The 72089-nt window shown below is 35.9% G+C and overlaps 1 protein-coding gene across 2 annotated transcripts; it reads right to left on the bottom strand.

Annotated features, from left to right (window-relative positions):
- Positions 1-58838: 58838 nt before the first annotated feature.
- Positions 58839-64817, bottom strand: LOC140145813 (thyroid transcription factor 1-like). Of its 2 annotated transcripts, none has more exons than XM_072167491.1 (2): positions 64126-64817; positions 58839-62672 (listed from the first exon to the last, which is right to left on the bottom strand). In XM_072167491.1, the coding sequence occupies exons 1-2, from the start codon at positions 64493-64495 to the stop codon at positions 61870-61872; spliced, it is 1173 nt and encodes a 390-aa protein (XP_072023592.1). In that variant the 5' UTR covers positions 64496-64817; the 3' UTR covers positions 58839-61869. The 2 variants fall into 2 exon arrangements, with proteins under 2 accessions (XP_072023592.1, XP_072023593.1); XM_072167492.1 differs by having other exon boundaries at positions 58839-62576; positions 64126-64816.
- Positions 64818-72089: the final 7272 nt, after the last annotated feature.

Here is a 72089-nt window from a genome sequence, read left to right as displayed (position 1 = left end):
GTTATTTAGTTAAGTTAGGCGTGCAGCCTAATTTTGTATTATTTTTATTCTATATTAATTTTGTTTTTCATATTAGTTGTAGGCCTATTTGTTTCACTTTTATCCAACGCTTTTACATTCGCTTTTGTTTCAGTTGCTTTTCTTCAAAAAAACATTCGTAAGATTTATTCCAAGGAAACCTTAAATTTCTACGAATCAAATATGCATGCCCTTGGCTACCCACTCAATTAAACACTATTTGAAACAAAACAATAATCTGGGGATAACGATAGTTTTAATTCCCGTCATTTGGGACGTGAATATTTCTACAAAGAGAGATCTATTAAATTCAATGAATCCACTGTGTAAACTGTGCGTCACATCCAAGTTGAAATCTCAGAGCGCTCCAAGTTTTCGTCCACTCCAAACGGTGTGTGCTCAGCTCTTGAATATTGATGACGTGAACACTCGAAAAAATGGAAAAAACGACCATTGCTTTATACGAATAGACACAATAGATATTACTTACTTTCTTGTAACAAACAGTTGTAACTGTTTTTCAAATTATGAGCATTTCGACAGTACTCTTTTACTGATTTATTGCTATCGTTAATTTTATTTGACGAAACAGTCACACAAAATTGAAGAACTATAATGAAATTGAACAATTACGGTATATAAAAAGCCTGAGAACTTTTTTAGGATTCGTAATTTAGTTGCTTAGACCCTCTACCCCTTCCTTATTTGTAATGCTCCTTCCTTACCGTGCCTATTGGGCAATATAAATTTGGCAGATTCGGAGTGCATTTTCAGCTATACAGGTTCGGATGTATTAATTTATTAATTTCATGAAAATTTGATTTATATATTCAGAAAGGGTGTAGTTTTCAAAATTTTCTCAAAACGGTGTCAAGTTTTTTTTGTTTTTTTTGTTTCTTTTTCTATTCTTTTTTCTGGGTCACCTTTTCGTCAAATTCTGGTTTACAGCCGGGTCTTTGTCGGAGTTCCATCCGTACATCCTAGCCAAAATAAATTTGAGACCCCTCGGGATAACATATTATTAATTTACTTGCCTTTATCGTACTTCATTATTGTACCAACTATACTTTTTCCCGGATTGTAGCCGGATATGTCAATATGCCTAGCCTATTTTAAAGGGTCTACAATAAAAAGAGGAAAAAAACGAAGTAGAATCTTTTTAAATTGAATGTCAGTAAAACCGGTCTACATCGAGGGGAGATGGTGGTGCTGTATTGGGATTGACACAAGCGACGCATGCGTTGTGTCTATATACAACAAGAAAATCTTAGAAATGGTTTAGTACAAATAGGAGTTATTGTGCTAAAATATTGCTCTGCCTAGCTGTTCCTTTTGGGAATTAGTTAGAAAACAAGGCCTATTATTCATCCAGCTAAGGCGAAAATTCGACTCCTTGGTGATTCTGGTGACTCGATAAAGGTACAAACGGAAGGTAAATAGGGCCACCCGTCAACGGGTGCACGGGCGAGCAATTTGAAACCAATATGTATATTACGTTATTATGTTCCGATCAAGTTTTCAATTTGAAATTCTTTTCTTCTACACACACGCATCTCAACGTCGGTAAAATATTCAGCAAAAAAAGCCTTGGCCAATTTTGTTTTCAAATCGCGGTAGTTAGGCAGTCGAGCAAAGCAAGCGAACGGACGGAATGAATGAACGAGTGATCTTCTGGGGGATATTCGGTAGCCGGTCTACCGATGTATCGTTAAACACAGGCCAAGTGGCACTATAAGAGGGCTTTTCCGTATTTACTAACCAGCACGTGTATACCACTAATGGAGCGCGTTTCCTGTCGCTTCAAACCGGCTAGCTACTGCATGCCATTCATCACAACGCTCCCTTTGGGGTGTTCTCTATATTGAAGGCGAATTCGGTCTTTTCAAAACCATACTCATCTTGGTGATTTTTCGTGTTCGACATTGTTAAAGGAATTATTTAATTTAATTTAATTTCTTTTGTTACTATGATGTAGGTTTATTTTTGAACGACGCTTTTCAATTTGTGCAATTTGTAGTTTACACGTGTGCGGTGACTTGTGCTTGAGCACAACGCACTTCTGAACTTGAAATCATAGAATGAACGAACGTAACGCAATATAACATCAAATACAAGGTCCTTATATTGCGAACTTGAAATTGAAATCAACGGATAGAAAGATCAAACAAGCAATTGTCATATTGATAAAACGTTAAACCGAGCACCAATCCACAAAACCCACAAATTGTATAAAATATTGTAAAATTAAAGCACCGGCACTGCTGGTTTTTTAATGAGCTCCTTAACCTTAACTTTGTTAACATGAAATTTGAATTAATGTTGAATTTTTATACATTATGCCATTTTGCTTTGAGACGTTTGTGATTGTTATTTTGACTGAAGCAACATTTTGAAGAAACAATATCAGAACTATTAGACCTACCTGCTCCCTTAAGGGGGTACTACACCCCTGGCCAATTTTGTGCCTATTTTTGCATTTTTCTCAAAACATGATAGCGCATTGGTGACAGGTGAGATATGTAGGCCTATATTATAGGGGCAAAGACAACAACTACTGCACTGAAAATTCAGCAACTCAAGGCAAGTAGTTATTGATTTATTGATTAAATATTGGTTTTCCCTCATTTTTGAATGTAACTCCGCAACTGTTGTATGTGCTGAAATAAAATGTCCAGTGCAGTAGTTGCAGTTCTTGCCCCTAAAATATACATATTTTACTTGTCACCAATGCACTATAATTTTTGAGAAAAATGCAAAAATAGGCACAAAATTGGGCAGGGGTGTAGTACCCCCTTAAAGGAACGTTTTAAATACCTCTAGAGCATTAAAAAAAATTTAAACTACCAACTAAACAAGCCGACTTTAAAGAGAATGATATTATTATGATGCATAGGCTAGGCCTATATAAACGGGCAATCGTTCACACAGCAATAATGGAGATACGTCTTTGTGTCGCTGAGCCATGTAGTTAATGGTTACCAATAAAGCATATATTTCAAACTTTTGTTGGTAATAATGTGACACATCGTCATGTTAAAGAAGTGCAATAAAGCTATACATTACGTTACGGTATGTTGTTGCGTTATTTTTTGTATCAGTGAAGGCGATCTAATCTTAAGGGGGTACTACACCCATGTGGTAAATTTGTGACTATTTTTGCATTTTTCTCACAAAATAATTACACACTGGTAACAAAAGTTATGTATATTATTGGGGCAAGGAATCCAATTACTACACTAAAATTTCAATGACTCAAGACAAGCGGTTCAGTATATATGATAGGAAACGAGGTACATCCTAGTGGTACCTTATTTCTGATCATGAATAACAAACCGCTTGTCTTGGGTCACTGAAATTCCAGTGAAGTAATTGGATTCCTTGCCCCTATAATATACATAGCTTTTGTTACCACTGAGTTATTAGTTTTTGAGAAAAATGCAAAAATAGACACAAATTTATCGAGGGGTGTAGTACCCCCTTAAGGGGTTCCAACCAAAACGACATGTAACAGTCAGGGATTTGCACCTACCTATCGACACTGACTGCTGCTTGTATCCGGGGGCTTGTATAGGATGTTGAAAAGTGCAACATTTTTTACGATTATTTTTGACCACAGCAAACGGATTTTGAGAAGGGATAACTTGGTAGGGTAGCAAAAGGATCCCTCTATTCACAGGTTTTTAAAGTTTTCAAATCAACAAAATGAATGTCAAGTTATATGCAAAGAAATGTGTTGTAACTCCAAAATGGATTTTACCATTTTTGAAACACCGGCTCACCTTCTACAAAAACTCCGTACATGTCAATGAATCATTGTTCTATACGGCAAGATGATTGCATGGGTCACTGGGTTATCGCATACATAAAGATTAAAGAAAACAAAAACACCATTAAATCAATCAAAACATTGATATCGAGAATGTTTTTGCACATTACATGTATAAGATGTTGAAAAGTGCAACTTTTTCTGAAAGCATCAATTTTAGAAAATATGGTTATTTTTGGCCAAAAGAAAAAGTGATTATTTTTGGCCAAAAGAAAAAGTGATTATATTTTTGGCCAAAAGAAAAAGTTATTATTTTTGGCCAAAAGAAAAAGATTTTGAGAAGAAAGAACTTTAGCAGGGTTGGAACACGATTCCTTTAAGTTATGCAAATAAATGTTTTTTTAATTTTAGGGGGGCGTTATTTCTTTTGAACCCTGTATATTAATTATAAGATATATCATCACGATTATGTCCTTACAAACGGCCATGTCGTTTTGATTCATACATTTTTAACCCTTGCCCTGTCTGAATTCATTACATCATATCGTATTTGTCATTATCATATGTCTCAATTAGATGATGTTGCTTCTTGCAACATTATTGAGTGTTTTATAGATGTTGAGAGAAGGCAGCAAGATCCTAGAGCCCTTAAACTATAGTGCATCTCACATCATCCGTATTGACATCGGACTACACCTAACCATAAAATGATTGAAAGCTATCACAGGTGTGTGTTTACAAAAGTAAATGACCCTTCAGAAGAAGAACAACAAGGCTTTATCTTGACCGAAGAATAAAAAATGTCAACGGTGGCCCATTCAAAAGCTCTCAAAATTGCTCATTCAGAAATTCACCAGCGGGTCTGAAATTCATAAGAGAATTTCAATTCTTAAAGCATATGAAATGAACATGAAAATTCGAGTCCACGCAAGTCAATGTTGAGACAAATTGAGATTATAGCTTTCTTGTGATCACTTTGAGAATGAACTTAGCCCATAATCGTAAATTATAAGCCCCCAATGAGTTAATTTGCTAGCTCAACACCCCAAAAGAAAATTTCAATCCCCCTAAAAGCCCGCACCCGGTCAAGAAAATTTTCAAACCTCGCTAACCCGCCAAATAGAGTAAAATTGACAATTTCCCGGTAAACACAAAATGTTACCTTTATTTTGGGCAAAAATAGTGCAAAATTGAAAGTTATTCTGATAAACCCAATATTTCACCTTAATCGGTGTTGAAAACAAACTACACAAAAATGATTCGCACTGATTTTTTTAAATTTTTGTTCCTTCATACATCCAAAGATACTAAAAAGTTTGAGTATCTTTGATACAACTGACCCATACGCCACTGAACATGTAAAATACCCCCCCCCCCCCAAAAAAAAGATTTTTACAAAGACCACACTGCTTATAAAGTATAGGGGACCAAAAGTAGACGGTGTCACTCAAATCTATGAGGAATTACGGAATTCGAATTCAATACCGGCCTATATTTGAATTTGACACAAAAATGTATTGGAACGAGTTCAACTATGTCAATTATTGGTCCAGTGATTATAAGGGATTATGTTTTGGATCAGTGTCAGTATGTTAACATGGTCAGAATTGATATGAAGTGTCACTCAAATACACGAGGACACTTCTGACAGAAAATATGGCAACTGACACTTCTGGCACTAAAGTCACACTTAATGGGCTATTCCAGCTGTTATCATACACCCCTGTGGAAGACATGACCTTAATCTTCCACACAAGGAAATGAGGTTATTAGAATGGGTGACTCCATTTGAAATTCCCAGTTGTGTGGCAGATTAAGGTCATGTCTTCTATAGGGGTGTATGGATTGCAACTGTGGCAATGCCGGTGATGTGTCCATGTAAAGAAGAAGCAGTTGATGAAACCTTTGTAAACTATAATGGACCACCTTACCTTATGAAGGATTTGTGTGTTTTATTGATAGAAGTATCTGTTAAAGAATTAATGACCCAATTTAGATGTCAAAATAATAGAAAACAGGCAAAATTCGGCGTCCCTCGTCCTCTCTTGTCGCGTGATACTTTGAATGTGATTTCCATTTGGCTATACCCATTTCTATGTCGTCGTCATCGTCATCATCATTATCATCATCATCATCAGCAGCAGCACCATCATCATCGTCGTCGTCAACAGTAGCAGCAGCATCGTCATTATCCTCCACATCGTCCTCCTCCTCCTCATCATCATCATCATCAGCAGCAGCAGCAGCAGCATCACCATCATCATCATCGTCGTCAACGACAACAGCAGCAGCATCGTCATTATCATCCTCCTCCTCCTCCTCCTTCTCCTTCTCCTCCTCCTCCTCCTCCTCATCATCATAATCATCATCATCATCATCATCCATAACGTAATAACAACAACTTCGTCATCGTCATCAACAGCAACATAACATCACCATCATCATCATCCTCATAGTAGTATTATTGTAGAGAAACGAAGAACCAAGGAGCTAACAATTTCAAGTATATGAGAAAGAAAACATAACATTTTGGAAACTTCATGCAAAAATGCTTAGAAAATAAAATGGATCCTATATATAAAGACGACGCTATGATGATCCGTTTTAAGAAATCTTTAGTTTAGGAAGAGATACAAAGTATAAGGATCTTTTTTAAAATTCAGAGAAGTGTGTGAAAATGATACACAGGTAATCAAACTCTTACGCCAACCTACGTGAGTCTAAGTCGACATTTTACCTCAAGAACAACACTATACTTGAAGATTTTCCTAACAAAAAGGTACTTAATATGTAGAGAGGAATTGTGCATCTAAATCATCACCTCATGTGATATCAAGCTTAGGTTTATGATTCGGGTTCGGGTTAGTTAATCTAAACCTAACCCTAACTCAGATATCAACTAACGTTATGTTTTGGGATGAGCAGTTCCCCATATGCACATAAATATCTTCTCAATATTTTCTTTAATTAAGATATAATAAAGAAACTTGTCGCTATGATGTTTCTTTGTTTTAGTGAAACGCTGTTCAAATAATTTGCATGACCTTAAGTTATCATATCATGCAGTTTATTCAATTTGAATTGTACTCCAAATCAAGAATAGTTCCGCAAGCTAGCAATCATCATCTTGATCCAAACATAACTCGGAAATTACTCGGAAAATCAACGACTAGTGTTAAAGAGGATTGGTGAAGGGTTTTCAGACTCGGCTAAGACTCACTTCAAGTTCTGACGAGAGTGCTCGGCGAAGAGTGCTAGCTAAGAACTCTTACGCTGAGTACGTCGGCCGGGATGCCCGGGCAAAAAGGGCATACTACATAGGTTCTACTTTACCGCATAAGTAGGCACTACACACAGGGTTCTATATCAAAGAAATCACGACTTGCGGAGAACGATTTAAACGAGAAATCAATCCTAAGTATTTAGTGTTTTATAGTGCTTGCATACTACTCGATTGTCATCAAAAAGGCTTGTTAGGAAGCACAAGAGAGCAATTCATTTTTTACCACATTATGCCCGAGTTCGACGTAGCATACGGACGGAACGAGGGCTGCAGTTATGTTATGTATTTCATAACATACACCTGTAGTTAATACTCATGGCTTTAGTTTCCATTTGAAATGTAAGATTATTTTGCTAAAAATCCATCAGTGGGTGAACAGGCACTGAGCATGTATCGAGCAATGTAACTAAATTTCTTCAAATATCAAGTCCCGTAAATGATATTTGTACAAGATTCATCAACAAATTGTATACCGATTAGAACATTTTTTACATAAGTCTGTATTATGTAAAAATAGATCCCTGTAAAAAAAATACTGAGACATTACGCACAAAATACAGTTTACAAAAAGTATTTTGCATGATTTTTTACAATATTCTTCTTTAATATATACTATAGTTATATTTTTACGAAATATAGTTTTCTCTGTGAATTGGATTCACACTCGTGATGTATTAAATCCATATGATTTCGGTCAGATTTTAATTTGGTTAGTCTTTGCCAAATATAAAATGTAGAAAGATATCTTACTTCTTAGCCGCTTAACTGTCATGTGCTATAGGGAATTTAAAATCATAACCATGACTTTAATTCAAACTTGCTCTGTAAAACATAATGAATTTGGCTGAATCCAATTAGCTCTACAAGTTGGGACATTGCAAAAATATGCCAAAAAATCAGGTTTGAAAAAAGCAATGACCCAACTCAATTTAACAGATCGTACATTATGTCTTTAAGGTATTTTTAACGTTGCCAGGTATAAATGCGCTTCTCAAGAACCTCTTAATAAGTGCTTATATATAGCAATGTGTGTCAACCAAAAAAACTTAATTTTCAGCATAGAGAAAATAAGCATTTCAATATGTGAACACAAATATAATGTCACATTGTCGCTACTAATGAACAATCCGCGGTGTAGGTTTTAAGTGGGATATTTATATCGAGATATTAGTCGGCTTTTAGCGGGAATATTACAGGACGAAATACGATCAGAGTTAAAAAGTATGCCGTAAATAAGGCGACCATTTAATTGGCTGTTTTTGTAAACATATCCAAAGCTTTTTGTTTACAACTCGTACTTAATGGAAAGGTAATATAGTTTTACAAAGGTTCAGCTTGTGTTTGAAAAGAGAAAATGCAAAAGGTATCTCAAGTTGTAAAGATTACTACGTGGCGGTAAGCACGCAATTTGAAGAGATATCAATGTATGATTATCATGAACAATTTATATGCACAATATTATTACGGTATTGAAGTTACATCTGAAAGCACGGTTAGCTATCTACTGATGATAGCATGGTTAGCTATCTACTGATTATTGCACGGTTAGCTATCTACTACTGATAGCATGGCAAGCTATCTACTGCTGATAGCACGGTAAGCTATCTACTGCTGATAGCATGGTAAGCTATCTACCACTGATAGCATGGTAAGCTATCTACTGCTGATAGCATGGTAAGCTATCTCTACTGCTGATAGCATGGTAAGCTATCTACTGCTGATAGCATGGTAAGCTATATACTACTGATAGCATGGCAAGCTATCTACTGCTGATAGCACGGTAAGCTATCTACTGCTGATAGCATGGTAAGCTATCTACCACTGATAGCATGGTAAGCTATCTACTGCTGATAGCATGGTAAGCTATCTACTGCTGATAGCATGTTAAGCTATCTACTGCTGATAGCATGATAAGCTATCTACTGCAGATAGAATGGCAAGCTATCTACTGCTGATAGCATGGTAAGCTATCTACTGCTGATGACATGTTAAGCTATCTACTGCTGATAGCATGGTAAGCTATCTACTGCTGATAGCATGGTAAGCTACCCGGTATCTACTGCTGATAGCATGGTAAGCTATCTATAGCATGGTAAGCTATCTATAGCATGGTAAGCTATCTATAGCATGGTAAGCTATCTATAGCATGGTAAGCTATCTATAGCATGGTAAGCTATCTACTGTTGATAGCATGGTAAGCTATCTACTGCTGATAGCATGGCAAGCTATCTACTGCTGATGACACTACTGCTGGCTGATAGCGTGGTAAACTGTGTACTGCTGATAGCATGGTAAGCTATCTACTGCTGATAGCATGGTAAGCTATCTACTGCTGATAGCATGGTAAGCTATATACTGCTGATAGCATGGTAAGCTATCTACTGCTGATAGCATGGTAAGCTATCTACTGCTGATAGTATGGTAAGCTATCTACTGCTGATAGAATGGTAAGATATCTACTGTTAATAGCATGGTAAGCTATCTACTGCTGATAGCATGGTAAGCTATCTACTGCTGATAGCATGGTAAGCTATCTACTGCTGATAGCATGGTAAGCTATCTACTGCTGATAGCATAGTAAGCTATCTACTGCTGATAGCATGGTAAGCTATCTACTGCTGATAGTATGGTAAGCTATCTACTGCTGATGACATGGTATTAAGCTATCTACTGCATGCTGGCTGATAGCGTGGTAAACTGTGTACTGCTGATACACATGTAGCATGATAAACTCTCTATACCTAATAACCCCATAAAATCAACATCTTGCAAAATTAGACACATTCTTGTTACCTTCTATTTAAACATTAAGGATTATGATAACTTACAACGCTCCCTTGTTAATAAAACTAAACTAAATAATTTTAAATAAATAATTCTGATCACGTGTCAAAAGGTCACCCTTCTGTGGATCGGCAATGGTTATTTCAGTTGAAATCCATACACCCCTATAGAAGACATGACTTTAATCTTCCACACAGGGGTGTGAATTTCAAATGGGGTTACCGAAATGGGTCGCTCCATTTGATATCTACACTCCCTGTATGGGAGGTTAAGGTTATGTCTTACATAGGGTGTGTGTGCATTTCAACTAGAATAGCCTAAATTCTCTATCTCGTGATATTTATGGACGTCATGTTTCCATCATTCAAGTCGGGAATCCAAGCCTCGGTATAAATGTATGAACTCGACACAAATAAATTGTACACCGGGTACTTGAGAATTGCACCACGGTAATGAATCATCTCATCATACACAAAATATGATGAAACACGTAATCTGATTGGTCACCTGGCTATGCTATCTATCGTTTAAAGGGTGAATTAATGTCTACCCACAATGCTCCGCGACAATTCGCTAACTAAACGTCAAATTATCGTTGTTTAGTGAGAAAGGTTGAAAATTCAATCAATTACATGAAAATTAGTTAAATTCACACTTTTTCCAAATCAAATTGACCAATAATTTGCCTTGGTGGTTTAATTCAAGTTCAACATTCGTGCTTTAAAATATTGTTTTGTTTGTTTGTATGGGGGTGTGTTTGTTGTGAGGTGGGGTGTGTTTGATTTGAAATTCTGATTCAGATTAATTTCAACCACACTAGTAAGTTTACTGACTTGCTCATTTGAATGATATTCTTGACACCCTGTGTTATAGAAATTTGTGCCAAAAAAGGATCCCTTGGTAATGAATTAGGCTTGCGGATGAAAAAACGTGAAAAATTAAATCTTAATCCCAATAAAAAAGTACAAGTTGAGGTGATCACAGCATCACTACTCGGACAATTTGTTCGGTTATTTTATCCGTTATTTTTAACCTGGCGTACAAGGTTGTATAATTTGTTATAACCTTGTGAATGTGTAAACAGGAGAAACGCAGTTATATGGACAAATTGTTCCAAAATATATACGTTTAGATTTTTGTTTGGTTTTTTTTTTTCATTTTGGAATAAGCATAAAATGTGCTGACATCCGGCCGTGAAAATGTTACATGTTAAATCATTCAAAAAAGGCAAAATCAAATCGTAACATATTCTCCATGATCTCCAACTTAAGGGATCTGGAATGAGCGTTTCGACAGTATTTTTTGTGGGACATGAGAGCACATCAGACATATCGAATTGCATTTTGAATACGAAGAATGTCTTTCTGATATCAAATAATTTGTATTTTTTGAAATTCACGATATAATACAAATTTCATGACAAATTATTAAAATTTGATATTTTTCACATTTTTGATATATAACAGTCCTCGAAGTAAAATTTATAAATCTAATGATATATTCTTAAAGTGTATGTAGCTGAGAGGAAAAGCCGACGATCAATTGAAAATTTTGACCTTTCATATTGAAGATATGGATTTTTCCCAAAAAGACCTAATTTTTTTGGTGTTTTGGGGAAAAAATCCATATCTTCAATACAAAAGGTCAAAATTTTCAATTGATCGTCGGCTTTTCATCCCATAAATCATCAGATTTATAAAGTTTACTTCGAGTACTGTTAAATATCAAAAATATCAATTTTAATCATTTGCAATAAAATGTGTATTACATTGCGAATTTCAAAAAATCAAAATTATTTGATATCAGAAGGACATTCTTCGTATTCAGAATGCAATTCGATGTCTGATGTGCTCTAATGTCCCACAATAAATACTGTCCAAACGTTCATACCCCATCCCTTAACTGAGCCCCATCATATTACTTTCGCGTTGCATCATGGGATATGTGTGATATGTGTATATCATAGGCTGACTGCATACCGACCTCATTTCTTGGTCTTTAATAACTCATTGTACAACTAAATTACGTCCCAATTTTGCCGCTCAAATCAAATCAATGATTTTGATTTTTGTATAAACCTCTTAGCAAAGACTAGGCATATTCATACTAGGTTGAATACAATTTGGTGTATATTTCAAATATAGGGGGCCTAATAAAGAAGATATGGACTATAAAACAGCATTTCACTTGTTTTGCTGAATGGCATACATCTATGCTATGTGGTTAGGGGGAAATGCAAAAAGTAGTAGAGGAAAATATTGAAGAAAAAACGGGCTGTCATTACCAGCTTAATTAATATTCTCTTCTTGCGAGTTTTCAATTTATCATCATCACTCGTCTTCATACCGCTTTACAAGTAAAAGTAGGGAAAAAATGCGACTCAATTTTGCCCGCAAACTATATTGACCTAAGTCACCGTGAATTTCTCAACGAGATTCTGAAGAACCCTCGAAAACCGGTAACTGAGTAATACGATCTCGATGTACGATGAGCGAATGCAGATATTCAAAGTGCGACGAATAATAATGAGAAGACAATGTTTTGTTTTATTTTCGTGGCTGTAGAGAGCTAACCTTTCTTATCATTTCCCCAAAGTATGGGTTACATATTCATTCAATGGGTTGCTTACTTTTTAATAGATTTTTAGTTGTAATATTCCATAATATACGTGTGCAAACTGAGACGTGCTGTCTTATGCAAGCAGAAAACCAGGAGTGGCCTTTTGTAGTAGTAATGTGCTATAATTATATTAATGATAATTACAAATAGGTTGTAAAATTGAAATTTTCCGTGTACAACATTAATGTATACTATTATTTATAGGCTCCTAATTAAAATGATTTAAGCCAAATTTTTGTCCAATTTAATTTAGTAGATTATAAAATAAGTATTATAGTAACAATGTCGTGAAGGTTTACTGGTCAATTGAAGCTGTGAGTGTAAGAAATCCCACTTACTAGCATGAACACTTAACCATGGGGATAGTATTATAGCCGAGTAAAATATGGTGTCCCATTTTGCCCCTTATATAGACCAAATTGTCCCGTTTCCCCACTAGATATCATACCATGCTATCAGCAGTAGATAGCTCACCATACTATCACCAGTAGATAGCTTACCATGCTATCAGCAGTAGATAGCTGACCATGCTATCACCAGTAGATAGCTCACCATACTATCACCAGTAGATAGCTTACCATGCTATCAGTGGTAGATAGCTTACCATACTATCACCAGTAGATAGCTCACCATACTATCACCAGTATATAGCTTACCATGCTATCAGCAGTAGATAGCTTACCATGCTATCAGCAGTAGATAGCTTACCATGCTATCACCAGTAGATAGCTCACCATACTATCACCAGTAGATAGCTTACCATGCTATCAGCAGTAGATAGCTGACCATGCTATCACCAGTAGATAGCTTACCGTGCTATCAGCAGTAGATAGCTTACCGTGCTATCAGCAGTAGATAGCTTACCATGCTATCACCAGTAGATAGCTCCCATACTATCACCAGTAGATAGCTTACCATGCAATCAGCAGTAGATATCTGACCATGCTATCACCAGTAGATAGCTCACCATACTATCACCAGTAGATAGCTTACCATGCTATCAGCAGTAGATAGCTGACCATGCTATCACCAGTAGATAGCTTATCATGATATCAGCAGTAGATAGCTTACCGTGCTATCAGCAGTAGATAGCTTACCATGCTATCACCAGTAGATAGCTCACCATACTATCACCAGTAGATAGCTTACCATGCTATCAGCAGTAGATAGCTGACCATGCTATCACCAGTAGATAGCTCACCATACTATCACCAGTAGATAGCTTACCGTGCTATCAGCAGTAGATAGCTTACCATGCTATCACCAGTAGATAGCTCACCATACTATCACCAGTAGATAGCTTACCATGCTATCAGCAGTAGATAGCTTACCATGCTATCACCAGTAGATACCATAGCTCACCATACTATCACCAGTAGATAGCTTACCATGCTATCAGCAGTAGATAGCTGACCATGCTATCACCAGTAGATAGCTCACCATACTATCACCAGTAGATAGCTTACCGTGCTATCAGCAGTAGATAGCTTACCATGATATCACCAGTAGATAGCTCACCATACTATCACCAGTAGATAGCTTACCATGCTATCAGCAGTAGATAGCTCACCATAATTATACTATCACCAGTAGATAGCTTACCATGCTATCAGCAGTAGATAGCTTACCATGCTATCACCAGTAGATAGCTCACCATACTATCACCAGTAGATATCTTACCATGCTAACATCAGTAGATAGCTTACCATGCTATCGGCAGTAGATAGCTTACCGTGCTATCACCAGATAGCTTACCATGCTATCAGCAGTAGATAGCTTACCGTGCTATCAGCAGCAGATAGCTTACCATTTTATTAATTAGCAAATAGATAGCTTACCATGCTAACAGCTTATAGCGCATAGCTTATCATGCTATCAGCAGTAGATAGCTTACCGTGCTATCACCAGCAGATAGCTTACCATTTTATTAATTAGCAAATAGATAGCTTACCATGCTATCAGCAATAGCTTACCATGCTATCTGTAGTATACCATGCAATCAGCAGTAGATAGCTTACCATGCTATCAGCAGTAGCCTACCATGTTATCAGCAGTAAATTAGCTTCATTATTGTCAATTTCTCAATCAATTCGATTTCAATTGACACATGTGTGGTATCATGTATGTAGCTAAACGTTGATATACATTTGATTGCTTTCAATTATTTATGTCCACTCTAACTAATGGGGACGTTCTTTTTGATGTGTTTAGTTACACGTCCTTCGTTAACTCTCCCAACTCGACTGCAGACGACAAGTTTATATATTTTTATTATTCAAAAATCTCGGAAATGTAAATTAGCATGACCATATTTGGAATTAGCATGAAAAATGCATTAAAAGAGTACAAACAAGCCTAGTATTGGTTCAGTGGTTCTTGAGATAGCTCTTGATATTTTGAGGAAATATCTCAAAATCTATTATGGCGAGAACGCAGATCATTAATGGATTAGTGAATAAGATTCCTTTTAACCTTTTGGTAAGATGATGGTGATTGGTACTTAAGATACTATAAGAAGTAAAACAATCAGTAAGATGTTTAAAGAATACAAAAGCGGATGCATAAATACATATTAGTGTAAGAGTAAATAAAGGATGTATATTTTTCGTTTGTTACTGTTTTTACAACGTTAAACACGTGGATTTCCCAAGGTCGAACATTGTTTATACATAATATAAGTAATATAGGCTGACAAAATCAGGTCAATCGTTTTTTTAACTGTTTTCTTACTAGAATTTGTTAGAGTTTTAAGAATTGAATTTAAAAAATCGACTGTTATTTTTGTGTTTGCAACGTAAGCATACAGGTAGAAGATAATGTTGTCCCGATAGAATAAAAACACCAAACTTTGGGTCGGAATTTCTTTATACTGCTAATAATATGAAGAGCTACTGCTGATATCATGGTAAAGTATACTGCTGAGAGTATGGTAAGCTAGTGATGATAATATATACAGTACCTGTCATGACTCAAGCTACGCCTTCGATGTTAATGGAGAGACATTTGAACAGAATCATGCTATTTTTTTAGTCCTTATTATCTTTACTACTTATTATTCATAGTGTAGCATCAGGATATGCCATCAGAAGTAGATAGCTTAATAGATAGCTTACCATGCTATCAACAGTAGAACATGCTATCAACAGTAGATATCTTCCCATTCTATCAGCAGTAGTTAAGATAGCATACCATGCTATCAGCAGTAAAAAGCTTCCTTCCCATGCCGTAATAGATAGCTTATCATGCTTTCAGCAGTAGATAGCTTACCTTACAATGCTATCAGTAGTAGATAGCCTACCATGCTAGCAACAGTACCGTATATGGCTTACCATGCTATAATCAGTAGAAAGCTTACCATGCTATCAGCAGTAGATAGTTTACCATGCTATCCGCATTAGATAGCTTACCATGCTTTCAGCAGTAGAAAGCTTACCTTACCATGCTATCAGTAGTAGATAGCTTACCATGCTAGCATCAGTAGATAGCTTACCATGCTATAATCAGTAAATAGCTTACCATGCTATCAGCAGTAGATAGTTTACCATGCTATCCGCATTAGATAGCTTACCATGCTATCAGCAGTAGATAGCTTACCATGTCATCAGCAGTAGATAGCTTACCATGCTATCAGCAGTAGATAACTTACCGTGCTATCAGCAGTAGATAACTTACTATGATATTAGCAGGAGATAGTTTACCATGCTATCAGTAGTAGATAGCTTACCATGCTATCAGCAGTAGATAGCTGATCATGCTATCAACTGTAGATAGCTTACCATGCTATCAGCAGTAGATAGCTTACTATGCTATCAGTAGTAGATAGCTTACCATACTATCAGCAGTAGATAGCTTATCATGCTACCAGCAGTAGATAGTTTACCATGCTATCAGCATTAGATAGCTTATTATGCTATCAGCAGTAGATAGCTTACCATGCTATCAGTAGTAGATAGCTTACCATACTATCAGCAGTAGATAACTTACCATGCTATCAGCAGCAGATAGTTTACCATGCTATCCGCATTAGATAGCTTATTATGCTATCAGCAGTAGATAGCTTACCATGCTATCAGCAGTTGATAGCTTACCATGCTATCAGCAGTAGATAGCTTACCATGCTATCAGTAGTAGATAGCTTACCATACTATCAGCAGTAGATAGCTTACCATGCTATCAGCAGTAGATCGCTCATACTACAAAATCCGGTGCCAATCCACTATAAAAATCAGTAGATAGCTGATCATGCTATCAACTGTAGATAGCTTACCATGCTATCCGCATTAGATAGCTTATTATGCTATCAGCAGTAGATAGCTTACCATGCTATCAGTAGTAGATAGCTTACCATACTATCAGCAGTAGATAACTTACCATGCTATCAGCAGCAGATAGTTTACCATGCTATCCGCATTAGATAGCTTATTATGCTATCAGCAGTAGATAGCTTACCATGCTATCAGCAGTTGATAGCTTACCATGCTATCAGCAGTAGATAGCTTACCATGCTATCAGTAGTAGATAGCTTACCATACTATCAGCAGTAGATAACTTACCATGCTATCAGCAGCAGATAGTTTACCATGCTATCCGCATTAGATAGCTTATTATGCTATCAGCAGTTGATAGCTTACCATGCTATCAGCAGTAGATAGCTTACCATGCTATCAGTAATAGATAGCTTACCATACTATCAGCAGTAGATAGCTTACCATGCTATCAGCAGTAGATCGCTCATACTACAAAATCCGGTGCCAATCCACTATAAAAATTGAAAAAATAAAAGTTGTTCAAAAAGACCTGCTTTTTGTGTTTTTTAAGAGTAAATGTATCACTACTTTCAGATGTAAAAAATTGCCAACACCACTTGCATATTTTTCTTTCAGGAAGTCATGATGTTTTTTAACACTAACACTCAATGTAATGTGAGCTACGTTACCGACTACAAAATGGGCTGGTTTTACTCAATCCAAGGTCATAAAAAGCAAACTAAAGATCACTTGAGTGAAATGTAAAACAGATTTCACCATTTCATAGAAGTTTTGAAGATGCGTAAATGAGTGTGTAACGTAGCTCACAGTAACGTAGTTCACTGGTTTTTAATGTTTTTAATGTGATTTGCAAACGTTAGAACGTTATGTCGGTTAATTCTAATATAAATGGGGTTCGACCACTGGTAGCTTTCACATATTATTAGGAAGTACATGTAATACAAGTGCATACTATAGAATCCTGGTAACCTAGCTCACCAATCTTAACATGGTCGGTCGAAATTTCAATGTTTACAACATTTCTATGCCAAAAATGCTACAGCATCACGATTTTTACTGTGATTTTTAAAAACCTATGAGTGTTTCCTTTCAAAACCGCAAATTACATTGATACCTCTGTTTTACTTCTTTCCAATAACGTGTGTTAAAAAGTGGTAACGTAGCTCACAGCGTTTTGGTGGAAAGTGCAATTTATTTTAAAATTACACAAAGACGTTTTAATCACTAAAAAATAATGTTGATAAACAATATGATTCTGCGTTATCTAATTAAAAAACAACAAATATGTAAAGAAATCGCATTTATTCAAAGAAAATATTCAGGGTTAGATGTGACACTTGAGCAGTGGAGACGCATTTTTAGCGATTTTTGAGCCTTTGCAAGGGTTCATCAGGCTGAAGAAAGCATTTAAAGTATAGAAAACTATATATGTCCGTGTAGATCTCGTTGAGTTCTACCAGAACAACAAGGCTATTGGCACCGGATTTTGTAGAATGAGCGAGATAGCTTACCATGCTATCAGCAGTAGATAGCTTACCATGCTATCAGCAGTAGATAGCTTACCATGCTATCAGCAGTAGATAGCTTACCATGCTATCAGCAGTAGATAGCTTATCATGCTATCAGCAGTAGATAGCTTACCATGCTATCAGCAGTAGATAGCTTACCATGCTATCAGCAGTAGATAGCTTACCATACTATCAGCAGTATATAGCTTACCATACTATCAGCAGTAGATAGCTTACCATGCTATCAGCAGTAGATAGCTTATCATGCTATCAACTGTAGATAGCTTATCATGCTAGCAGCAGTAGATAGCTTACCATGCTATCAGCAGTAGATAGCTTACCATGCTATCAACTGTAGATAGCTTACCATGCTATCAGTGGTAGATAGCTTACCAATCTACAATGTTATCAGAAATACTTTATATGCAATCAGTAGAAGCACTTACAGAGAGACCAAAAGCATTTTGAAAATATCAAACATCCAAAAAAAATAAAGAAATGAGGCATGTGATCAGGAATGCAGTAAAAACGTGATATATGCTACTATTATGAAATTCTCATCTAAAGAAATACACCACTTGGGTGCCTGCTTTTTTACATATGCCAAAAGTTGTAAAAATGGGCAGTTTTTAGAAAGGGAAAGTCGTAATTGTTCATGCCAATGCTGCTGAGTATTATTTGCAAAACTTGTGACATATTTTTATTTTCAAAATGTGCCAAATAGGGAACTTATTATACTATTAAAGTTTCATAATAGTTCTCTAAGAACGTGATCGAAAAGAAAACAAAGCCAAATAAATAAAATTTCAAGTTCAAACTCGTTTCTTTGTGTAAATTTGAGGAAATTTTGTTTTATTATTTTATGCTTTCCAAACAATCCATTTTATATAGCCCTGGACTTGATGTTAGTTACCATACAGTTAATTCTGTACATGCTGACTATAGGCTTCGACATGAAAAGTCAAAGTTTTGAGACATTTAGTCAAAATATTTACAGCTATCTCAAGAACCACTGAACCTATACTAGGCATGTTTGTGCTCATTTTAATGCATTTTTCATGCTGATTCCAAATATGGTCACAAAAATGCACAATTCTGAAATTCAAGAATTTGTAAAAAAAAATGGAACTTGTATACAGTCAACACCGGGTGTTGAGTGGAATCTGCATACTGGAGAGCTTTCGTGTTATTCCAAGTGTGTTTACACAACACCGTTGTGAGTATACTGCTACTAGACAATACGATGCTGGGTAAAAGTGAAAAATAACAAAGATATAATACAAGAATCATAAGTTAAAACAAAAATATCAAAGAAATATATCTTTATAAAAGCGTTGAAATATTATCCTTGTAATAGCTATAACATAATATTCTTAAATCAACAAACAGGTTACAACGCTATAGGCCCTATACGATATTATATCAATCAGATTTAAATATTTCCACGCGGATGTCGATTGCAGACGTCAAGTTTTAAAAAAATCAAAAATTCAAAAAATTAAAAAGTTGTCGATTTTCATGACCATTTGGAATCAGCATGAAATATCTCAAAACTAGACTTTTTATGTTGAAGCCAATGTCTCGCACGCAGAGCATTAAGACTTTATCCACGGTCGCCGTAGGCTTATACCAGAAAAACAATCCTTAGAAACAAAAGTAATTTTAAATTGTAATCTTTTATGGGGATATTATGAACTTGTATGAAACGCGATATATGCTTAGTTATGGGGCAGTGATTCTTTGCATACTATTTGCCGTACGGGGAGCAGGATTGTGAATACACTAGGCCTATAAAGTAGCCACACTAATGCAAAGTCATAATACTTTGTTGCCTATGCTAGCCTAGCTTCAACATAAAAAGTACAAGTTTTGAGATATTTTCTCAAAATATCAAGATGCAAGAGCTATCCTAAGAACCACTGAACCAATACTAGGCTTGTTTGTACTCATTTGAATGCATTTTTCATGCTGATTCAATATATTGTCATGAAAATTTACACTTCTGAAATAATTGAATTCAAAACAAATTAAAACCCGCGTGGAAAGAGTTGCGACGAATAATTGCGGGAAAACATCGCTTTGGAAATGTCATCCGCTGACATCCATCGCGTTAAGACCACGGTCTGACACCTCATGGTAAATCAATGTTATCATTGCTTATTAAATTGCCATTATTAGCGAGGTAGTTTGTAACTTAATTTATTTAATTTAATAATGCATTACATCTGTAGTGCAGTGAATTGTCTTCTTGAGTATTCGAAGAGCCTGTTATTGAATATTTCAAGTGGTACTGTTTAGTCGCTTAGGCTATCACGCCGTAAGAATAACGCTCAGTAGATAGAGCCAGAAACAAGCGGCCGGTATGGCATTGGCCGGTATGGCGTTGGGGATTTGTTTGTTTAGACACGATATGACAAATACAATTTAACATACGATTCTATGTACTATAATCACTACATATCAGAACGGAACTGTTTTAAGTATTGCAATTTTTTTCTGAAACGGAAACAGTCAAGTTCATTTTTAACTCTCTCCACGCGGGTGTTGATATTGCAGAGGACCGGTGTGAAATTTTCTTTAAAAATTCAAAAATGTCAGAATTGTATATTTACATCTACTGCTGATAGCACGGTAAGATATCTACTGCTGATAGCACGGTAAGCTATCTACTGCTGATAGCACGGTGAGCTATCTACTGCTGATAGCACGGTAAGCTATCTACTGCTGATAGCACGGTGAGCTATCTACTGCTGATAGCACGGTAAGCTATCTACTGCTGATAGCACGGTAAGCTATCTGGGCCTACTGCTGATAGCACGGTAAGCTATCTACTGCTGATAGCACGGTAAGCTATCTACTGCTGATAGCACGGTAAGCTATCTACTGCTGATAGCACGGTAAGCTATCTACTGCTAATAGCACGGTAAGCTATCTACCTACTGCTGATAGCATGGTAAGCTATCTATTGATGATAGTATAGTAAGCTATCTACTGCTGATAGCATGATAAGCTATCTACTGCTATTAGCATGGTAAGCTATCTACTGCTGATAGCATGATAAGCTATCTACTGATGATAGCATGGTAAACTAACTACTGCTGATAGCACGGTAATCTATCTACTGATCATTATAGCATGGTAAGCTATTTACAGCTGATAGCATGGTAAGCTATCTATCTACTGATCATGATAGCATGGTAAGCTATCTACTGCTGATAACATGGTAAGCTATCTAGGCCTACTGCTGATAGCATGGTAAGCTATCTACAGCTGATAGCATGGTAAGCTATCTACTGCTGATAGCATGGTAAGCTATCTACTACTGATAGCATGGTAAGCTATCTACTGCTGATAGCATGGTAAGCTATATACTGCTGATAGCACGGTAAGCTATCTACTGCTGATAGCATGGTAAGCTATCTACTGCTGATAGCATGGCAAGCTATTTACTGCTGATAGCATGGTAAGCTATCTACTGCTGATAGCATGGTGAGCTATCAACTGCTGATAGTATGGTAAGCTATCTAATGCTGATAGCATGGTAAGCTATCTACTACTGATAGCATGGTAAGCTATCTACTGCTGATAACATGATAAGATATCTAGGCCTACTGATAAGCCAAGCTATCTACTGCTGTTAGCATGGTAAGCTATCTACTGCTGATAGCATGGTAAGCTAACACTGCTGTTAGCATGGTAAGCTATTTACTGCTGATAGCATGGTAAGCTATCTACTACTGATAGCATGGTAAGCTATCTACTGCTGATAGCATGGTGAGCTATCAACTGCTGATAATATGGTAAGCTATCTAATGCTGATAGCATGGTAAGCTATCTACTACTGATAGCATGGTAAGCTATCTACTGTTGATAACATGATAAGATATCTAGGCCTACTGATAAGCCAAGCTATCTACTGCTGTTAGCATGGTAAGCTATCTACTGCTGATAGCATGGTAAGCTAACACTGCTGTTAGCATGGTAAGCTATCTAATGCTGATAGCATGGTAAGCTATCTACTGATGATAGCACAGTAAGCTATCTACTGCTGATAGCATGGTAGGGTATCTAATGCTGATAGCATGGTAAGCTATCTACTACTGATAGCATGGTAAGCTATCTACTACTGATAGCATGGTAAGCTATCTACTGATGATAGCATGGTAAGCTATCTACTGCTGATATCATGGTAAGCTATCTACTGCTGATATCATGGTAAGCTATCTACTGATGATAGCATGGTAAGCTATCTACTGCTGATAGCATGGTAAGCTATCTACTGCTGATAGCATGGTAAGCTATCTACTGCTGATAGCATGGTAAGCTATTTACTGCAGATAGCATGGTAAGCTATCAACTGCTGATAGCATGGTAAGCTAACTACTGCTGATAGCATGGTAAGCTATCTACTGCTGATAGCATGGTAAGCTATCTACTGCTGATAGCATGGTAAGCTATTTACTGCTGATAGCATGGTAAGCTATCTACTGCTGATAGCATGGTAAGCTATCTACTGCTGATAGCATGGCAAGCTATTTACTGCTGATAGCATGGTAAGCTATCTACTGCTGATAGCATGGTAAGCTAACTACTGCTGATAGCATGGCAAGCTATTTACTGCTGATAGCATGGTAAGCTATCAACTGCTGATAGCATGGTAAGCTATCTAATGCTGATAGCATGGTAGGGTATCTAATGCTGATAGCATGGTGAGCTATCAACTGCTGATAGCATGGTGAGCTATCAACTGCTGATAGCATGGTAAGCTATCTAATACTGATAGCATGGTAAGCTATTTACTGCTGATAGCATGATAACAGGCCTTGCCGTTTGAGGCGAGCGATCGCTCTCGCTCGCCACCGCTCGCCCAAACTCAATTTCTAGCGAGCGATTTTCAACTCGCCAAAGACACTAAATATCACTCGAGGGCAAATCGCCCAAAATTGAATCCAATATCAACTTACATGCAAGTTTCAGCACTTCAGTGTATCCTGTATCCGATCTACCCTGGATACGAAAGAAAGGTTGTGAAGCTTTGTGAACAGTGTGTAATATTGTTTCATATTATATGAATAATATTTCAGAGCGAGTGATTCGATTAAAATGTAGAGAGTGATTCGACCACTCGCCTATAGTATCATGCTAGCGAGTGATTGACCACTCGCCTTTAAAATCTAGACGGCAAGGCCTGTGATAAGATATCAACTGTTGATAGCATGGTAAGTCAAGCTATCTACTGCTGATAGCATGGCCCGGGGGGTCACTCCCATTGTTGCCTGTACACCATCCGCGATAATGAAAACGCGTAAAAAGGGTAGTTTTTCGTGGAGACACGATACGCGAGTATCGTGTTTAGGGTGTCAAAAACATGAAATATTGAAAAAAAAGGGTAGCAAAATTGCAATTGCTAATACGCGGAAATGAAATTTAGGGTATGAAATTTGATGCAAGGAATAAAATCCCTGTTTATGGTGTGAAAACACTTGTTTAGGGTATCAAAAGTTGATTATCGCGGATGGTGTACAGGCTACAATGGGAGTGACCCCCCCCCCGGGTAGCATGGTAAGCTAACACTGCTGTTAGCATGGTATGCTATCAACTGATTATAGCATCAACAGCTGACATCATTCTGGTGATAAAATGCCCAATTATATTACACGGTAAAAATTTTAGGATAACACTTTATTAGTTCTTCAACGCGTGTATACATCTCCGTACTTTACACGTAGAAGTACAGGGGGCGCTGCTTATGATTAACACTACAACGCGTTTACAAGGGTAGGCCCTATTCAAATTAAATAAATATAATATTTCAACATGCTTATTATAAGCAATTTAAACATAATAATGGTGTGTTAATAATAATTGTTACGAAAAATACCCTGTAAACGCGTTGTAGCAATGCCCGTATACTTTTAATTGTAAAGCACAGAAATAAATGTTGTACGAGAGTTTTTAGGCGCGCCTAGAGTGTGTATAATGTTGTTAACAAGGTAAGCTTTATAAATATTTTAAAATATTTAAAATAAACAATATCTTATTTGACTATGCTTTCCTTGTGTATATTTCATATCGTAAAGCTGCGGACTTTCAAAGTGTGGTTTTAAATATGTGTTCTAAGTGACGAGATTTTATCCAAGAATAACAGAAATCTAGCATTTTGATGGTCTTCTCTTTGTTTTCTTTTATCTTAATATTACTCATCTATATTTATGATATAATGATGTATATTCATACGTAGCGGTAAACGTAAATAGAAAGCAAATTTATACTTCTACGCTACTCAAATTTGGTACACTCACCGGAGCGCTTTCACCGGGTCAACCGGCGTCTTCAGCGGATGTTATTGCTCTGAAGATTGTTGTTGCTAGTGATGTAGTACTAGGACACCTCCGATGACGTCACAGATGTTGAGGTTAGGGATCTGGTTGTACGTGCGGATGAGTCCCTGATATCCTTTGATGTCACTGCGCTGTTTACATCCATCCCGGTCAAAGATACCCTGAATGTGATTGAACAATTGCTTGAAAGTGATACAAGCTGGAAAGTGGACAGTGCTGAAAACCTTAGTGTTGATCAAGTTATTCAGCTATTAAGCTTCTGCCTCAATACTACGTACTTTGTGTTTAGGGGACAAAATTACCAGCAAAAAGATGGGTGTGCGATGGGTAGCCCTTGTAGCCCGTTGGCAGCCAATGCTTACATGGAGCACTTTGAACGTATTGCTCTAGCGTCTGCTCCTCACCCACCGCGTACGTGGTATCGTTATGTGGACGATACATTCTGCGTAATTAAATCGGCGCATGTGGAAGAGTTCACAAATCACATTAACAGTCAGGACCCTAATATCAAATTCACGCGCGAGGAAGAGGGAGACGGGCAACTCCCTTTCCTCGACACGCTAATTTCACGAACACAGGACGGATCGGTGAAAATCCAAGTATACCGTAAGCCTACTCACACGGATCAGTATTTGAACTTTAGCTCGCACCATCCGCTGGAACACAAACTGAGTGTTGTGAGAACTTTGTTATACAGAGCGGAGACGGTTGTTACTGATCCTGACGACAGATCTAAGGAGATAAGACACGTGAAGGAGGTGCTACACGAGAGCGGCTATCAAGACTGGACATTGTTCAGGGCTCGTCCAAAACAGAAAGATCAAAAGAAGGACAGCGACGAAGATAGCAATAAGAAAGGCATATTTGTTACCTTGCCTTACGTGGAAGGACTTTCTGAACGGTTGCGCAGGGCTTTCAACTCTGCAGGTGTTAGCACAGCGTTTAAACCTCAGAATACTCTGCGCAGAGCTCTTGTCTCCCCAAAGGACAAAACTGAACAAGAAAAGCAATCTGGTGTCGTGTACAGCATCCCTTGCAAAGACTGTGACTCCCTATACATTGGCGAGTCTGGACGCAAGCTCGAAAAGAGGCTAACAGAACATAAATCCAAAGCGGCCAGTTCCAAGTCAGCGATCAAGGAACACGTCGACAGGAGCAAAGGACACCAGATTGACTGGGAGAACGTAAAAGTGTTAGAAAGGGAGTCCAAGGACTTCCCTCGCAGGGTCTTGGAAGCAATCCATATCAGAACTAAAAGACCCAGACTGAACCGTGACAAAGGGTTGGACATCGACCCTGTCTGGGACAACCTCCTGACCCCCCGGAACCAAGGGGGCGGCACAACATCTTCAAGTTTGACGTCATCAACATCTGTGACGTCATCGGAGGTGTCCTAGTACTACATCACTAGCAACAACAATCTTCAGAGCAATAACATCCGCTGAAGACGCCGGTTGACCCGGTGAAAGCGCTCCGGTGAGTGTACCAAATTTGAGTAGCGTAGAAGTATAAATTTGCTTTCTATTTATATTTATGATGTCTTTAAATAAATATACTTTAAGTGCCTGGTCCTGTGATATTTTCTTTATAAATTGAAACTTGAATATTGTTAACCCGTTACAAGACGATAGCCGTCTTATTTAACACATTGATAAGAAAAATGGTTACGTACTTAAAATTCTCCTTACCAATGAACTTAATGCTATCGGCAAAATTTGTGTTTAAAACCTACATCGATGTTTACTATGAAACGAGTAACTACTTTAAAAAAATAATTTGTGTAAGATTTTACCCAACTTTCTGCAAAATGTTAGACAACATTTTCAACAAGTTGTGTAACTTATTAATCCTCTCTATACGGATAAAAACTTGCCAATTTTCTTTCAAAAATTTCAGAAACGTACATTTGTATGTCCATTGGAATTAGCATGAGAAATGCATTAAAATGAGTATACACAAACCAGTAGTATAAGCATTTGTGTACTGATTCTTGATTAATTTTTTGATATTTGAGAAAATATCTCAGAACTTACACTTTTTTGTGGAACTCTATCCGCTGAGTGCACCAAATCCGCGTAACTTCGGAGTAAGCTACTAGTTTAGTAAGTTCGCGAGTATCTCGCATTTTGAGACTTCCAAATCGGCGTAACTTACTAGACTAGTAAGTTCTATTGTTAATATACTCGGCAACTTACTCTTCATCTTTTGCGGAGTAAGTTGGCGAGTATCTCAGATTTTCGTGACTTCCAAATGTGCGTAAGTTACTAGACTAGTAAAGTTACGCCGCAGTTTTTGTTATTTACTCGGCAACGTACTCTTCATCGTTGGAGGAGTAAGTTGGCGAGTAAGCAAATCTATTCTGAGATAGAGGAGAAAATCATTGATATTGATGAAATTTTGAAAGTAAATAATAAGATATTTCGCATTAGAGCGTATTCTGCGTGTGGAGCGTCTCCTATGCGGCACCGCAAACCTTTCGTGTAGGCCTACGGACGGAACATTTATTCTGGAAGGGAGAACAAGACAAGATAGAAGGGGTGATCATCGTTAATTAGTATAAACGCTCTTCAATCAATCAATCAATCAATCAATCAATCAATCAATCAATCAATCAATCAATCATTATTCATTCCCTGTGACGTGTCACATATAGGCCTAGTGATTTGTATCTTCAGTAGATAGCCTAATATAGGCCTACCACAATAGAGTCAAAGTCCCATTACTTTATGCGTTTATTTTATGGCTTACAAATTTATGACAAGGAACCGTTCACAAAAAAATTTCATTGCGAAAATTTTTCGGGGCCCCCATTTGAGATCTCACAAATTTCAGGCCCCTGCCCTTTTTGACATGAAAATTATGGGTCAACCCCATAGAAAAGCATATAAACTTAATTTTCCCAGGAAAATTTGTGGTCATTTTTTCAGGGACCCCCTTTAGGAGGGTCAAAATATTTAAGGACCCCTTTTTGCATCAGGCCCCCTAACAAGTGTTTGTGAACGGTCCCCAATTGTATTCTATTTACTACACTGAGTAATAATTCGAATTCGAATCTATATAAATATTTTAATATCTGGGGAAACATGTTTTCAAAACATGATCTTATTTCAGGGTCTCCCCAAGCTTCAAGAATTAGGAATAATTGCAAGTTTTGTGCTTCACACGGCTGGATACAATCACAGAAATAAATTCTTTCCTCATGTAAATCTCTTATTTTAACCTGATAACGGCAGATCCATATGCTATATCCCAATCCGACATTTATTTCAAGTAGGCCCTATATTTCCTGACCCTTGAGGGATTATATGCCCCTCTATCCTCTTGTTTATTTCATTCCCGGTTCGCCTGGTTGCAGGGCTGGAAAATAATATCACAAAACGCTATATACCCTCCCCCATCCTACCCCTGGGGCACATCATCTGGTTAATGTTTGAATAGAGTACATGTATGCCCACGGTTGTCAGATCATAGACTCTATGGTCAGATATTTTGACCAAATATCATTTTAAAAAAACTTGTGCTTTTGTGATGTTTTAGAAAAATACAAACCTTTATACTAAAATTGGGGAGCCATTATTATACAAGAAGCCCCAAAATGAGACCTATATTTTGCGGCTTATTATCTATGACATACGGTCATTTGAACTGACCAAGGTGGTCTTTGCAGGGGGTTGGTTTGCTAACTCCCCCCCCCAAAAAAGAAAATTCCAACCCCCTAAAACCAACCTCACAAATAAAATGTGATGCGATCAAGCCAAATCAGTCGGAACTCGGCAATAATTAATTTTCAGTTTCTTATAGAATAGTAAAAAGCATTTAAAAAGCTGGATTTTGCAGAAACCCCCATTGAAATTGAACAATTAGTTTTAAAGATATGAGCAATTAAAGAGTTTCCAAAACAATAGGAAACAAAAGGAAATATTTCCTTTGTTTGGCTGTATCTCAAAATTAATATTTCCGAGTTCCGACTGATTTTGCTTGATCGCATCACAAATGTCAACACCCTAAAACCAACCCCCTAAATATTTCACCCCCTGACCCCCAGTGTAAAATTGAAAATGGCCCTGTAAACACACAATTATTTTACCCTTATTTGGGCAAAATAAATGAATTTTGGCATAGAAAACAAAAAAATGTCACCTTAATTTGGGGCTAAAATGGTGTAGGCCTACAATTGATATTAGCAATTATCACAATAACACATAGCAACCATTTTGTGTGTCTTTTTCCCCTTCTACAAATGACTCTGATACGCGACTGAACATGTAAACTACTTTGACCCGAAAGGATTTTTACAAAAACTACACTGCTGAGTCCCCACCCCGGCGTGTTCCCCCTTCTGTCATGGTGTGACAAAATAGATATCATAATCATAAACCTATAGGCCTACTACTACATACGCTAAACACACTGATATGGTATTTTGTTTGTACCGGGGTATTTAGTGACATAACACTGCCTATTGTTGAAATTGAATAACAATTGACCGCGTGGTTAAAAACGTGATATTAAAGGTGCTGATTGGGATTTATTGCTCCATTAACGAAGATACTAAAGAAGTAGTTACTCGCCAGATACGCTTCAGCGCAAGTCCCAAAAATACTAGTTTGGTAAGATACGCGGTAGTTGCGGAGTAGTTACTAAAGAAGTAAGCTACTAAACTAGTAACTTACGCGGATTTGGTGCACTCAGCGGATAGTCCAGCATCAGGCGACAGTAAGTTAAAAAAATAAACAGCGTTGTGTATCTTTTACACGACCGTTTTAACCATGCAGCCCTAAAATTTGAGCAAAATTCACACAAAAAGAATGAAACGTTTAAAATTGTAGGTAGCTTACAAGACGATTAATGTGGTCCTGATTCAGGCTACCCCCTACTCTTCAGAAGTGTTGATGATGCTTGTGCAACCCGGCGTTAACTATTCATTCAAGTCACTCAGAGTGGTCATTAGTGACAAAGAATAATAGTGTTTAATACCTTCTTAAGACCTTCGGTAATTGCTATGAAAATAGCTAAAACAATTATCTAAATTACAGGTTAAACGGAAGAATAGGCCTGTAATTATTGCACACATTAAAACTACAAAAGAGTGGTTCTGCTAATGGTATAGTAGTGGAGTAGGTATCTTAATGTATCTAATGAAATTGAAATCCAATGAAAATATGAAATGGAATAATTGACTCCTCATGAAGTGTACGGCCATGTATAAAAAGGTTGGTCTGCGTTAATTGTATCACGCAATGAAGAAGAAGAAGAAGAAGAAGAAGAAGAGGAGGAGGAGGAAGAAGAAGAGGAAGAAAAAGTGGAGGAGAAGAAGGAGAAGAAGATGATGAAGATGGAGATGAAGATGGAGATGGAGATGGAGATGGAGATGAGGATGAAGATGAAGATGAAGATGAAGATGAAGATGGAGATGGAGATGGAGATGGAGATGAAGATGAAGATCGAGATGGAGATGGAGATGGAGATGGAGATGGAGATGGAGATGGAGATGAAGATGAAGATGAAGATGAAGTTGAAGATGGAGATGGAGATGAAGATGAAGATGAAGATTGGAGATGGAGATGAAGTTGGAGATGGAGATGGAGATGGAGATGGAGATGGAGATGGAGATGGAGATGGAGATGAAGTTGGAGATGGAGATGGAGATGGAGATGAAGATCGAGATCGAGATCGAGATCGAGATGGAGATGGAGATGGAGATGGAGATGAAGTTGGAGATGGAGATGGAGATGGAGATGGAGATGGAGATGAAGTTGGAGATGGAGATGGAGATGGAGATGGAGATGGAGATGAAGATGAAGATCGAGATGGAGATGGAGATGGAGATGAAGATGAAGTGGAGATGGAGATGGAGATGAAGATGAAGATGAAGATGAAGATGAAGATGAAGATGAAGATGAAGATGAAGATGAAGATGAAGAGATAAAAAGATAAAAAGATAAAAATGAAGGAGAAGAGGAAGAAAGAAGAAGGGGAAGAGGAGGAGGAGGAAGGAAGAAGAATAAGGCGGTGATGAGGAAGAAGAAGAAGAGAAAGAAAGAAGAAAAACGACGAAGAAAGAAGAAAAAACGACGAAGAAGGAAAAAAGTGACGAAGATGTTTCTTCAAGTTCGACGAACTATACAGAAAACAACACGTGCAGCTCCGATGCATTATGGGGAAAGAAAATAATTAATTGACTTTACAACAATTAAAACTTGTACTTTATTTGCACGATTCAATCTGTAACGATAATACAATTCGAATCTTACTTAGTGAAGTTTACCTTTTTGGTGTACCGAGACCTGCAGTCTCCACGCAGTATTAAACAAACGAAGTACGACTCACTTGCTGCTGGAGGAAAACCACGCATAATATTTGGACTGTTGTTTGGTGCGTCTCTGAGTTTAGCAAAATAATATGAAAAGGTTTTGCAAATAAATTATGACTTTTCTCTTATTTATATAATTGATGGATGATGGATGGTATTGTGCTCCACATACAAACAAATCGTGGTGAGCAGACAAACCAATGTTGATGTATGACAAACAATTTGAAGACTTTGACACAATCATTTTCCTTTGGGACACTTGGCACAGGACAGCCAAGACGACACGTAAAAGTCAAGTTCGCATTGTTTAATCAATCAAGTTCACACCTAATTAAAATGTTTGTATTTTGTGACTCGTGCTAGAGAAGTAGTTTTAAATATTAATGGTATCAAATACTTTAAGTACATCGGGACTGGTATTGAAATGATTTGCTTATCTTTGGATTCAATTATTCTTTTAACTATAAAGCTCAACTACAGTGACTTATATAGCATGGTGCAATTATTTTCGGCATTTTATTCTAACTCTGCCTGAATGAAAGGATTAATTTGTGACATAATTCAAGAAATACCGAATTCAAGAAAGAAATACTTCAAGTAAGAAACCATTACTAGAAAGAAAGAACGAATGACCGACTGATCGATTGACTGACTGCACTGACTGAATGGATGAATTATGAACAAACGAATGAAGGAATGAATGAAGAAAAGAATGAATGAAAAACAGAAATAATGAGTGAATGAATGAATGAGAGAAAGAAAGACAGAACGAACAAACAAAAGAAAGAACGAACAAAAGAAAGAAAGAACGAAAGAAAGAAAGACAGAAAGAAAGAAGGAAAGACAGAAAGAAAGAAGGAAAGAAAGAAAGAAAGAAAGAAAGAAGAATGAAAGAAAGAAAGGAACAAGAGAAAGTAAAAACCGTAGAAATGGTACCGTAGTAAGTCCTACATGATCACGTGACCCATTTTGACAGTCACAGAGTGCATATTATGATAATGATTTCAATTTCGTTCCATCTTTATTAAAATCTTTATTTCAAAAAAAGGCCATAATGAGAACAATGGAAAACTTCCCCTTTCCGATTTTTCATACCAATCGTGTGATATGGAGCTAGACTGAGTAGGCCTAATCCTTTAAGTTTTATGCTAAAATAATAAAATGACCAACGTATATATAATTTGTAGGATGTACAGCGGTTCTTAAGCTATCACAGACCTTGATATTTGGAACCATTTTGGTTCACTATAAGTTGGTAGGTTTCCAACTTTCCCCAATGCACATGGAATTAACTTCCGCTTCTGAGACTCTTCAACTGGTCTCGGCAAATACTCCAGACATTCCGCAACTTTCAATCGCCAACTCATTCGCCTCTTTACTCATAATAGCAAACTTATCGTATTTGCACAAACAAACGGCCCAAGTAAATACGGGAAACAATGCATGCTTTTAGCTGTCATTCTATGCTGCAATTAGACAATTAGTTATGGGATGTTTTGCTACCAACACAAATCGTCGTATAGGTGCAATGAAGTCATATATCCGATAGTTGCCTTGTGCTAGATTTAATTCTATTTTACAGAAGTTGACAAAAGTTTACCTCATAAGGAATTGGATATTGAGATTGCTCATAAAGTGATTGAAGTTGCTTGCAAGTCCCTTCCTCAGAAGTGACACCTTATCCCCTTGAGAACTACCTCCTATTGGTCAAAAAGAAGTTTTCATCATCAATTGGACCAATCAGCAACATTAATGTTAGAATAATTTCACCACACAAAAAATTGGGGTGAATTATTTGCAAAACTCCATTGTGATTGGTGATTAAAATGAAGATATCATGTAATTGACCAATCAGAGAGAATGTTAGATCGGTAGGTAGTGCTGAAGGGGGTAAATTTGAAATGATAAAAGGCAGCTTTTGCACGTACAACTTTGTTGCAATAAAATGACGAAATGATTTAAGGTTACAGACCTGTTGTATAGTACAGTGACCTGAATTTAAATGGAGATAAGAGGGACAAAATACAAACAAATGTGTCTTAAAAAGTAACATGAGTTTGTTCTTCGCGGTCAAGCTACTTTTCGATCAACACAGTAAATTTTCATGTTTGCCTAAATTGAAAGTTTTTAAAGTTCATTATACTTTCAAAAGTCTATGATCGACATTTAAAAACTTTTCGAAACACCTTATATCATGTTCTTATGGTCACTTCTTCAATACAGCTTGTCTCAAAAAATTGTGCAAGTTAAAAGCGCCCTCTTTGGCAATTAGAAAATACTGTTGTGACATGATGCCATAAGTAGGGTGACTGTTGCCATGGAAACGGAATAGAGCTCACGGGTTACAAACTTGATATGCTTGACAACATGGCAGAAAGGATTCTCTAGACTCTATTGATGAACACTTTGATATGAGCTAGATCCAGAACTCACAAAATAATCCTTTGTGAGTTAAGGCGTTCTGGCTCTCAGCACTCGAATTATGATTTGTCCATTTTGAAACATCTGTGTCCAACGACGCGAAAATGTCATGGGCTGGCCCGTATACTGATAAGCCCGGGCGTAAAAGATGTATATTTTCAGTTTAAGCCATTTTACTAAAACACCGATACTTTTTAGTAAAGTCTAGGAAGCTGGTAATCGCATTTATATTTCTATAGGTCTTGCGTTTCTTGAGTTAAGGCCAATGATACATCAAACGAAAGTTTTGGGCGTTTTTCTCCTCCAAGCAAAAGCCTGCGCATGCGACGGAATGACGCCCCTTAAGCATGATGGGACCTCCTCAACACATGTGTGTCAGCTTTATTTGTAAAGTTCATGTGGTACAATATGGGATCATTAATTCATTTAGGACTTACGTAAGACTTTTCAAGAGATATTTTGTGGTCATGGCATCAACATTTCATTGGTGTTATAATTGATGGTTTGTGGTTATCATCGGTGTGTGGCATCAATATGATCAAGATATGTACATGCCTAATTCCAATGAGGGCAATGACCTTAAATCTGCCATGCACCTAGTTTAACAAAAAGGTAGTTTGGCCAGTGGCGTAGCCAGGGGGAGCTGGGGGACAAACTGCCCCAAGAATATTTTCATGGATAAAACCAGAGAAGATGAGAAGAAATAAAACATTGTAAAACGGGGACGGCAAAGAGTAAAATGGCCTTGAAATGCCTAAAAAGTAGACAAAATGTTGACAAATACAGGGACGAAAATTCGGCTTTGACCCCTCACACGCCTCACGCTAAAATACTGGCTACGAGTCCACACAGGAGAATGTCCCACAGTGTTTTCGGGTGTTAGGACGAGTAGGTATACGTATAATAGGCCTTTCGTGCAGCGGTAATTTTGCCGCACGCAACGGTGCCGCAGCGTTGTTATTTTTCCCGCTGTCATGCGACAAGCATGCGGCAAGAGTAGGGGGCAGCTGCCCCGAAGTCTACCCCCCTCTTGCCCCTCCCCGCTCTTGTGGGATGCTGGACGCCCTGATATTTAAGATTTTCAGGGTTTTTTTTGTATTTTTTGACCATTTTCGTCAAAGTTTTCCCCCTTAATAAAAGCTTTGCCCACCCTCTAAAAAAGTGCTGGCTATACGCCACTGGCAAGAGTATCGAAATAATAATGCAAAATTGAACTATTTTCGTGGATTTTACTGGCCTGTGCATCATGGTAAAATGCAAACATACGTCGTACAATTTTCATCAACACCGTACAATCCATTAGAATGAGGGATGCATTCTACAGGGGCCAGTCCCTGGCGAAAAATAAACGGCGTTCGTATAGTTTGGCAATTGCGCGTTAGCAGTTCTGCCAGGAAACATGCATTTGGTCTTTTGAGAACTTTTTAGCCTTTCCTGTCCCCTTTTCGGTACTCCGTAGAACCATTAAGGTACAGATATATTTTAGGTTCTACTTAGGTTCTAGGTGTGTTTTTTTTTGTATATAGGGCCTAGTGTTATTTAAATGTAGACGAAACATTTGACAAAAAATGTTTGCAAAAATATTTTACACAATAACATATTTTGACAATGTTGCCATGAAGTGTTTTTTTTTCATATAACGTTTTAAAACATTTTCATGACTTTTATAAAACCCGACATTTAATGTTATTAAAATGTTTTTACCAAAACCAAAACCCAAAATACAACCTGTTTCAAATGTTTTGGGTGTGTTGGGTTTACACGTCAAGATGTGACCCGCCCGGGAATGTATATCTACCTATGATGATAACTACATGAACGAAGAAGAAGATATGATTCACTCGCAAAATAAAATGCACAATTGCAATGACGGAATTTGAAGTATCACTCACGATAACAATATATACTCAAGGCTTTCTATAACAAAACATAAACATATAATCAGACTGTCAAAATTTTATTTCATTAAATCCACTTTATTGAATTGTCAAAATTCATATTTATTTCACTTCACTTCACTTCATTTTCTATTTATCCTTATTAATATTTGAATCCACTTTACTCAATCACCTATTCCACGCCCTTCTTTCAAGTAGGAATCTAAAGTCGCGTTCACACGGTATTCCAATTGTTACATCGACTCCTGTATGTGGGTTTCCTGACCAAATTAATCTCATATTTAGCCTAAAAAGCGCCAATTTCGGGCAAATTTATTCATCTTTTGCACCATATTTCACCACTTCAGCTTCAATATGGCATAGAATTTCGCAAGCTTCTTACAGTGGCGTAGAGTTCTTTTTGACATTGGGGGATGGAGTTGGAAATTTTTTCTTGAAGTATTGTGAATCCATCACCTTTTGGCGACAAAATAAGATGACGGCACAGATGCGCGCGAAGCGGGCGAAAAAATTTGACATATTGAAGCTAAACTGGTCAAATAATGTACAAAAGTGGAATGAGTGTGGATACACTCAGTGAGAGTGGATACACTCAGTGAGAGTGGATACACTCAGTGAGAGTGGATACACTCAGTGAGAGTGGATACACTCAGTGAGTGTGGACTGTGGATACACTCAGTGGCCGGAGTAATGCGGAAAATATCGGCATTTTTATAGCGTTCAATTTACGCCTTGGAGTAACTACCGTATGAACCCGACTTTATAATATAAACTCCATAACCGGCACAAGGAAACGTCGAAATACTATTCCCTAATTGCGTGAAATTAGGGCATATTGTTGAGAGCTAATCGTCTAGAATAAAGTTATACATGTGCGTCAACACCTTCTTATTGTGTTCAAATGACAGTCGATTTAGATTCCTGTATTTCGCTCGATTAGACGCATCGATCTAATCTCTTCGATTTCTGCCTCAAATTTTATAAAATTGTTATGGGATTATCCTTTCTTGTCCCAATGAAAATAAAAAGATAAAAACACTGAACTTCTCAAGAATATGAAAACAGACAACCGCTGTAAATGCATGATTTTTCTTCTTTATTTAAAGGAAATGTAGGCATAATTGTATCTCATCTCATGTTAGGACGTTTTTTTAATTCAGGAAAAATGAATCGACCAGTTGCTTCCAGTTCAACATGACGCAGAGAGAGGGGTAACTAAAAATGTGACACTTCCATCAAATAGATTTTTATTTTAAAGAGAAGAAAGAATTTGCGGGCTTTTTGAAGTATTAGGATGTCATACTATGATATAGATTAAGAGATATAGTTGAAGCTTTGTGTGTTTTATTGAAAGGTGCTACCTATTATATTCATTAAGACTGACATATTTTTAACGATATAATGTGCGGTTTTATTTATATTTTGGGATTTGAATACCGTGGCATGCTGGGCTTTTTAACCACACAGGTTACTAATTTGCCCAGGTGTTCGAGGGAAGCGATTATATATCTGGTCATATTTAAGTAAATAACAAATGGGTATATTTATATATGATATTCTTATTATTTGCTTTATGCTGATGATTTAAAAGATTTAAACAATGTTTGACACATCGAAATTCCGGAAACAGAAATATACTAATTGACACATCACGTAAATGCATTTTATTAAACAAATATTCGTTTATGATTCCTAGAAGGAAGTAATTTAACGATGAAGAAAAATATGATCGAAAACAAGAACAAAGGAGAAGAAAAAGACTTCGTCAAGACGATTAAGCAAAATGAACAAAGAGTAAAACAAATGATGAAGATGGCGATGACGATAACTGAGGAGGAGGCGGACATGGAGGAGGAGGAGGAGGAGGAAGAGGAGGAGGAGGGGGGGAGGAGTTGGAGGAGAGAAGAATAAGAGTGGAGGAAACGAAGAAGAATGGGAAGAGTGAAGGACGAAGAACATTTAGTTTTTTTGTTTTGTTTTGTTTTTTGTTTATATTGCTAATGTCTATTTGATTGAAATTATAAAATAGGCCTGCCCGGAAATATTCAGTAAGTTTCGAAGCTAAATATCAAAAATGATTATAGAATACACCCATGTCCGTTTGTGTAAAGTACATGATGACGTAAAATATTTATAAAAATAACTTATAATATTATTGTTTTAACCTGTCTAAGTCCATACGATGACATAGGCGATAACCCTTATGATCACTGTGATAACGTAAAGTCTATTGATCTCTCTATGTTGCAAACCTATCCGTATGTATACACTCAGAACGGTGGTCACCAGCTTCTTTTGTTATGCATAGTCGCGCTAAAAGTCGATTGATACATTCATTTCAGAGCTAGAGATACACCTTTTTGCTATGAAATTAATTTTCTCGGTCAAGTATAAAGCAATAATTTTTTCCCTTCAGTAATGTCAATTAAAAACATAGTGCTTGGATATACTTTTTTTTTAAATCCTGGTGTTGAAATTAGGCATGAAATTGTGTCTTTTAGTGTAAGATTTTTGATTTTTATAGGCCTTAACTTCGACCGCGAGCTTTTTTCGGGATTCATGTTTTAGAGTTTCAATCTAATATAATTCGTTAAAGAAAGATATTTCCCACCTCTGTAAGGCACATCGTGTGGGTCTATATATTATATAGTTTTGTCAGAATATCCGTTTTGATTTCACACTTTTCCACATGTGACTGCCAAAATGTCCAACCAGTACTGCATTTCTAATATAACCAGCAGAAATAATCGATATTGTGGCTTGCAAAATCATCCACCCATGGGTACATTCGCGAGTAGATTATGACAAAATTGGTAGTCGGAATTGAAAAATGGTGCAATCAAAACCGAAATTCTGACAAAACTATGACATATAGCCTCATATGATGTGCTTTAGAAAGTATATCTTTCGTTAGCAAATTATGTTACTTTGTAAAGCATAAACGTTGACCCCAGAAAAAGCTCGCGGGGCAAAATGAAGCCTGGGAAAATCGAAAATCTTACACTAGAAGGCTAAATTTTACAAGTTTTGAAAAAAATATACAGTACCAAGCATTATAGTTTTCTTCTGACATTTACTGACGAAATGAAAATTATTGCTTTTCATTTGGCCGAGAAAATTAATTATGAAATGAAAAGGTGTAGTAACGAAAAATTGTGCTTATTTCAACACCGAATTCGATCGTTCTAAGCGCTTAATTAAAGTGACTCAGTGGGTCTTGTTTAACAATAGGCATCGACTGACTACCGTTCTGCCTGATGATCAATGTTGATGGCGACGATTATGATAATGATGATGAGGAGGAGGAGGAGGAGGACTATGATGAGGATTATGATGATGATAATAATGACGGTGATGACGGTATCGACGGTGACGAAGATGAAAATGATGACGATGATGATGACGATGATGATGATGATGATGACGATGATGATGATGATGATGATGACCACCACTGACCATGTCAAAACCTTATCATATGGCCTCAAAGTAAACACAGCTCATCAGTAATATCAAATGTTCATTTATTTGTTGTTATCAAAATGGTGATCAACGATATTATTTACCGAAGTGCTCCAATTAAAGTCCAACAAACTCTTAGCGTATTCAACAATCTCTTCACTTATCAATTGCAGATAAGCTGAGGACTCTGTCCTGAATGCAATTTATATTTGTATTCATTTCATTTTGTATGTTGAAACAGATATCCCATTAAGTGCTGAAGTTTTGATTAAGAATATATCAGTATTTAGAATTCTCATGTATATTTTATCTAGCATAATATAACTTTCATATCAACAGAACAAACATCCAAATTCTTACTTAAATATTTTTTTTCACATTTCGAGAGAAAATGCTAACACAATTTTGAGCTATCTTTTCCCGCCAAATTAGCAGACATGCGCAAAGGGTTACTTAGTGTTATTATTAAGCGGTATGCTATCTGGCAATTGAAATCATTAAAGTTGTTAAATTAACAACATGAGTGGTTTCAAGTATTTGATCATTATTTTCCATGTTGTTGAAACAAAAATGATTTGTCAGCGATTTCTCATAAACAAACACTTATGATTTTGAGGATATGGATAAGAATATGATTGGAAAAAAGTGACAGTTTATGATTGCACAAGTATATAAGAATATCTCATATTAATAATTATACAACGTTCATTTAGGCCTATTATACTAAAATGCAGTAAACCTTTTACGAGCGCGTATTGTAAAGATACATCGCATATTTACTGCGTTGCACGCACTTTTCTCTGATTGGCTGCTAAGGCGATTAACGGTTGCTGAGTGGAAATTTATGAATGAACTGTGCGCCGTACGCGTTGTTAGCGCCGAATTTGCAACATCACGGAAGTCGCGCTCGTCTAAGGTTTGCTGCATTTGAGTATAGATATAAATAGATTTCATATGTCGTAGACCTAGTATGTAAACACCTTACCATACAAGTAGATGGTCGAATCCAACGAAAAGTGTACACGGCATGTTCAGGGCCATAACTTAAAAGTATTAATCAATTGGCATTCGTTTTTGTATTGTGTTTATTCGTCTTGATCATACGCTTCGCGCCATATATAATAAGACCCCTTCTGTGAAAAACTTAGACACAGAGACCCCAAAACATGCTATTTTTACCCATTTTTTCAAAATATTTCTTAAAGTATTTTTAAAAACGTCTAAATCAGTTATGAAAAGAAGTCATTGGATTGAATCTAAATTGATTTCCTGAAAGGCGTGTATTCAAAGATTGCCTGTTCAATTTCTCACATATTTGTACATAATTATTTTTTGAGTGGTATTTTTTTACATTACCTACGAATACAATTTTTCATAGAACTAGAAAAAAAAAAAAAAAATGGAAATCACTAATAGATGCGCAATTGATACAAGCTTTGATATGTCCAATACTGAAATGCATTGCATTCGGACATCTTTATTATTGTGTTTAGCTGCCAGAAATTCTAAATGGCACAAAGGTAGGTTTGGTAAAAAATATGTATTACCTCCGAATACATGTTAAAAGCTGTGTCATTTCCACAAAGTGAGAGAATAGTAAACAATAGTTAACCAATAGGTGCAGGGCAATACACTCTTTATTTCTACCAAGTTTCAATAGCCTGCGTTTAAATATTTCTGAGATGTCAACAATAAAGCAAGTATTCGTAGGTAAATTTCGGTAACCGAATGTTACCTACGAATACAATTTGACATCATGACAGTATTGTGAAACACCGCCATTCATGCCAATGCCCATATTGGTACATAACGCAGGCCTGTATGTTTCCTATCAAATCATATGTCAATGAAAGTTGCGAATTCACATACATGCCCACCATGCAAAACTGAATACGGCTTAATTGTTGAAAAATATGTACTGAAATAGACGACGGTCTGCTCATTTGAAAGAAAAATCAGATTCAAAGAAGATTAGAAGGGGATAAATACTTGGATTTGTCAACTGTCATGTGTGCTTCATTTTAAATGTTTACCGACCTTCTGGTGTCTGAGTAATTTGTGTCCAAATTGATTTATTCGAAGGTAACTTTTGACGTTTTTTCTAAGGTTACCTACGAATACCATGGAAAAAACGACTGTTCTCATTGTCTCATGATCTAGACAACATAATGATGGACCCTGGTATAAAGCTAATTGTAGTTGCCCTCAAACGAAAGGCCACAAGACGTAACTGACTCCAAGATGGACTTCACAAGTCTGCAATAACGGTTAAGCGAGTTGTGTGCAATTAAGCAAATTAAAGTCACTTTAGTGCCTTTGTTTCTTACTTCAATACTCTTTCAACCGCTGTGAACCGACATTATTAATACATGATAGGGTCTAAAGTATCAATAAACGCACATAAAGAAAATGATACATTCAAAGTGCTTTATAAAATGAAGTTTTGATTGGGATATCCACCAATAGTCTAATTCTTACCTACAAATACTGAAATGTTACTTACGAATACAGCATAATACATGACATGTGTAATGAAGTGTCGCTACCAATGGAAATTAATTGTCAAAAACTTTAAGCGGTACCCCAGGACACTATTATTACCCATATACGGATTCATTCAACAATTATTTATCATGTAAAATTGCTGAGTAACTACTTGTATATCAAAATGAAGTGGTCAAAATCTTGCTAAAAGCATCAAAAATTTTGATCTAAGGTAATAGCATTTATTCATTTGGACGTACCATCTGAAAGAGATCTAAAAACTACCATTTTATTAATTCATTACCATAATAGCAAACTTTAAACCTCTAAACTCAATATAGATATTGTTAAATCGCTCATGTTACCTACGAATACCCGGGTTTGTTCACCTTTTCATTGTATAAAGCGTTAGGTGTATGCTTATAATTCCTAATATTCTTGAAAACATATATCCTACTCGTTCTTATACAATGTGTAAATTGATTCATACTCATTTGATAAATAAAATACAGAAACTGACCTAAACTTCATTTTCAAAAATAAACTAGCATAAATTGACTAAGATCATATTGATCGCGTTATAAAAATAAAAACAAATATTTTCTGGTTGAGCTAGCATTGTCCTGACACCCTGTGGTCTACATTACACGAAAAAAGCGTTAATGGGAATATTCCATTTGTTTTAGGTTGATTAGTATTGCGATAGTGAAAGCATCCTAGTGGTATTCGTAGGTAACATTGGGTTTTGATATCACATTTACTATCACACGTCCTGGATTTATTTTTCAAGATTAGTAATGGCACTTTTGGTTCCTATAAGGCCAATATGTCATCAATCAATGGGCAAAAGGAAAAAGTTGTGGAGACATTTTTATTTCGGACTTTTATTTTTGGCCCGTGGACACTTTTGGTTGGATTCGACCAGATACGTTATTCACATAATGAATGAGATAATTAACAAAATGCTATGAATGATTGATTGATTGCTTGATTGTTTGATTACTTAATTGAATGAATGAAGGAATGAATGAATGAAGGAAGGAAGGAACGATCAATCAATTGATTGATTGATTGATTGAAGGAATTAATGGATCAGTGGATGATTGATTGATTGATTGATTAATTAATTGATTGATTGAAGGAATTATTGGATCAGTGAATGTTTGATTGATTGATTGGTTGATTGATTGATTGATTGGTTGATTGATTGATTTATTGATTCAATTAATGAATGGATAAATGATTGACTGACTGACTGACTGACTGACTGACTGACTGAAAGAATGAATGAAGGAATGATTGATTGATCGATCAATTGATTGAATGAATGAATGAATGAAGGAAGGAAGGAAGGAAGGAAGGAAGGAAGGAAGGAAGGAAGGAAGGAAGGAAGGAATAAATAAATAAATAAATGAATGGACGAATAAATGAATGAATGAATTAGTGAACGTACGACTAAATAACAAACACTAAATATGAATAATAAATCAACATAAATAAGTACACACAGAAATACATAAATAAATGATAAACTAAATAAATAAATAAATAAAACATTCAAATAATTAGGTGAAGTAAATAATCAAATAAATATATAAATAAATAAAAAATAAAACATTCATAAATAAGAAAATAAATAAATAAATAAATAAGAAAATAAATAAATAAATAAGAAAATAGATAAATAAATAAGTAAAAAATAAAACATTCATAAATAAGAAAATAAATAAATAAATAGATAAATAAGAAAATGAATAAATAAATAAGAAAATAAATAAATTAATAAATAAATAAAAAATAAAAAATTATAAATAAGAAAATAAATAAATAAATAAGAAAATAAATAAATAAATAAATAAATAATAAAACATTCATAAATAAGAAAATAAATAAATAAATAATCAAATAAATAAATAAATAAATAAAAATAAAACGTTCAAAATAATCAAATAAATAAATAAATAAATAATCAAATAAATAAATAAATAAATAAACAGGTAAAGGAATAAATAAATAAATAAATATAACTCGTTTTTCTCCCCCTATTTTAGCAGTTGAGTCGGCAAACAGTCCATATTGATTAGCTCTTAGACTGATCGACATAGCTAAATTGAAATCACAATTTAATTTTTTGCACGATATTTTCTGCAATCGATTTACGCATTTAGCAGGCGTAAATCAATGACTTACTAACCCGCGATTTAAGGCTGGTTCAAAGTGAATATTCGAAGGCGAATATTCGGCTTCGAATACTTTTTGTGACGTCAAAATATATACGGCAACGAATAAAATATGATGACACGCCGAGTTGAACCGGATTAAATATCGCGCAACTGATAGTGAGATACTATTGATTTATATGAAAGGCTCGAGGTCACCTGAATATCGTTCAAGGAACGATGATTTCAAAAATCCCCAATGAAAATTAAGGCATCTGGAATGAGCGTTTTGAGCGTTTCGACAGTATTTTTGTGGGACATGAGAGCACATCAGACATATCGAATTACATTATGAATACGAAGAATGTCTTTCTGATATCAAATAATTTTCATTTTTTGAAATTCACGATATAATACAAATTTCATGACAAATTATTAAAATTTGATATTTTTCACATATTGATATATAACAGTCCTCGAAGTAAATATTATAAATCTAATGATATTTTCTTAAAGTGTATGTAGCTGGGAGGAAAAGCCGACGATCAATTGAACATTTTGCCCTTTCATATTGAAGATATGGATTTTTTTCCCAAAAGACGTAATTTTTTGGGTGTTTTGACATGCTCTCAAGACTGCAAACCCGATTCTGCCATTTTTAATTCGCGGACCTATTTTCTCAATAATGATAAAAATGCGACTTTTTGGTGACTCAAATTTATGTATAGGCTTTCCACTTTTATTTAAGCTATAATTCGCCACTCTTTCTGATTAATAAGTCTAAAGCCTCAAATAGTTTCTGTATTTTACCGGAACTCATTAGGGTTACACAAATGGCGCATTGATTTAGTGGTGTGCCCTTATTAGTGCAGTACAAGCGTACCCATTTTTATATGATATGAAAATAAAGGAAAATGCCGGGCAGGCAATAGCATTCCAATGCTGTAGTGATGGTAAGTAATGTTTTATGCAAATAATATGATATTTAGGCTTACAAACATAACCTAAATGTACAAGTGAATGTTTCCATACTAACGTAGCTCCATTTAAATCGACTGATGCAGAAAAAAAAGTCTAACTCCAAATTCAGATTTATGCCTCCACCCCGGTTTTACATAAATAATGTTTGGCCCCAGTTCTAGGTCCCCATATGCATCTGTCCCTGGCAGAGGATGTGTGAGGGTCTGGGAGGTGGTAAATCATTGGTTATTGATATAAAATGCATTTGCCATGGAGGTTCACCCATTTTTGTCATCTTTTCCGCACTAGCGGGATTCTTGACGTTTTTGGCCCCTATAAACGATGTTATTTTGGGCGGAATAAAGATGTAATGCGTTGTTATCAGTCAAATTCATAATTATAATTAATAATTAAGAGGGCAAAATAAGTAATATGTAGGAATGGATATATAGCGCTTTGCAATGAATATCTTCATAAACTATGCAGAACAACCAAAACCACGAGCGTTGGTACCATATCATTGCGTGTTCTTTTAAAATAAATTCTTGTTTATTTCTATAATTTGTGAATCAGGCATTAAAACACATTTAGGCCCTAGCAATGTAGGCCTACACAAGTTCGGAAAGAGACCGTTTATCTTTTGACGCGTATTTCGGTCAAATGCCAAAATTGATTGCTCAATGAATCATGAAATGAGAGCAATACTACTTTGATGATACCGATCTCAAGTGGATATCAGCCAATGAAAAAAGTATTCACCTGAAATATATTTGTAGGAGTTGAATTTTGTTGAACTCGACAGATATATATTTGGTTGGTCACCGTGGGTGGTCTCATATATAACACTTGTGAGGGCTGTCATATTTGTCGTCGCTTCAATCATATCTTATGATATTGATATATTTATTTATTTATTTTTATTTATTTATTTATTTACTTATTTATTTATTTATTTATTTATTTATTTATTTATTTATTTATTTATTTATTTATTTATTTATTTATTTATTTATTTATTTAATTAATTAATTAATATTAATTAATTAATTATTTATTTATTTATTTATTTATTTATTTATTTATTTATTTATTTAATTAATTATTTATGTATTTATTGACTTATTTATTTATTTTTTATTTATTTATATCTATTGACTCATTAATTTCTTGATTTGCTTTGCAGTTGAAACATACAAGAAGGTATGGGTCAACCTCCGCGCCTGTTACAGGCAGGTCGTAAATGCCCCGAAAAGCGTTAAACGGGTGGAGTCGGTGGGGTCTACAGGGGTCCAGGGGCAAAGCCCAGGCAGGGGGTCAAGGGGCTGAGCGCCATGATGCTCCTGGTTTTTGGCATATTAGAAAATATCAGTGTCTCAGAGTACAAATTTCACAATGAAAGTAGTAGGCCTATAGATCTTCTTCTCTCTTTCTTTCCCTTTTCTCTTCTCCCTTGAGTCCCTTCCCTTTTCTCTTCTCCTTCCCCTTTTCTTCCCTCTTTTTCTTTTCTTCTTTCCCTTTCTCTTCCCTCTTTCTTTCCCATTTTTCTCTTCTCCCTTCCCCTTTTTTTTTTTTTTTCCCCTTTCTCTTCCCTTCCCTCTTTTCTCTCTTTCCCCTTTTCCCCTTCCCAATTTTGACTCTTCCAGGGTTTTTTTTCCGGGGGGCAGCTTGCATCCCCCGGCCCCCACTGGTTACGCCACTGCTCCTATTTAGACCCATTTATATAGACATTAAATCATGACAATAGTTCAATGGAGTTTACCTATTATGATTTTATTTACTTCGTTAAGGAAATTCTCTAAATTTTGCTTACCTTGGTCAACGGGCAATACTTGTTAACAGTAGGGCAACGCTGTGAATTGTAGAAATATATCTTTCTCCGGTTCATAGTTTTATATTCGAAGCCGCATATATTTTGACGCCCAAAACGTATTCGAAGCCGAATATTCGCCTTCGAATATTCACTATGAACCGACCCTTACCCGTAAATTCGTAAAGGGTGCCTAATACGACGACCATAGTGCATTTGTAAAAACAAACGGACAATGGTACGGTTGGTTACTTTTATTAGCATGGATGTTAGAAAAACACAAGGACAGAAGATAAACGTACCACATTGTATTTGGCTGATACACGATCACTGGTATCGTGCTGAGTTCAACATTGTTCACAAATCAAAAGTCTCATAATATTCAATGTGGAATTGTTGACAATAATATTAATAATTATTGAGTTTTGAGGCAAAAATGCAACAGAATATATAAATGTCTGTAATATATGCACCTTAATTTTCCCTATGTTTAAAAACATGTCAGATTGTGAATTATATACCCTGTAGTCAGTCTTATCGGGTGCAAATTAGCATTTAATACAAAAGTGCTCATTTTAACCATTCTATATATTTAGCCTGAAAGAAATTTGACAGAGTGCACACTCAAGCTTCATGCTGATGGTAAGCTGATAGCATGATAAGCCATCTACTTCTGATAGCATGATAAGCTATCTACTGCTGATAGCATGGTAAGCTATCTACTGCTGATAGCATGGTAAGCTATCTACTGATGATACCATGGTAAGCTATCTACTACTGATAGCATGGTAAGCTATCTACTGTTGATAGCATGGTAAGCTATCTACGCTGATAGCACGGTAAGCCATCTACTTCTGATAGCATGGTAAGCTATCTACCGCTGATAGCATGGTATGCTATCTACCGCTGATAGCATGGTAAACTATCTACCGCTGATAGCATGGTAAGCTATATATACTGCTGATAGCATGGTATGCTATCTACCGCTGATAGCATGGTATGCTATCTACCGCTGATAGCATGGTATGCTATCTACCGCTGATAGCATGGTATGCTATCTACCGCTGATAGCATGGTAAGCTATCTACCGCTGATAGCGTGGTAAGCTATCTACTGCTGATGTTACTGCTGGTGGACAAAATGGCTGCGAGTACGCGTTAGTTCAGTCGTTCAAGTTCGTGTTATACGGATACGATTTCCAATAATAATCTTTCTTCATTAACACCAATTACTGCATAATAGACCAGTTACAAGATCATTGCTTCATTAAGTCAATAAGCAATTCTATATTGAGCACACTTTACCTTCGCAATAATGATTAATTGATCGATGTCATGTTATGGACCAAGAAGTGGTTCTCTATCATGCAAATTAGTGCTGCATTTTTATGGAATGGAGAGTATAAATGGAATGGGGAGTGTCATGCACCCCCCACCCCCATTCCAGAAATACAGCACTACTTTTTGGGGATTAAAATGTTTGTTAATATTTGGTACATTTTGGGAAACAAGGGCCAAAAACAGCATGCATTTTATGGGTGTGTTTTGCATGCTGTAACAATCAAACCCAAAGACTTGTACTTAGACGTTAACGTAATAATTCAAACGTCCCTATTAAGTTCAGTCGAAGTTAACTTCGTACGTATCTATTGTCAAATGTGTCAACGCTTTTTAAAATCATGTCCAAGTACGTTAAAATAACGTTGTAAATACGTCACTGTGCGACGTTACCTTATTACATTCTAAGTACAACGTCAGCGAACGTGAAAACGTAGTGTGTTGGCTGGGATACTTCTTTCGTCAACAAATATGCGTAAAAGATGAACATGCTTTTTGTCTCTTCTGAACTTTATGTGGTGGTGGGTCAGGATAGTTATATTGATGTCAACTACTGATGCATCTCGTCAGATACACCTTATGGTGGTGCGCCTGAATGAAAAGGCGGGAAATCCTCAACTGAACTGGCTTGAAACATTAAAAAACAAATACTTATTGAAAGTACACGACATCGAAATAACAAAACCAAACAACGAAACAACCAAGAAAACAAAAAACAACAACAACAACAAACGACAACAACCAAGAAACAAAAAAAAAAAAAAGTTATAGCTAACAACGCGTTAAACTTTTTTTCAATGATATTGTGCCTTGCATTTTTCCCAAACAAATCGTTTAATCGAATGCATTTATTATGCTTCGATAAGCTTTTTACGATTATAAAATCTTTCAATATGTGATATTATAGTGTTAGTACAATAGATTTATTAAATATCACGACCCTTGATATAATCATACTAGCGTTCTTAAGTAGCATTTTAGTATAATAATATTAGGGGATATTTAAGAGGATATAGATTGATTTCATACTCAGCTGTTTTCTCCCCGATCGAGTAAGCATTGGGCTATTCCATTTAATATCCACACTACTCCTGTGGAAGATTTAGCTAAAGTCTTCCACAGAGGGAGTATAAGTATTGAGTAGAATATACAATGGGGTAACTTCCATTTAAAATACTCACTCCAGTTGTGGAAGATATAGGTAAAACCATAATACAGGGGGAGTATGGGTTTCAAAATGATTAACCCTGACCAATTACATTTAAAAAACATACTCACCCTGTGGAAGATATTTCCAAAATCCTCCACATGGGGAGTGTGGATTTCAACTGGAATAGCCCATTGCAGAAACATAATCATGTTGAAAGGAAACAAAATGTGTAATTTAATTGATTCAAGTATAACATGAATATGCTATTCCAGTTGAAATTCAGACACCCTCTGTGGAATACATGACCTTAATCTTCCATACAGGGAGAGTGAATTTCAAATGGGATTACATGGGTGACTCCAGTTGAAACCTACACTCCCTGTGTGAGAGATAGGGGTGTATGGATTTTAACTGGAATAGCTCAGGGAACTGACCATGATAGTCCTTATATTTCGAAATATCGGATTTTGAGGTCGTGATACGCAGTTTCTTCGAAAGAGTTCGGTGCAAAAGTCACCAGCAACGGGGTGGCGATGTGTTACCACCAGCAAAGAGGATGATGGGATACCAATCACTCTGAAGAAGTATGTTGTGCTTGTCGTCCAGGACGTATGAAACTGTCAGGCCAGTGTCAATATTTTGGTTTTGAAAGATGAAAATTCCAAATTATAATTATCTACAAACCTGATGAATCTCTTCACGAATTATAAGCCGGTTGTTCAGTGCACTCGTTGTTTATTTTTGTTGATGATTTTAAACATCAAAACGTAAACAACTGCTGTCGACACAACACATGTCACACGGCAGATATCACAAACCCTCTTCACGCGGGTGTCGACTGCAGACGACATTATGTCCCGGCATTATGTCCATTTTTTAATTCAAATATTGCAGAAATGTAAATTTTCATGACCATATTTGAAATCAGCATGGAAAATACATTACAAACAAGCCTAGTATTGATTCGGTGGTTCTTAAGATAGCTCTTGATATTTTGAGAAAATATCTCAAAACCTGGGACTTTTAAAAGTTGAAGCCTATATGGCCACCAACACTGAGCATTCAAACATGATATACCGTGATTTGCTTTATTTGAATCACGCATTGTACACCCGTGCAGCTGGCTGACCGTATGGTCCGGCACATTAACGATATTATAGCCTCATTAAAACCAAAGTCAACCACTGGTTTTCCTCACTTTCGTGCTTATTAAAAATCATCTTTTAACTTTTAACAATGTAAGATAGCACTGTTTTTGTATTTTATTATTCAATCACTCCGTGTTGTTGATATTATAAACCCGGCATGTGGCAGCTGTACTATCAATTCCGCCAAATTTGTTTCATTTATTTTCGCCTGATTCGCCCAGCCACAACATGCTGTAGATTTGATTTCTTTATGTTGAAGTGTTGAAGTAAGTAAGTTGTATCGTAACAAAAATAGCTGCCTTTTTGTGTTATTTAAGGTAAGTAACTATTTTAAACTGTTGCGATTTGGTAGTTCACAGCATCTTGCGAATTTCGAATTTCATAGCGAGTGTGCAGAAGAATTCAAATATCACAGATACACTTGTGTGTATCTACAGATCTACCCTTAGATTTTGTATGAATTCAACATTGAGTACAAAATTGTTGAGAAAAATGGCAATCTTGGCAAGCACTTTAAAAAGTTTTCTTTCGACAAGATTTTGTATGAATGTTTATAGGATGTTTAAGTAATCGCAGTTGTATTTGTAATGTTTCATCTAGAGTGGCAGAAACATTTAAAGGGGATAACACCCGAAATGCAAGACCAACTTATCGATATTTTGTACAAAAAATAACATAAATAAATCTTGCCAACAACACAATTGAAGATGCGTTATCTGATGCTGGGTTTTGAGACACTGTTCTCATACGTATATACAGCACTAATATTTTGGGATAAAAAAATATTATCCTGTTTTGCCAAATGAAACATAGCTAAATCTTAATCCTTTAATTAGTTCTAATTGCCAATAGAAGTCAAATTTGAATATAGTTTTGCAATTTTAAGTGAAATGGGTCAAAAACACGCAATTTTGCATGTTTCTGACAATTTCAGTCATAAAATTCAAAGACTTGGCACAAATATAAGCATTCAAAATGTGTATTATATACTATGAGTTTGCTCATAAATTTAATCTATTTTAATTTTGATAATTGGTTATAAAAGGTAGAAAAAATGTGTTTTGCAAAAATTAGAATGCATTACCTAAAATTAGTCTTAGTACAGTACAGGCCAAATTCTGAGATTTTTTCTCAAAATATCAAGAGCTGTCTTAGCAGCCACTAAACCGATACTAGGCTTGTTTGTAATCATTTGTATGTATTTTTCATACTGATTCTAAATATGGTCATACAAATTTACAATTCTGAAATCTAAAAAAAAAAAAAAAAGAAGAAACTTGTCGTCTGCAGTCGCGATACATCATACATCAAATTTTCACATAAAGCAGCCGTTGAACACAGCGTTGTTTCCCTGATTACCGCGATTTGATATATCATGTACAAGTCGAAATGAAACGTGTTGCACATTTTCAGCTAATTTGAACACAATCTTTTATGTTCTGTCACCCAACTCGAATTAATAAATCAAAAATGTAAAATCTTTGAAATTGACACCAGGCTCCTTGCTAACGAATATCAGTTGCATTGTCCGTGTGTGTGTGTGTACGGTCAGTTCATTCAATTCAAACTTGCTAAATTAGCCCTTAAACTGGTATTGGGCGAAAACTGCAACGTGTTTTATTACATTTTAAAATAATAATGATAATTAAAAAAATTATAGGTTCATGTTTCATAATTGAATTCTGTAGATGCATCGCATTAAAATAAGTACCGGTATTTAAAGAAACTAGATCAGTAATGGTTCATTTCGATACTTTTTTAAAAGAATCTTTTTAATTTTAGAGCAAACTTAACTTTTTTCCTTCTTTAAAGATGAAATTTGCAACCTCGTGCAGGGCATTTAAAATTCACACCCGCTAAATATTGTTGCGTGTGTCTGGGTGTTTCGCCCGCCGTTAAATACCCTCAGGCATACGCCAGCCACGCGGGACCTTTTTTGTTGTATAATGACGCGTCTTTCGCCTCACTGGACACTACAGCACGCGAAAAAAAATCTTATTCTTCAATTGGGAACAAAATGAACAATATTTCACCAATTATGGCTTGTAAATTATCTCCTTAGTATAGTTAATAATTTCTGATGTAACTGTGGTTATCAACGCTTTATGGACAAGTCTGACTCTTTGGTTCAAGTGCGCCCTTAAGGGGGTGGTGATATCAGGTTAAAAAGCGAGCACACATGGACTCAATCTACCAAAATGACCGCATGGGTGTTGGTAAACCTAAAATCATAGGTATATTTTTATAGGATAACTTTCACTCAAGAACCACAATGCTACATTACTGTTAATAATGCTTCAACCGTTCAGTGGGTGACACCATGAACAGTTCTGCGGGTGTATTTTTATTTTGGTAAAAAAATATGAAAATTTAGTTGAAAAAAGGGTAATTGCTTATAAAATCATTCAGTCGGTTAATGGGTAAAGATATTGCCCTTTGTGGTGTTGTGGAATGACCGACCAAGCTGGACTTGGCCTCAGTTTTGAAATTGTAGGTAGGTGGAGTAAATGACCAATCGCACAATCACCTTTGTTTTGATCTTCAGAAAGCACTTCACGATAAGTTACACTAAAAATGGGTAAAAAAATCACTTTACTTGCCTCAAGCGTGTATATTTTTAGAACCTTAAGCATTTTATTGATGTCTCTTATTATAATTTGGAACCGTTAACAACCAGATTTAATTATTTCTCTGCGTAATAGTTTCTTAAAATTGGCAACACAACATCCACTGGCATGTAATCACTTAGCGGACTGATTGCTATCTACCGTAGATAGCAGGATGAGCTGAAGAGCCATACGGACTTCAAATATTCGACGTAGAATATTCTTTCGTTATTCAATCTATTTCAATTCATTATTATCTTCTAACGAATGTTTGTTGACTCGATTATATGTTATGTTGAATATCAGGTGGAAATATATCGATTTTACGTTATCAAACATTCGTAGAACTTATAGAAGGTAACCATTACTGAAAATAGATGGGAATAGATTATATAACGAAGAAACGTTGCGTCGAATGTTCTACCGCTAAAAGTTTGTAGCGGCACTTACACACTGCAAATCCCAAGTGATCATATTAACATTTTAGAGTAACTGGTGTTAATATTTTAGCACTTTTTAAAAACATTTTGAACGCTTTTATTAACACTGCAAAACAGTGTTTAGAAATCGAGGACAGAATGGTGTTTATAGAAAGTAAAATATCTAGCATTTTTAAACACTTTAATGTTTAGATCCTTTAAGGTTATTAACTATTTCAAACTGTTGCGATTTGGTAGTTCACAGCATCTTGCGAATGGTAGTGAGCTTTGGCAAAAATTGATTGCTCATTTCATAGCGACCGCATATAGGCCTATAGAAGAATTCAAATATCACAGATATACACTTGTATGTCCTGTGGTTCTTTAGTTATTGTTGTAAAGAGGGCTGAAACAACAACACTTTTGTAAAACGTACGTAACTCATTAACAACAATAAATTAAGCAAGTTTGCAAAGTATAATTTGTAGAATGAACGTTTTCAAAACATCAAGGTATTATTGATCTAGATAATGAAAATCGACTTTTTTTGGATGCTTCGACCAACAATATAATACCTCGTCTACCCTTAAACACAATACATATGATTATGTGTTTAGATGTTTAATATTTAAACATTAAAGTGTTTTTAAAAATGCTAGACATTTATAAACATTAACATGTCCTCGATTTCTAAACACTGTTTTTGCAGTAAACACTTGAACACGTAAAAATGTTCATTTATTTATATATGTGTTCAAGTTAATTGTGAACATTTGAAACTTAAGGGGGTACTACACCCCTACCCAATTTTGTGCCTATTTTTGCATTTTCTCACAAATTAAGCGCATTGGTGACAAGTAAGATATGTATGTTATAGGGGCAAGGACTACAACTACTGCACTGGAAATTTTATTTCAGCACAAACAACTGTTGTGGAGTTACAATCAAAAATGAGGGAAAACCAGTATTTTGATCAATAAATCAATAACTTCTTGCCTTGAGTTGCTGAATTTTCAGTGCAGTAGTTGTAGAGTCCTTGCTCCTATAATATACATATCTTATACTTGTACAGGGTTCAAAAGAAATAACTCCCCCTAAAATTACAAAATATTTCTTTGCATAACTTGACATACATTTGGTTGATTTGAAAAATTTTAAAACCTGTGAATAGAGGAATCTTTTTGCTACCCTCCCAATTTTCTTCTTTTTGAAAATCATTTTTTGTTGGTCAAAAATTATCACATTTTCCAAAAATGATGCTTTCAGAAAAAGTTGCACTTTTCAACATCCTACACAATGTAATGTACAAAAACGTTCTCGATATCAACGTGATCAATGTAAATTGTTAGTTAATTTGTCTTAAATTTTATGTACCGATTACTCAGTCACCCAATCATCTTTCAGTATAAAACAAGGATTCATTGACATGAATTTTGACATGAATGGGGTTTTCAGTCGGTGTTTCAAAAATGGTAAAATCACTATAGGAGTAAAAATAAGGTTTACAGTGTGATGCTTATTTCTTTCGCTGGCTTGAAGAGATGAAAAAATTACTTGCAAATTGTAGACTGAAACAGTTGCAAAGATCTATAGCAACGGCTCTCTTGAATAAAGGCGTACATGACAAAGAAGAAATGGCCGACAAAGATTAGAGGTTGGAAGTCAGCATTCAGCCAATAACCTGCATCCAATCTCTTGTTGCCATATCATGAGTGTTACACCTTTATCCAAGAAAGCAATCATTTTAAATCAAAATGCAAGATGCTTCAACTGCATGACCCAATACAGGTAAATGTTCACCCATTTGGTCAAATTTATGCGTGAAGAGCTCATTTCTCCTCCCTAGTGATTTTATCATTTTGAAACAACTGCTGATTAAAAACTTCAAATAAAATCTCATTTTACGCCGGAATTAAGTTCAACAAATCTTTGTTTTACACTGAATGATGGTTACATGGGTGCCTTAAGGATCAGAGACAGAAAGGTGAAGGAAAAAACCAAGAATTAAATCAATCTTAACATTAATACATTGTATCAATAATGTTTTGTACATAATGTAGTAAAGTGCAACTTTTTCTGAAAGCACCATTTTTGGAAAATGTGATTATTTTTGACCAAAAATATTGTTTTTGCAAATAAAACAACTTTGGGAGGGTGGAAAAGCGATTCCTCTTTTCACGGCTTTTTGAATTTTTCAAATCAACAAAATATATGTCAAGTTATGCAAAGAAATGTTTTGTAATTTTAAGGGGGGAGTTATTTCTTTTGAACCCTGTATCTCATGCGCTATAATTTTTGAGAAAAATGCAAAAATAGGCACAAAATTGGGCAGGGGTGTAGTACCCCCTTAATATGTTCACACACATAGTAACATGGCGGTCATATTTTATATATTTATATTCATAGTCGGCTACATAGAACTTAAAGATACACATCTTTAGCGCAGGTTCGGGAACACCGCAACAGTCGATTTAATGCTTCGAAAATCACATACACACACGTTGAAATGTTCAACATTTCACACACAAGTTTCAAGGACTAAGGAGGGAGAGGTGGGGGGGGGGGGGGGTCCCCTAGCGAAAGCACTTTCGTTTGGGCCTATAGGATGAACTTTTGGTTTGGGTTTGTTCCCTAATGTGAAGACAATATTGATAGGACACAATTTTGACACCGTAGTAATAGTTCTTGGACTTCCATCCACTGTGGCTGTCAATGTTTATACAGTGGCACTGACACATGGGGATATCAGAGGATGATTTAAGCACTTCCCAGCAAGTCTTGCGGTTAGCACAGCTGTGTGAGTGAACATGACACCACTGCCGCCCACTGCATACACACGTGCATGGTTAAATTTGAATTTGGACAGATATATTTACAATAAAAACACCTTCAAAAGGTTGGTCGATTTCACATTTTATGTTATCTACAGAAGGTGTGAATTATCCTTCATGCATACATCACTTTAGATCTGAAATCGACCAAGTAATAATGACACACGGGCAATTCTAAAACAACATCTTTTGCACAGAGTTCAATGGGATTTGAAAAGTAAAGTGGCAGTTGAAACTCTAGTGATAACACTTTTACAGTGCATGATGGGGCTTCCTTAAATCATCCTCTGTGGGGATATATAGAACTTATATATAGATGTACATCTTTAGGGCTGGTTTGGGTACCCCGCAACAGTGAATTTAATGCTTCTAAAAACACACACACAACATAATGAAACCACACACGAGTGAATAGCATTCCGTTTTATACATGATCATTACCTGAACACTTTAATGTTTGAACTTCTTCAATCATTTCACCAGTAATAATGGCATTGGTATGGGAGAGTCGTCATACATTGTACAGAACAGGCAGATTTATATAATCTTGGTGAACACAGAGTCATAAATGTTCGCCTAAAATAATACATTTGATGACATAGGAGTACTACTACGAAAGTCCGGGGCGGGGGTACTCATACGGATACGGGGATGTGCCGCTCTAATTGGTCCTTTTTTGCAAGAAAACCCTAAAAACATGGGTCCTGATTTGAAGAAAATGGCCAAAAACTGTAAAATCAGCCGTTTTTGGATAAAAAACCCCAATAAATATGGTACGGTTTTCAGAGTTCCAGTGGCACCCCCCCGTCAAAATGTATTTCGAGTCCCCCCGACGAAAGTAAGTTCAATTTAGGACCTTTACTGTCCCGTAAATGAGATATTTTCACGTATGGTTCCATAACATTTCAAAATACAATGTCCTCCAATTCATGGTGTATATTTTAAAAACAAAATAATCTGAATATTTAATTGTCAGAAGGATGTCGGAGGCTTTTGAAATTGACGTGTACGGGACTTCAATCAACAATTGCGGCAGTTTCAATTCGATTTTAATGTAGTTAGTACCTCACAACCAAGCACCAAATAAACGAATACAACAACCGCATTTCATTATTGTTTGACCCTATGACGTCATTTATTTTCCATAAAAAACGGTGGATCTCACAATGTTTACCCACACTGAAATTAACATACAACCAAACGGTTGTGTTTTTTGATGTTATAAGCCTATATCGTACTTGATACCATTTGTACTCGAATATCATGAATAACAAGAATCGAATCTTAAGTTAACTTATCAGTATATTATTATTTTAAAGGGTCGACATGACCTTACATAAAACTCTTAAACATTCACGGAAATCTCATTTGCATACAATTTGTTGTTAACGAGTAAAGGCAATTTGAATTCAACTTGCTTTAACTTCAAAATGGACTATATTACACTTAAAATTCCATTTAAAAACTCCCGGATAACACGAGTTTATTTCCTTACTTTACACGTAAAAGTATAAGAGGCGTTGCTTACGATTAACATTGCAACGCGTAGGGTATTTTCCATAACAATTGTTAACACATGTTTATATTGCTAATATAAGCAAGTTGGAGTGTTTAAATATCCTTACAAACGCGTTATAGTGTTAACCATAAGCAACGTCTCCTATACTTTAACGTGTAAAGTACGGAAATAAACGCTTCAAAGTGTTTAAAAAAGTGTTACCCGGAAATTTGTACAGTATATAGAACTACCTCATTATTTTTTGGTTCCAATTCTGAAATTGAAAAAAAAAAATATCTGCAATCTTTGCAAGTTCTTTAGAAGATTGATATTTCAATTCAGTAAATTGAGTTTATAGTTGAACCATCAATAAAAGTGTAACAAACTGGATGTTATTTAATATGATAAATCGTTAATCACGATGAATAACTAATTTGCATAATGAGGCCACCCCGGGGTGGTAAATGAACTTAATATCATAACCCAATAATCGATGCGACTGAATGACAAAGGCGTTTCAAAAGATTGACGTTTTCATGATCATGACTTGTCAACATTCTTGGAAAATCCTCTTTTTTTATACACCAATAGGTCAATGCATGTACGGTCATCGGTCAATACAATGACATAATAAGATGTCACTGTTAGTGATTTGACCGTGACAGCTCTAAGACTTTGGTCAAGAAAGCTTATTGTCATGTTAATATAAGAAAGGAACCAAAATTCTTTTGATATGACATGATTTCATGCTAAAACTAGACACACAAATCAGTTGGTGATTTTGACATGGATATGTCCATCAAGTTGACCAGTATTACACATTGGCAGTGTGGCCGCCCAACAAACACCAAATGTTTTCGTAAAGGTTAAAAACAAGGCAGAAAACGTTGCCAGAAAACTTTTAAATATCGGGTTATATAGACCCAGAGGGTATAAAACGTTTTTTAACTGCTGCAAAACATTCTAACATACTGTGTTTATAAAATATTTCAGTGAAATGTTTGCAAAAAGTAATCACAAAACATTTAGACAACATTACATTTTATAAATAGTTTTTGTAGTGTTTTGTTTATACAAAACGTTTTGAAATTAGAATGTTTTCATGTCATTTATTTAATCCGACATTTAAAAGTTTAATATAAAATAGTTTTTAACCACGGACCAAAAAGGCTTTTACAACATTTTGTGTCTGCATCAATTAATTTAATGTGAACCATTGTCCGAGGACTTAACTTACACGTAGAACCACTAGTATTTTAATGATACAAAAGGTTCTTACATTATACCAGGGAAGAAATCTTTTTTAAAGAACGAAAACAAGTCAACTCTTAGCTTTATAGAGACTCTTTAGGATCGGAGTATCGGACGAACCTTTACCGATTCATTTTGGAAACGACAGAGACACACAGATATTAAAATAACAGTTCAAAGATGTCATATAAACATTACAAAATTGAGGAATTTGCCTCAATGCCATGTATTTTTACTTAAACACGTGTATGTCCATGAGATTCTTTTTAGAAAGTAAAAGCAAAAATTACCATTTCAATGAAAGCCATGTTCCATCTCATACATGTTGCCAGACTTCTGTGCAATATAAAACACTGAATAGCGACATGTTTACATAACTTTTCGCTTCTTACGTTTTTTACATAAACCTATGTGCGTACGCATATAAATTATATAGGCAGAGTAATGCATTAGCCGCGTTCGTTTTCTTTCAAATCCAAACCATATAGGCCGGGCCTCCTTAGTACAAACATAGATTGACTTCCAGAAATAAAAGTTCATACAATAAACAGTGGGGCAAATACAAGGTACGGATATTTGTCAGTCACATTGTACAGAATGGTCTTTCAATATAACACTATTTTTTACAGCAGTAGCACCTCAAATACGCGCATACATCAGTGCGCAGTTCATAAACCCCAATATACTTGTACACTCATAGATTGAACTTTGAATGTGTATTGGTACACAAACTCATACTCCACAACTTGAGATCAACTTTTTAATGCTGGTTGAATGAGGTATTATTGAACTTTGCCATTACAACGCGATCATTTTGGCTTTAGTGTTTAGTTATGGTTGTCCAACAGATAAGAAGCCGAAGTTCAAATTTACCTAACAGTACCAGGGCAAACTTACTGCCCTGTGGTCTGCATATAGGGCCAATTCATGTATGGACTTTAACACTGTGAATGCTGTCAAAATTGTGGGGACAAAATTAAAAAATAGTTTCTCTTGCAAAATTGAAGTGTATGATATACATACATTTATGGTCCAAATTGTCTTAGTAAGTAAGAATGCGATACATTTTGGAGAACATGTCAAACTTACAGTAACTGCAACACCTTAAATTACTAAACACAAAACTTAAAGCAGTATACATAAAGTGTCCGCCTTTTCAGCAAAAATACAAGGGGTGTATAATATGTTAATAAAGCATCATATAGCCCGATGTTAAAGTATAACTTCAAATCAGCTACCGTGTTTTATATAGCTATATTTTATAGTTATACTACCAGGTTTAGATTGACTTGATGATAAAGATCAAAGAACATTATTTCTTTATTACTTATACCAGGTTTGCGCACATAAAAAGCTACAGAAGTTTTAAGGTGTTAAGCGTGCATGCGCTCCTCTTCTTGTTTACCTGATGTACATGTATAGGCCTATAGGGCTCAATCTCACAAATAATAGAGATGATAAAACTTCGACCAAAGTTTGACATTTTTGTCCCATAGCAGTTAAACATATTACAGGGACATTCAGAAATCTGATAATTTCAAACTCTATAATATTCCTTACATGCTATTCTCTGCACTGTTTAGAATATTTACTAATAGCACTTACATAGAAAAGGTTGTATGTAAACACGTTTTCATGTAAAAAGAGGCAACTCGTAATTCTCTATGCCCGGATATATGGAAATACATTCAATATGGGACGTGATCTCATAACCGTTCAGTTTTTTTCATATTTAAATACATTTTGTCGAAATTTTATGAAAAATAAATGGTTTAAGGGTACTTCCGCGATTTATCAACCATATTTCAGCGACTTCATAAATTGTTACAGATTTTTATGGTCCTCAACAGATCTGAATGTCCCTTTAATGTCATGTCGTCGTCAAGCCAACGAAAATGAATTGCTAAAACTGCAGACGACAAGTTTAATTTCTTTAATCAAAAAAATTCAATGTAAACTTTTATGACCATATTTGGAATCAGCATGAAAAATGTATTAAAATGAGTACAAACAAGCCTAGTATTGGTTCAGTGTTTCTTAAGATAGCTCTAGATATTTTGCGAAAATATATCAAAACTTGGACTTTCTATGTTGAAGCCTTTGGCTAGCACACAGATCATTAAGTAAAAAATCTGTATTTTAGGTATACACTATTAAAACATCAGCTATCATGGCTGTGAAGTTTTTGTTGAAAACTTGTTTTAACCAAACATTATTAAGCTGCTATTTTGAGAGTGTATACCATCCATAAATTTTTTACCATATCTTCTGAGCAAATTAAAGCAAATATAATTGTCGCAGAATATTTTTATTATTAATATTAAACAAAGAAATATCATAGTTTTGGTTGCACCCTGAATATGTTGAAAGTCATTGTATACAAAGTCGTAAGTGTAACTAAAAAAAAGACAATTTAATTTCAATATCTGAGCTCTTGATCACGATGATGCTGTTATTATGATCCACTTTTTCTATGGCCTTGTTACCATAGTAACACTGGTCAAAAGTTGTTTAAATTGCCATTACCACTTTGAAAGAAAATAGAGCAATTTGGTATTCTTTTGCTATCACATTTGACCATGATTATGTCGCATTCTTAACCAAGTCAGGTTCTGCTTTTTTCTGATAATTTATATAAAACAGTTTCTTATTTTTGACACAATACAAAATAATAAATACTAACTAAACATGTTCTACACTTGGAATGACTAGTCACAATACAACCTATACGAAGTACAACAATGAGGAGTCAAAAATATCTCCAAATATTATATATTAATATACAGTTTAAGTCTTAAAGATATAAAGGCTCGATAATTTTGTCTCCGAATCAAATTCAAATTTGCACAGACGCAACCCAAAGAGGCTATTTTAACAAAAAGACATGATGATAATGATGATGATGATGATGTAACCATGGTTACTGATGATGATGATGATCCAACACAAGTCAAAATTTGGTTTCAAAATAATCGTTACAATTATTGATCATCATCATCATGATGGTTATGTAATCACAACGATCATCATCATCATACATCAACGCCACCTCAGAAATTGGAGTCTTAAGGGGATTGGTCCAAACTTGACCTCAATCAGAACTGGAATTATGTCGACCCCTTTATCTTTAAGAATACGAAATACATCTTGTACAACTTATGCAAAGCCTCTTAAACATGTTAAATGCTTACTTGTGTTCAATATGCTTTCAGACTATTGAGTATAACAAAATATGTACAAACGGTTCTCTTGTCTGAAAGGCTTTTGTCCAACATCATAATGATCTTTACCGTGGTCACCATGGCAACAGTTTTGAATTTAATTCACCATCAAAAAAGTTGATGACGCAAGCTTGTGGTGACTTTTAACGCCATGAGTTAGTTCATATACAGGGTGACACAATTTGGCAATCTTTTTGCCGAATATCATGTGCATGTCCTTATATATTATAGTCTTTTTGTTATAGTTTTGGCACCAATTTCAGTGGGTTTCAAAAAAGTCCAATTTGAGTTGGTCGATTCTGAACCCGCATTCATTGTCACCAGGTCCTGCCGTGAAGTAAAAATGGTGACGCGCTGGACATATTGACTCCGCTGCCATTCATAGCATAAGCGTTCATATGTGGGTTACCTTGATGGTGCTGTTGATGGGGGTGATGAGGGGCGGGCGGTGAGGGGCTCATTGTCATTGTTTCACCCGCAACCTGTTGACTACAAGGCGCCTGTGAGTTCACCACACTTTGCGGGGAATGCTTGAGAATTTGTGGGGCACTCTGTGCCTGAACTGACGTTGCAGCTTGATGCGTTGGAGCCGCTTGCTGTTGAGTTGGTATGGTTGCAGCTTGTTCGCTGGCCGAGTTCGTATCAACTGTATCGCCAAGTTGTGGCGACTCATTGCCCCCGTTCCCGTTATTTGTGCCGCTGCATGGTTTGCCATCCTTAACTAAAACCGGCACGGCGACTCTTCTAGGAGATTGATGACATAGGTTGTTGTTTTCCGTCATATTCTTCTCCTTTGCTTGCCTCTTCATTTTATAGCGATGATTTTGAAACCAAATTTTGACTTGTGTTGGAGAGAGGTTGATCAGACTTGCAAGATGTTCGCGTTCAGGTGCGGAGAGATACTTCTGCTGCTTAAAACGGCGTTCTAACTCGTAGACTTGAGCTTGGGAGAACAGCACTCGTCGTTTTCTTCGTTGAGCTGTCGGTAACATCGGCTTTCCCATCAGGTCACCTCCAACACCGCCTAAAGAGGACATATTCATATTCATTTGCATATTCATATTCATGTTCATGTTCATATTCATATTCATTGTCGAGGACGGGTTCATCAGCCTCGAGACTGCAAGAAAACAGAAGGAAAAATGAACCATAAAAAGTCAAGATTTTGGCATGTAAATGCTTCCAAATATGGCCCGTTTTTTAATGGTATCTAAAGAAATTCTATATGAAAGACAGTTGCAAGAAGAACAGAGAAGCGAACCAAAAAAACAAGCCATGTACCCAATTCTAAACGAGGGAACATGCTCTTCTTGGATCTGCTCTTTAATATGGAACTAAGTTTTCATAATAAATGGCCATTAATTGCATAAAGTTTTGGATAATAAACTAAAAAGCAATGTGCCCAATTCTAAACAGGAACATGATCTTATTGGTTATCTGTTCTTTGATTTGGAACAAGTTTTCATCATAGATTCCCATCAATTGGTTAAAGGAGTAAGTTCCAACTCCATAAGTTTTGGATAACGAACTTGTGGCCGTAACTATGGAAACATATCCCCCCAACAATGATCCATCCTAGATTTGTATAATTAAGAAATCTTGCTTTGGTCGAGTTCATTCTTCTATTCTTCTGTGTTCTTGCATATAAATAATAGGTGATGCATTAAATCAGGCAAAGAAAATGTATTATAAACAAGCATGCATAGAAATAGAAGTTTAACATGAATAAAGAAAGCCGATAATAATAATATAATCATGTATAAAGTTATTGTTCACAAAGTCGAGTTTCACAATTTGAATAACAAATGGGGATATGCTAACCCCAAGGAAGACGATAGAGCAATAATATGATTGTTTGTAACACTAGTCTAAATACAACTAACACATGATTAAGTTATAGGCTAATAGATAAAACATAACAAAGAGGAATAATGAATTGAGAATAACAAGATGCTGAGTAAAAATATTAATGGTATTCAGATCAAAAAATAAATAATGCTTTAAATCCTTTGATGAATTTAAACTATTGACGCATATCATAGTGGTTGTATAAGGTAAGCAAGTAGGCTTGACACGTCTCATGGGTATACTAATTAAGTGAGAGGAGGGTCCTTAAACTAGTACTCGTAATCATCACTTATCGCCATCTTGAAGATGCAAGGATGAGATGGTCTCAAAGTCCTCTTCATCACCTCTCAAAATTCTCCAAAAGCTCTTATAAATTCCTGATAAGATCTTGTTTGATTGTAATTTTATTTGGTTGTATAAATTTCAATAAAGATGAAATTTGTCGCCGTTTTTCCGACACTTGAGACAAACTTTTGGAATTTCATATTGTTTCGACTTATTTGTAAACTTCCGTCTTATTAAAATAGTGCATATTGTGCATTCTCCAGTATTACAGAGCACAAAGTTTACTGTCAAGTTCATGATTTATTTGCTTAATACAGAAATAGAATTTAGCATTGACACGCAGCACAAAACTTGTGTAAATCTGAAATAATTCCAGTATTGACGCATTCTTCAATATTAAATAATAGTGATTTTACGATATAGAAATTAAGTCAACTTACTTGAGAATCTAGGATCTGGATTAGCCCCGTACCAGCTCGCTGCTGACGGCCGTACATGATCCTGGTAATGGGAAAGTTCTCCAACAGAACCATTACAATAAGTGGTTCCAAGTGGTGGATGAGATAGCTGAGGTACATGCATATGGTACGGGTTGCTGACGGGTACATTCATGGCGCTTGGTTGCATGGACTGACTGTGTTGTGAAGCGCGATAAGATGATTGCATACTGTGTGCCGCCGTATGATGATGATAGTTACCGGCCGCCGATGCCGCAGCAGCTTCTAGCATAGACTTCCTGTAACCCTCCTCGAGTGGACTCAATATATCAGTGACTAAAAATGGTGTTGATTGTTTAGGACTCAGTGACATGTCTCTACACCGCGAGTTTTATGCCGGATGGCTGGACTCGCTCGCTCGGACGGACAATACTTGCCCGACCCACTTCAATCCTTCGGGGCTCCGTATAAAATTTGGCGAACGGATTTAGTCCAGTTTTATGTTAGCTGCTCCAGTGGTTTACTGCTATTTAGTAAATCGGTGTATACATCGGGATAGTCCAACCCACCAGTCCCCCTGTATTACGCACTTATTACAGGGCCTATTTAGGCTTTGCCCTATGGGGATACTACAGTTTAATACGACGATGGCGCTATCGTAGCCCGAGGCATATTCAGTGAGCCCTGCAAATGAATCGCGCCTCCTTACGCCGTATTGAAATAGGCGTGGTTCGTACAATACCCCAGCGATAATCACCACCAATTATTGACAGGCTCGTGCGCATCCTGATTGGACGAGAGTGCGTAATTGACAGGACATATAAAAAAAGGAAATGCCCACCCAGTGGGTACCCTCTCTTCTTAAGTTTTGTTACGCTAGTTAAAGCTGTCAAAAATGAAGACTAAAGTGTTTAATCCTCAATGAAGTGATTGGTTAAATAGGATTGGATGTTGAGGAGAAAGTGTGAAATAAGATGATAATCGGGTAACGAACGTATATTGTGTGTACTATAAAACTGACAGTGTCAATCTAAGGCTGATAATAATGATAAATGGATAAATGAGTAGAGAAGTGACAAAATTGCCTAATAATATTTATCTACTGAAGAGAAGCATTGATGAAAAACGCTGAGTGACATTTAATTGTTTTCATCAACAACGGAATGAAAACAGAGAATTTAGTTGTAAAAAGAGCGAATTGGTTTGAAACACTTGGGTTCTGTAAATCATAGTATTTTACTTCAGGCAAAATTGTAATGGTAACTAAGCTAATAGCCCCCATTTCCTCTTTATATTGGCTAGAATTAAATAATATAAAGGCATGTACTGATGTTCTGTAGAGGACAACTGTAAGAAAACAGTGATGATAATGAAAGAGATGACTGTGAAGGATTTTAAAACAGTAGATCAATGCGCATGAGATCTACCAGTTCGTTTCCCCTCATTTGCAAACAAATAACAATTTCACTTTAACCGAAATTTTTTGTGACAAAATTCATGAAATTGCCCGGCCAATATTGACCATGTATTCGGGTAAAATATCAGATACGAAAACATTTTTATTTTATCAGTATTCTTACGACATTCATCATGTTCATGCAAAATCATGGTCATGTCTTTCAAGATTCAGAGTGCCTATCAAAACCAAAGACCCTAGAAATAGGTCTATGTGTTAATCCAATCGACAGTGATCACTCATTAACTCGTGTCAATCACTGAAGAAGAGGTGATTATCACGTCAATGACGTCATGCATGCTTGCCTCCATGTGGATGACATCTCGTATGCGTATGGTATACCACACTATTGGACAGTACACTTGATGCGTAATACGGTAGCTATTTCTGACTGCATGTGCTGTCAGATGCGTAAAGGCTACTGTGTTACGCAGGCAGGTTTAGACAAAACAAAACATTGTATGTGCACTGAAAAACTGTATTTGTAATTTTTGTACGGTGTATTTCGTAGCAAAAACATAGAAATAAATTATGCAGAAGCCCCTTTTAATGAGAAACAATTTTGTCAGGATGCACTGTGATATAAGGATAACTTAACAACATAACAGCATTGAAACTGAGATATTTTATAGCGCATGTTCCTCAGAGTAAAAGAGGAAAAGAATGTGGATGTAAGAAAGAAAGGACGAGGAGAAGAAGTAGAAGGAGGAGGAGTAGAGGAGAGAGGAGAGGAGAGGAGAGGAGAGGAGAGGAGAGGAGAGGAGGAAAAAAATTGACACAAAGACACAGGAAGAAAACATTAAACGTAAAGGCTAGCGACCTTTCAAGTATTTTATGTGGGATCATGAGACCAGCTTCCCTGATGAGACATATCGAATTGCATTTTAAATACGAGGAATGTCATGAATGTCCTGATGATATTAAATGATTTTGACTTTTTTTAAAATTTGCGATATTATAATACACATTTTATGGCAAATGATTAAATAATGATATTCTTGAAATTTAACAATCCTCGAAGTAAATTGTATAATACTTATTGTATGGGATGAAAAGCCGCCCATCATGCAAATTTGGACCTTTCGTATTGCAGATTTCCCCCAAAAATGTAGGTCTTTTTGGGAAAAATGTATATCTCCAATATGAAAGGTCAAAATGTTCAATTGATGATCTACTTTTCATCCCAGCTACATATACTTTTAAGTACACATCATTAGATTTATAAGGCACTTTATTAAATATCAAATTTAAGGATTTTTATTAAATATCAAATTTATTCATACTATAAAGTTTCTTTTGCCATAAAATTTTATTTGCACATAAGACAAGTAATTTGCCTAAAAATCAAATGCAACTTATTTGATATCAGAAGGACATTAATTTCATTCATTCATTTCATTCGACTATAAAGTTTCTCCATTTGAAGCCAAAGTAATGTCCCCAACAGTTTTTGCAATTATTTCAGTAAGACAAGTATAACAAGGATGTTCTTTTAAGCCTTCCAGGACATTACTTGTATTCAGAATGCAACTTGTAACCCCTTAAGGGCTATTTTGAATCAAACGGGCGATTTGTTTTTTCTCACGTGTCAATGGTTTAGCGACAATTCTTGCAAATTAGCAGCGACTCTATAATGCCTCTTACTCAGTGTTTCTAAAAAAGACCACACTTTTTCACATGTTAAAACCACACCTGCACCTTTCCATCCGTGTTCTGAACCATAAATCCAAAAAACCTTCCTTTTAGTAACACGGACAAAATAGGCTAATGAACTTTTTTCTGAGTGTGGACCCACGAAAAAATGTGTAAAATCATAGGTACATGATAATGTAAATGTTATTTTTTTTTCAACATTATCATGAAACTTGAAATTTTGATAAAAATAATCACCCATAGTAAAACTCTTATGTCCATCCAAAAAGTTCTTAAACCCATAAAATGAGCCCTTCCTTTTGTTAGAACCAACGAACCTTTTTGTTCCTTTTTAGAGACAAAAGTCCAGTAAATATTTTTTGAAACACGTATCATGATATTTACGATGCAAACTTGATTTTGAGAAAAAGTCCAGTGTTAATACTTTTTTACACATTCATTGCGTTCACATTTATGTATTTCAGATAGATTAACACTTTACCACGTGTATAAAAGGCATAAACGCGTTAAAGTGTTAAAAAGTATTAACATATACTTTTTGAGTGCAACTCCTGTCTGACCTGGTTTCGCTTCATCATAGTGGACATTAAAATACTTAAACTATCCCTGTTCTTTAAACCAAGTTTAAACAAAACATGCATCAGATACTTATAATTTTATGTGAAGGGCCGGGAAAAATCACAGTGCCGTTCGCATTATATCTCTAACCGGTTTAAAACCGTTTCAAAGGACTTGCATCACGTTCAGTACAGAGAGTCATTTGAGTAAGGGGCAGGGTGGACTCTACTTGCTTTTGCCAAAGGGCATTTCACCGGTAAGTGTGCACTGCTATCTCCCGCTTGAGCGAGATTTGCCATGGAGATACGGAAACCTGAGAGGACCCTCTACATAAAAAACATACTGAGAAACGTATGGATGGAGTGTCTATACACGTGTGTGTGGCGGTATACAGCAAGAACGGAGTGAAATATACACAATTTTTTCCTCGGGCCATCATCTTGCGATTTTCTATTGTTTAAATTATAATTCATAAGACCTGTATAGTACGCACTTAAGTTCATTAATAAATAGTAGGTTAATGATGTTGGGGTAATGGAGAGAAAAAAATCACTGCACCCCGGGAAATTCCTAAAGTGAACGTAATTGTACTGCTATATTCTCACATTTGTTGCATTTGAATATTAATACAGTGTATATCCTCGACCTGCACCGACTGAAGATGAATGCTGATTTTTTTTTTCAATTTGAGCGTACGTCGGAGACCCTATTGGGAGTAAGTGCGCGTGTGCCTTGACATCATAATAATCACTTTGTATGCTGGTGATTTGTAGTTTTCGGAAACCCTCCTTTCACTGTTTTTTCCCCTATATTTTAGTTGTTATTAGTCGTTGAATTGAGATAATTGACAACAAACGTACGCTCGGCTTGCACCCGCTGATAACCAATTAGTACCAGCGCACGTGCAAACGGTTCTATTGTCAGTATTTCAAGGTGCTGTTGTTCAGTGTTAGCCAATTCAGGCTAATAAAGACAGTTTCTTTGTACGATTCTTTAATCTTTTGCCCCTTTTCGTTCTTCGGCTTCTTTCTTTCTAAAGTTTGAGTTGATTCAGGAAAATTGGGCATAATTAAAGATGTAATTAGTTTTGCAGACGTTAATTCAGTGCATGCGTTGCTCAAGAAATTTCATTTATAATAATAAAAATAATGCCACTAAATTCGCGAATTTAGTACTCAATAACCGTATCAAAATACATTCCTAGGCATGAGAACCCCTAAATTTGACCAAGAGCTCCGAAAGCCCCTTAATTTGTAAAGTTTCAGCTGTTAAGGAATCGGATAGCAACGTTTGCACAGTATGACGGCAATGTCAAATGTTATCTACTGAAGACAGCAATAAATGTTTTCTATACTGAAGACAGCAATGTTAAATGTAAATGCTATCTACGGAAGACAGCAATTCAAATATTATCTACTGAATATAGCAATTTAAATGTTATCTACTGAAGACAGCAATGTTAAAATGTTACTACTGAATATAGCAATGGGCTAAATGTTATCTACTGGACAGCAATGTTAAATGTTATCTACTGAAGATAGCAATGTTAAATGTTATATACAGAATATAGCAATGTTAAATGTTATCTACATAAGACATAATGTTAAATGTTATCTACTGAAGATATGCAATGTTAAATGTTATCTATGCAGACACGTTAAATGTTATCATACTGAAGATAGCAATGTTAAATGTTATCTACTGAAGACAGCAATGTTAAATGTTATTTATCTACTGAAGACAGCAATGTTAAATGTTATCTACTGGTAAGACTGCAATGTTAAATGTTATTCTACTGTTAAATCATTTCACTTTCTCTAATGTTATCTACTGAAGACAGCAATGTTAAATGTTACGCTACTTTAAATCATCACTTAATAAATATTATCTACTAATATAGCAATGTTAAATGTTATCTACTGAAGACAAAAAATGTTATCACTGAACCCCACAATGTTAAATGTTATCTACTGAAGACAGCAATGTTAAATGTTATCTATACTCAAGTTAGCATTTGAATGTTATATACAGAATATATCCTCGTTAAATGTTATCGACTGAAGATGCAATGTTAAATTTATCTACTGAAGATAGCAATTTAAATGTATCGTACTGAAGACAGCAATGTTAAATGTTATCTACTGAAGATAGCAATGTTAAATGTTATCTACTGAAGACAGCAATGTTAAATGTTATCTACTGAAGACAGCAATGTTAAATGTTATCTACTGAAGACAGCAATGTTAAATGTTATCTACTGTTAAATCATTTCACTTTCTCTAATAGCCCCCCCCCCTCCCACCCCGCCGCAAAAATCCTCTCGTAAAGACACTGCTGAATTGTTCTATTTCTTCAAGGGTCACAAGAATGAGCATACAATATCAAATTGCGTATCCGATAGCATAGCATTGGTTCCGCTGCCCGCACTGATTTTACGTACCAGTGCACGCAAACGTCTGCATGCTAGTGATTTCAGGTGCTGTTGCTCATTGTTAGCCATTTCAGGCTAATAAATCCCCAGTTTTCTTTTGAAGTTGATTTTTATATCACTTTGCCCCCTGTTCATTTGCAAAATTTTCTTGCAGATTTCTTTCAAAGATTTGAGTTGAATTCAGGAACGAAATTACAATTGGGCATAAGCATTTGAAATTGTAATTAGATTTTTGCAGCAGCTAATAACAGTATTGAACCTTCAGCATCCATGGTAATGCGATGTAGAGAGTCTTTTCCTATTCAGAGGAAATATTGCAATAAATTCATTTACCTTTAACAATAACCAATGACACTAGCACGTAATTCCAGTCAAGCACCAATCTTTAATCCTATTGTTGAAGAGGATAAACGTTTACTTATGTAGCATGACGGCAATGTCAAAATGTTCATCTACTGAAGACAGCAATTGACAATGAGAGGACTTTCTATACTCGCAGTTAGCAATGATTAAGTGACCGCCAATTATGACCATGATATTTAATACCAGCAATGTGGAAAAAAATGAAAAATTATCTACTTTTACGGAAGACAGCAATTTTAAATGTTATAACTCCGCTAGGCAGTACGAATGAGCGGCGAATGTCAGGTTATTATTTCCCAGTCCTTAAAAAATTGCAGGCAGAGGTGGGCAATCTGATCCGGTACCTCCCGGTTAAAAAGCACTGTGCAAAACCACCCTTGTTTCTCAGCTAAGCCAACTAAATATCTGGTGATATGCAATTAATAGGTGATATTGCTTAATTATAAACTCGCGGAATTAAATTAGCTAAAAGACGACAAAAGTGAGCTGTTCATCGAACTGCTTATCCAAAAAAAAAAATGTAGTAAAAATTTCAAAGTTTTTTCTTGAGCATTAAGGAATGTTGTATCAAATCATTGATACATAAATACACATGGTTATAATAGGAAATCTGTAAAGGAAAAGGAAATTAGCAAGACAATAGAAGACATAAGTGTTTCTTGGGAAATATCAATAGGGGCATTTGGGATGTCAAAAGAAGAGGGATAAGGATATGAATGAAGACAATGGGCTGAATAGAAATATGAAATGAATGGCAACTAAAAGAACATAATAAAAAATGATAGATGTAAATAGGAAACAAAAACTAAAATAATAAAGTGGAGGAAAAAATGTTAAAAAATTATATATAAAAAAATAATTGGAAAAAAAAAAAATTGAGGGGGGGCCAAATATAATGATGATGAAAAACAAGTTAAATGTTTCCCTCTTGGATGTTGAGACCGTTGGCTGTATGGTATGAAGGCGCTTCATCCAGAATTTCTCCCTGCTGGCACGGACGGTGTCAGGGTTACCTAAAGACTCAATGCCCCATGTAGGATTGTCAATGGAGTGGTTGGGGAGGTTAAAGATGATTACCAACAGGGGTGTCATTCTTGGTTTTGACAGTGGACCTGTGTCCATAAAACCATGTTTTAAGTGCATTCTAGTAGTTTCTCCCAGTACTGTATACCACAAACTCTGCAAGAAATGAGATATACTACATTAGATGTGGTGCAGGTGATGTTGCCCCTGAAGTCCTGTGGGAGGAATTGTTGGAATTACTGTTAAACTCTTTTGGATATGGTCCTGGCAGACAACACACCTGGAATCACATGAAAGTACCTTTTTGTGTGGAAGGAATAGTATCAGAAAGTGGGGACTTCAGCTCTCACAAGAAGATCTCTAAGATTGCGAGGACGTTGTAGGCCAGGATGGGGCTATCGTTGCTCGTTGTAGCCGATCTGAGGTTTGAAGTATATGGTGATTGTCATTAGTGATGCTGCGGAAGGAGGGAGGTTAGGATGA

The sequence above is a fragment of the Amphiura filiformis genome, chromosome 2 (genome assembly GCF_039555335.1).
Source record: "Amphiura filiformis chromosome 2, Afil_fr2py, whole genome shotgun sequence".
In the NCBI taxonomy this organism is placed as follows: domain Eukaryota; kingdom Metazoa; phylum Echinodermata; class Ophiuroidea; order Amphilepidida; family Amphiuridae; genus Amphiura; species Amphiura filiformis.
Note: the sequence above shows the minus strand (reverse complement) of the source record. Positions and strands in the feature narration are given on the sequence as shown.

Coding starts and splice junctions, on each gene's coding strand:
- LOC140145813 (XM_072167491.1), bottom strand. CDS start 64,495: ATGTCACTGAGTCCTAAACAATCAACACCATTTTTAGTCACTGATATA. Junction 62,673..64,125: donor TCCAGATCCTAGATTCTCAA/GTAAGTTGACTT, acceptor GTTTTCTTGCAG/TCTCGAGGCTGATGAACCCG.